This window comes from Crinia signifera, chromosome 3, assembly GCF_055691185.1.
Source record: "Crinia signifera chromosome 3, ASM5569118v1, whole genome shotgun sequence".
Classification (NCBI taxonomy): domain Eukaryota; kingdom Metazoa; phylum Chordata; class Amphibia; order Anura; family Myobatrachidae; genus Crinia; species Crinia signifera.
Genome location: NC_139219.1, coordinates 316,673,912 through 316,734,859, shown reverse-complemented (window position 1 = coordinate 316,734,859; position 60,948 = coordinate 316,673,912). Strand labels below are relative to the sequence as shown.

The 60,948-nt window shown below is 43.3% G+C and overlaps 1 protein-coding gene across 1 annotated transcript; it reads left to right on the top strand.

Annotated features, from left to right (window-relative positions):
- The first annotated feature begins 271 nt into the window (after positions 1–271).
- On the top strand, positions 272–55,021 carry LOC146063032 (uncharacterized). Its single transcript, XM_083175043.1, has 20 exons — positions 272–424; positions 1,292–1,491; positions 3,508–3,670; positions 6,658–6,807; positions 13,778–13,938; positions 16,328–16,504; positions 18,837–18,978; positions 19,478–19,662; positions 21,732–21,873; positions 22,220–22,390; positions 29,778–30,566; positions 35,996–36,204; positions 36,797–36,959; positions 44,227–44,376; positions 46,174–46,334; positions 48,272–48,448; positions 49,190–49,331; positions 49,705–49,889; positions 53,202–53,343; positions 54,843–55,021. Exons 2-20 carry the CDS (start codon positions 1,312–1,314, stop codon positions 55,019–55,021), a joined length of 3,768 nt encoding a protein of 1,255 aa, XP_083031169.1. The 5' UTR covers positions 272–424; positions 1,292–1,311.
- Positions 55,022–60,948: the final 5,927 nt, after the last annotated feature.

Genomic DNA, 60,948 nt, shown 5'->3' with positions numbered 1-60,948 from the left:
GTGGATAGCGGTCTGCGATCGTTTCACAATTCATTCACAAATTTGCACGGGGCAGTATTCTGGGCAGCGGCTATCTACTCGCAGACAACTGCAATGTCTCCGATTACGATCCGTGCTGAATTAGCCCCAAAAAGCTGCTTAGCCCTGCGCACCATGGTTGTCCCGTACAATTATGCTAAATCATTATCTCTGTTTTGTTCTTGTACCTTTAATGTTTTTTCTGGCCACTGCACCAAACTTTGTTGCGAAACTGTTTACTCTGGGTGAGAGAACTTTAATACCCGTAATACCTTTGATATTATTATGTGTTAGAGCTTCCCTATAAATACGGTGCAGATAAAACGGACTCACTGAGTCTTCAGCGCACAGTCGGTGAGTCTTCTGCTGCTGAAAGTTTCCAACTGCGTCTTCTGCAGAAGCTAAGGTGAGTCCTTGCTATACATCCAGTATATAGAAAGTCCGATTGGTATTATTTAATATCGCTGTTGTATTCTAGAAGTTCTGAAGCATTGGCAGATGAAGTGCAGCGCTCAGGGCTCTGCAAATGAAATACTGGGGTTTATTCTGCTTGGTACGGTGGGAAATTTTCCAGGACTGCCCGCTGCAGCACCGCAGCTTGGCCCGGAAAATGTCAGGGACTGCCACTGAAGGGGTTGAAGGGGCAGATCATAGCATATGAACTAATGCCAATGCGTATGATGCGGATGGGGGTGGGGGGGTGGGGAGGGGGCTGAACCCTTAGCAGCTCGCACCTGTAGAGGGGAGTCCTGTTCCCTCCTTAGTTAGAATCTGGTACAGGTTTTGGGGTGGTGCAGGCGCTCTGGGGTTGCCGTGAAGGATAGGTAATGTCTGAAGTCACTGGTAATGTGATCTTTGGCAGTGGGCAAAAACTGTGGGCTGGGTGTTGTGAAAAATAACCGGTGTTGATCTGTTGACCTGAGTAACCTGTCCCACGAAGAGAGATGTTTAAACCAGGGGGACTTGTGGCTGGGAGTTCTGTGGGTCTCTTGCTTCTGGGCTGTAGCGTCGATACCTCAGATGCAAGGATGTGTCAGAATAAGTCAATTACAAGTGCAGATGTTGCTGTAGTGACTTACCCTTAAGTTCTGTTGAATCAGCATGCACTCCTTGCCTGGATTGTTCCGTGTGTGGAAGTGAGATGGCAGGAGGGATGGATAATAAGGATAGCTGAAGACTGGTGCTTACACCCCAGAGCGTTAACACCACCCCAAAACTTGTACCCCCCTCTTTATGACACCTCAAACTGATATTCAACTTACTGTGTCCACAGGTGAAAGCGTTGCTGCCGCCATGGGTGTCACCGACCCAGTCACGGTACTGTCAGTTATTCTGTGTGTTTTTGTGGCAGTACTTTACTATGGACGCAAAAGAAACACTTATCCGAATTTTCCACCTGGACCCAAACGATTACCGATTATTGGAAACATCCACAATATGGACTTGAAGAGACCGTATGAGACGTTTCACCAAGTAAGATTCAATTTACTATAATACACCTGCTGTAATGAAGGGGTTAAATTATGATTTTATATGGGTACAAGCACTGGAAGGTGACTGCTACAGAATGCAGACATAAGGGTCAGTTAGAGGCTGTGGATTACACAGGGTGAGGCGGATGTATTAGGCCTGGTGCAGAGATAAAGACCCTCATTCTAGTTCCTTCGGCCCCCGGTGTGTTCGCAACTGGGAACGATCTTTCTGCCTATATGCATGTGCAGGGCTTCTGTGCGGTCGCCTTTGCCAACTTGAATAGTTGCCGTGGCACTTGCACGGGGGGATGGTGGCAGGCGTTTGCAAAGGGATTCCCACCGTTTCCTGGGCGTAGCCATAAAACGGTGGGTGCATCTGAGAAAACGCTGGGCGTCCCCACGCAAGCACTGGTGTGCCGCTGCTGGCTTCCGGGGGTGACCAGGCTGAATTAAATGTGCGAGCAAGGTAAAAATCATTCAAAGGTCGGCAAGCATCGAATAATTTGGTACTTATGTAATATCTGGGCTCCCGTTTTTCTTATGAGACCGCGTCCCCTCGCCACGCTTCAGGCACGGTGGCTCGCTGCGCTCGCCACACTATATAAAATCAACTCCATGCGTAGTTGGATAGTAGGGGTATGAAAAAATGGGGTGCATTTAACATGGGAGCCCAGATAATACATAAGTACCAATAATTTTGCCCTCATACGCTACTCTGCAAATGTGTGTGCGGACCGTGACGGGGTACGGGCATTCGCATGCCCAGCGGTCGGCATTGGTTGGCTCGCTAAGCAGCTAATTTTCACAGCTTAGAGAGCGAACTAGAATCACCCCGAAAGTGGGGATAAAGTAGAAGGCAAAAATGCACCAGCCAATCAGCTGTGTTTGAAAAATGACAGTTGGGAGTTGATTGGCTGGTGTGTTGTCTCCTTTCACTTTATCTCTTCACCAGGCTTAGTACATCTGCCCCACAGTGTCTAGATAGACAGTGAACAGGTGGAACCCAAAAGAACAACATTCAATAAGTCGACAGGGTCAAAGGTCAATACGTGAAAGGTCAACCTGGTCAAAACATCGACATGACATAGGCAGCCGTATGAAAAAGTCGGCATGAGTTGTTCACATTATTATTTGTGTCAATGTCAACAACTGTCAACATGGACCCCCAATTAGTGTAACATATACCCTTGCATAGCTTGATTTGTTTGCCCTGCGTTGGGCTCGGTACCTCGCTACACACAGCACGCTATTATATTTTTACTCTATGCCGACATCGATGGTGAAGTAAGTGACATGTTGTTTTAAAAAAAAAAAAAAATCATGTGAAACTAATGTCAACCTTGTCATGTGTCTACCTTTTTCATGAAACCATGGATTTTTTTACCATGTTTTTGAGTTTTTTTGACCTATGTTTATTTGGGAGTGACGCCCAATTTTTTTTTTGTAACAGCAGCTTGGCCCAACCACTGCCTTGTGAAGTGCCCTATTGATATCTTGATATCAATATTTGCTACCATCAGTAGTTTAGTATTTGGGTAAAGTGTTAGGAATATGTTGCTTGTAATCAAGGGGTTATCCAAGTACAAGGTCATGAACCGAGCGATGGAAATCAAAGGGTGAAGCCAAGGGTCATAGTCCAAAAAGGCAACACAGCCGAGCCAGGAGACCAGGAACACAGAAATGGGAGCGTGACCACAATATCTAGGGCACAGAGCGCTGTTATTTTCCAACCTTATATACCCCTAGGTTGAAGGGCATTGGTTGTAACCAGGCAGTGAGTGCAGGTCAAGTGGTATGGCATAATGCAGTACGTAAACTATTCTGGATTAGAGTTTAATTAACCAGCACTTACTGGGGATCATATATCGCGGACATTGCACCTAAGGTCACAAGATCTGGGATCAACTCAGTTTATATTTGTATTACAAGAGATGTTGACACTGCAATAATAACCAAGGCTTAGTCATGGAATTAGAATGTACAGTACATCAATAAATGTTCTTATGTGGATTTGCAGCTCTCGGAGACGTACGGCTCAGTGTACAGTGTACAACTAGGAGAGGAGAAGATTGTTGTCCTGGCCGGATATGAGACGGTGAAAGATGCTCTTGTAAACCGCGCAGATGAGTTCTCTGGAAGACCAAGTGTGCCACTATTCGATGAGACATTTAAAGGACATGGTAATCATGATTATATAAATAATTGATACTGCTAGTATTATTAAAGTTGAGGTTTCTATTTGCTTTTTCATACACTGTGGTTAGATGGATAATAATTATTTTATTATAATTATTATTATTAATAATAATAATAATAATAATAATAATAATAATACATACTCCTAGTTGGTAGTAGGAACGTTTGTGTCCTCTCTCATTGCTCACAATATAGCCCCTGTTCCATTTTCTCAGTACAGAGCTACCTACAATTTTTACTGAAAAAGGCTCTATAACCAGGACCCTACAGTCTGTATATCAGAAAATGGGGAGGGCCAACAAAGAAATGGGGTAGGAGTCAGAAGCAGTCTTTTGAAAGAGAGCGGTAGACTAGAGGACCAGCCAGACCCCGGAGGCAGTGCTTCATGACCGTGGTACAAAGTGCATTGCCTTTGAAAAATATACTATTGGTTTTATTCAAGCCACTGAAACCACCAATTAACTGACAGCATGAGTGAGGCAAACTACACAAAAAGCAGCTAGAGAATCTGGAGGAAGAGCTGGATCTAAGTTATTCTGCTAAGTATTGTATGATGGACTCTTAGTTCAAGTTCTTCCTTTGCTCTGTCTGTTCCAAAAGGTTTGTAACATCTTGCTATTGACTCAAAATATTTTGGCAACCATACCTGATCCTAGATTTATGGCCACATTTAATGTCTTTTTTTCCACCTGACACAAATTTGTGCAAAGTAGTATTGGTGTACTGTAGCTTTTTCAGATGGAGTGTTTAGCACAGCCGGGAACCTTGCAAGAAATCGGAATTGGAGAATACTACCCAAAAATGTTGAAAAACTTATGTTCATCAGAATGAAGTACACATTGTATAAGAACGACCTTTTCCACCAAATACATCAAACGTGGCCTATTAAGATAAATGCCAGTGAGCATGATTTAACAATGGGGCAGATGTATTAAGCCTGTTGAAGGGATAAAGCAAGCGCCCACCCCCCAGGCCCCGAATTCAGCCATCTCCATCCAGGATAAAAGTATGTATAGACTTACCTTTATCCGAGAATGGAGAAAAATCATTTGATGGATAAAGTGGAGATAAAGTGGAGATAAAGTAGAAGGTGATAATGCAACAACCAATCAGCTTTGTCTGAAAAATAACATTTATGAGTTGATTGGCTGGTGTGTTATCACCTTCCACTTTATCTCGACTTTATCTCTTTACTAGGCTTAATACATCTGCCCCATTGTGTGATATTAACAACATTTATAGGAATGGTGACATCTTCCAAATGTGATTTCAGCATTAATAGCCAGAGATATGGTTGCTGAGCACGCACCCGCGACCAGCGCTCACTTAAGAATGCTACTGCGACCAGCGGCTTCCCGGTGACTAGCGACTTTCCCCGGCAGAGTGTCTCCTTTTCATCAGCGACCATAGCTTTAGATGGGATACGGTCGTTTTATCGAATGACATTAGGTCGAATGTCATTTGGTCGACCCCACTAGGTCGAATGTGTAAAAAGGTCGACATGGGTTTATGTCGAACTTCCGACTATGTCGACTGCCATTAGGTCGACTGGGGTTAGGTCGAATTGCTCTTTTTGGTTTTTTTTTGGTGCCGACATGTGCCGACAGGCGGTGGTTCATGCCCTACCATCCACTAGGGCGTGGAGGAGGTTATTAAAGCTGTGGCGAGCGAAGCGAGCCACCGTGCCCGAAGCATCGCGAGCGAAGCGAGCGATGCGAGGGTCCAATTCACTATGTCAACAGTGTCCAAGTCAACACTGTTGACATTTCGGCCAAAAAAACCCCAAAAAGAGCAATTCGACCTAACCCCAGTCGACCTAATGGCAGTCGACATAGTCGGAAGTTCGACATAAACCCATGTCGACCTTTTTACACATTCGACCTAGTGGGGTCGACCTAATGACATTCAACCTAATGTCATTCGATAAAACGAACCGGTTCCCCAGTACAGAATTAGAGAATAAAATATGTGAAAAAACATGGGCACAAGAAAAAGAATATAAGCCGATATTCAATATAAAGCGGAGAAAACAAAATAATGTAGTAATCATAAATTCAATGCTGATCCGTACAGCATAACAGTTCCATAATTTGGAAGAAAGTCACCTGATTAATCCCGAGAATCATAAATACGTATTCATGAAGTAAATGACGTATAGACGCTCCTCTTTTTGGAATGCATATGTGGGTATTCAATCCTTGCTAAATTTTTCACCAGGTGAAAAAAATGGCAAAGATTCACCTAACAGTGTTCAATCACAGATGATTTCACCCATTTTTGGGTACATTTTTGCCCATGCCATTTCACGTTTTTTTTTTTTTTTTGGGGGGGGGGCAAATCAGTAGGGATGAAAACGGCTGCAAAAACAGGAGAAATCGGACAAATATTTGCCATGGCCACGTGAATTTGCAGATTTCTGCGTTTTTTTCACTCATGCTGGATTTTTCGTCTAGGGATTGAATAGAGTGAGTCGAACAATAGGCAAAAAGTGCAGATATTTTACTGGCAATGATTTTGGACATGATTGAATACCCATCTTACAGTAGCTCCTAGTTGCAAAGTGGCTTGTGGTCATACACATATGAAAGGATATCAGAAAATAAAAATATAGCACATATTCTTTTAAGTGGTATAAACATATTTATTATTAGGTTTATATCGGAATTCCATGCGGAATAAAAATCCACTTTAAGTGATAAAAGTTGGAACTGTACCGTGTTTGGCTTTTAGCAAGGAACAATGGAGTGAGTGTTATTGGGAGGTACTGGATACCGTCCTCTTTCACTCTAGACAAGTCACCAGCATCCAAACGTGGCAGATCTCAACATACAGATGCAGATAAAATGATCCCAATTTACTGTACTTTACATTTTAGGGTAATGGCGTTTGTCTCATTAAATGAACCACCTTGCATCTTAATTTTATCATTTTGAAATTTAAATATTGAAATGTTTTTGTTCCTTCCACCCAGGAGTTATATTTTCTAACAATGAAAGCTGGAAAGTGATGAGACGGTTCACTCTTTCCACGCTACGAGATTTCGGGATGGGAAAGCAACCAATCGAAAGCAAGATTGGTGAAGAAAGTTGTTGTTTAGCGGACAAGATAAAATCCTACAAAGGTCAGTGACTGTTTTATTTTACTTTTGCACCCTGTACAGGTATTAAATACACCTAAAGTTGCCCACACACTAGAACGATTTTTAGCCAATTTTTGACCGATCTGACAATTTGACCGCAAATTGGCCAAAAATCAGCTGATCACGATGAGATGCGCGCTCCCGCTGATCTTTTTGCTAAACCTTCTGATCTTACATGCTGCATGAAAGATCAGAAGATTTAGCAAAAGATCAATAGGAACGCACATCGGATCTTTGGTGAAAATGTGCACTTGCCTGAAATCTTTTGTCCAGGACGGGCAAAAAATTTCAAGGCAAATTCATGTGAACATCTTAAGATCTCTGATCTTCCTAGTGTGTGGGGACTTACATATGGAGCCCGCCTCATTTAGGATGGGGCTGGTGATAGAATTGCGTGTGAGACGCTCGCGCATCCCAGTCAGATGTAGTCCCTATCAGCCAGGGCTCGCCAGCGGGGACATTCTGGCGAGCACTGGAGTTGAATGTACTCCATCTGTACATCTTGATTACCCCGCGGTGGTGGTGGGGGGGGGGCGTGTATAGTTGTGGGCGCCAGGGTCTGCGGGGCTATTGTAATGCCTCTGTCACTGCCCGGGACCCGCAGGAGATTTTTATGTGGTCCCCGCTCCCCTATCCCCTTCTGGCTTCTGCTTCTAATCAAATGGACTGTCACAAAATGTCCGCCTCAATACAGCAGAAAACTGTCTTCTGTATGGGGGCGGACATTTTGTGATGGCTCATTAGACGCTGTGGTTTAACCACACAATAAGTTTGGTTGTTCAGAAAATTTTCTGGACATTTCCGTCATTCATAAACTGATTGTAAAATATTGCAGCAGCTGCAACATCAGTTCCATTTGCTATGATACCATCGGAAGCAAGAGGTAGAGACCATATGGCATTACACACATTAAATGCTTCAGAGAATGGAGGAACGATAACAAGTCATTAAAACATACACAAGAAGCTGTAACATAGGGAGAAACTAATGAATGTACCTTACTCCAGCACCCTCAACTCTTTGGGTGACATTTAATGAGATGCAAAAAAATTGATTTTTGCATTTTTTTCACCAAAAACTTCAGAAATCACAATTTTCCCAGAATTCGCATATTTAATGAGGTGCAAAAAACTGCAAGAACCGCAGATTTTGGCGCGAAATCGCACATTGATAAATATATAATTTGCATATTTAATGAGATGCGAATTTGGGAAAATGTGTCTAAAAATTGCAAAACATTTAGACCAGGTTCTGATATACGAATTGGCCAGAACCCTGCACAGATCATTGAGATTAAATGTATTAAAGTGTTTTTCATTGAGCCGGACCTGGTTCCAAAAATACGGGGGACAAAAAGCATAGGGGTCCCCCGTATTTCTGAAACCAGACCCATACTCTTGGACCGGTCCTGGTTCCAAAAATTTGGGGGACAAAAAATCTGGGGGACACTTTTTAAATAAGGTCCCCTGGCCGAAACTTAAGCACCATGGCTGGTCAGACTTGGACAGGGTACCTGTAGGAATGGGGACCCCCCAATAAAGGGGTCCCCCCCAGACTCCCCCCGTCCGGGGCTGTCACTGGCGTCCGTGGCCAGTGGAGGCCGGCCTGATAGGGTTAAATCTGACATACCTAACATTGCTTTATGCAGGAGAACTACAAGTGCCAGCAGACCTCCCGAACATGCTGGGACTTGGAGAACCACAAGTCCCAGCATGCGGGGCATTAATGGGCCCGCTGGGACTTGTAGTCCACCTGTAAAAAAGAATGTTAAAATAATACACACACACAGAGAAAAGTATAACTTTATTGCACACACACACCTCGCTTTTATACCAATATACTTACCATTCCAGGATCCAGCGCTGGTCTCTCTTCTGCAGAGCCAGCTCACCCCGCACTGATAGAGGGGTGAGCCAGCTTTCTCCGGCGTAGATAACAGCCTCTGTAGTGCTGTCTCAGACCTACAGAGGCTAATAGCGTCATTGGCCGATGTGTCTCCATGGAGACGCATAGCTAAGCCCTGATTGGCTGAGCTATGCATCTCCATGGAGATGCATCGGCCAATGATGCTATCAGCCTCTGTAGCACTGGACGGGTGAAGCCTGGGGGGGACCCCTTTATTGGGGAGGTCCCCACTCCTCCAGGTACCCCGTCCAAGGCTGATCAGCCACTGTGGCATGACGCCGCGGGCTGTTGGAGCCCGGTGCTGGTTTCAAAATACAGGGGACCCCTGTGCTTTTTGTTCCCTGTATTTTTGGAACCAGGTCCTGCTCAATAAGCCCGGGGCTGGTTATGCTCAGGAGGGGGGACCTCACGCCTTTTTTTTTTTAATATAAACACAAATTTGCACATTACCTCAAATTTGCACATTTTCATTCCTTAAAATCGCACATTTTCATGCCTAAAATGTGCACATTATCGCACCTAATTGCACTTTTTTTCCGGAATACGCACCTCATTAAATATGCAAATTTGCGGCAAAAAAAATGTGATTTTAAAAAGTGCGATAATGGGCGAATTAGAAAGTGCGATAAAATCACATTCTAGTAAATGTAACCCTTTGTTTTATGCAAGCTACTGAAACCATTTAAAGTAGCAACTAATAAAATTCAAACAATGGCAGCTTGAGTCAAGTAATTCCATTCGGTACTTGTGTAATATCTGGGCGCCCGATTTTTTCATTGTATTGCATTGCATCGCATCGCAAGCAATATAGTGGCATACAATTCATGCGATGCAATTTTTCATTGTAAAGACGCAATTTTTAATTGTATAGTCACCCATGGGTGATTCATACCCCCACTATCCAAATACGCATGGAGTTGATTTTATATAGTGTGGCGAACGCAGCGAGCCACCGAGCCCGAAGCGTGTGGAGCGCAGCGAGCCCCGTGAGGCTCGGTGGCTCGCTGCGCTCACCACACTATATAAAATCAACTCCATGCGTAGTTGGATAGTGGGGGTATGAAATCACCCATGGGTAATTATACAATTAAAAATCGTGTCTTTACAATGAAAAATCGCATCGCATACCTTAAGTAGTGGCATGCAATGAAAAAATTGGGCACCCAGATAATACACAAATACCTCCCATTCCCATAAAACTACTTGAAAAACAGCTAGAGAAACTGAAGGAGGAAATGAAACAAAGTGATTCCGCTAAGTACGTTGGACTTGTAGATCAACTTCTTTGCTCACTTCACCATGACACAATGGTTTCAAGATCTTGCAATTGGACCACTACATGTTGGCTAGCATGCTATATACTAAGGTAAAGTCTTATGTAACATCTTTTTTACAACTGAGACAGATCTTCAGAGTTGCAAAGAGCTCCATGCCAGCAATCTGACAGCTCATGTTAATGACTTTACAATATCTCCTACTTCAGTTTCTTCTGTAGATGCTGCTGCATGGAACAAACTGACCTTTCCTAAAATACCCATGGGGTGAGTTGATGAGGAGTCAACTCAGTGCACCAAGACTTTGACATCTGGTCAGGCAAAGAAGAAATGGCCAACATTAATGACGCTTCTACCATGACTCAATATGATAATTAGTGTAGCATATCACACCATCCTTTTGATTATTGGGCAATTTGGAGTCCCCTGTACAAGCTAGCTATCCGGGGTGGACTCAGAGAGAATTTTAAGCACACTGGACAATGCCAACCCCAGGTGGGAGGTACTGTATGCATTATAGTGCTCTGTCAATTCACCATTTAGGAAGGCTGAACTGAAATCTAGCTGGTACAGTGGCATGTTATACAAGGCTTATATGGCAATGACCAACTGCAGTGTACTATACTTTTAGGGAAATTATTGTAACCAGTTACAGTACTTCTGGATGTAGCTTTTTGCAATCAACTTTATAGCATGTAATGACTCCATCTGCTTTCATCTTTCACCGGAATGCTCTTTTAATTTTGAACATCTCAAAGACATAGGACCTTATTTTGATTCACTTGCTCCCCCCCCCCCCCCCAACACGTTCACACGGGGAGCAATGTGTTACTTCTGCACATGCACCATCATATGGGAATGAGCACTTAGCAGTGGGGGGCATGCGATGGGAGCGAGCACCTAGCAGTGGGGGGCATGCGGTGGTAGCGAGCACCTAGCAGTGGAAATTAGTCAGTGACACAGGTGCAGGAGGTGGGAAACTGACTTCAGCAGATGTCAGCTGCCCACCCGGTTCCCCTACAGGGAGCACATTTAGCTAAGACTATCTTAGTTTTGAGTGCACCTTCCAAATCATTAGTTGGTCAGCGACCATTGAATGATTTGGCCCCGCACCCAAGGCTGCGAATGGATGTTTTTGCAAAATATCCATTTGCAGCCATGCATGGAAATTGGCAGGGTTAGGGGGCAGGGGGATGTGCAAGTGGCAGGTGGCGTTTTATCCTGCGAATTTCGCAGCATTATGTGTGGAGCAGAATCAGAATAAGGTCCTTAGGGCGGTATTCAATTAACTGCATTAATTTACCGCAGCTAATTGATTCATTGGAAGCTATTCATTTAGCCCCGATCATTGGCAAATATTAGTAGTTTGTTTTCCATGCCTCAGGCAGGTGTATCCAAATCTGTAATAAGAGCCCTTTTTGTCCTCAAAAGTACATTGGTCCGCTGGTTATCCTGGGACCTATGTATTTTTGCCTTAAACCAGTTTTTTTTTTTTAATTTGGGGAAATTGAATAGGGGTAATAAAAAAATCATATGGTTAACCAGTCCGCATTGTATCTGAAATGTCTTGTACCCCCTGAATCAATATACTGTGAAAACAATATTATTATTTTTTTGTTTTTAAGAAAAACATTTACACTCATACAAAATACCATAGTCACAGCAATGAATAATCCAAAACAAAGTGTAGAAAATGAATAATCAAGTGACTTCATGAGGATAGCATAAAATAAACAATTGCATGTGATAATAGTAAATTGCGGCATGTAAAAGATCATAAGAGAATGAAACTGAAATTTCTGATGTACAGGAAATAGTAATCAAAAGCATAATTCCCAAGTAGAGCAAAAATTGCAAAGAGGGGGAAGAGAAACACAGACACAAAAGGAGGAGGCGGCGGTAAATAAAGTGAGAAAAAATGAGAAAGAGGTAAGAATAGCTATTTACAGTTGGGTAAATCTACCAAGGTAGGTCAAAAGACCCTTCTCCCCAATTAGAATTAAATCTTGCAAGCATAATATCTATATAATTAGACTGACAAAGGGCTCAGATCTGGGGAAGACGAGGTTTATATGAATTAGAGGATTTAAATTCAATCTATGAAAACCAACAATATTTTTGCTGCATATGACACTGAGGGTGAAATTTAATAGGATGAGAGATTCAGAAAGTGAGAGGTTTGGTAAGAAATCTCCAGTTTTTTTAAAAGTGGCAATCATTTACACTGCAAAACCAGTTTTTTGGTTTTACAGTGTAAATGATTGCCGCTTTAAAAAAAACCTGGAGATTTCTTACCAAATCTCTCACTTTCTGAATCTCTCATCCTATTTAATTTCACCCTGAGGGTCAAGTTATCTTGGCCATTTAATTTAATATTTTGCAGAGCTCTCACATTCCTCTGTTTACATTGTAATGCTTTGTTACCTTGCTTTGGAGTCACACAGTATATACCACATGTAATAGAATTTTCTGAATTTCTCACTCATTGGGGCAGTGGAATTAAGCCTTAACAAGAGATAAATGCAAGGGTGATAAAGAGAGATAACCGTCCAGCCAATCAGCGCCTTACTGACTTTTTTCAAACAAAGCCTGTAACATGGCAGTTAGACATTTATCTCTTGTTAAAAATTAATCCATCTGCCCCTTTGTGAGTAATGCATTACTCTCAAAATATGATTGGAACGTTACACATGTAGTTTAGTTGGCTGTATTTGATTTCAAACTGAGGTATTGTTTTGTATCATAACTGTAGCCACCTCGTAATCAACTACTTGCACTATCAGACAATAGTTGTTGAGTATGCTGCATTTGCATAACTTGATATTTTACCATTCTCAGATTGATTCTTCTCTTTAGATCCACATATTAATATGCTGTCTGCAGTGCTGTCCACATTTCTTTTCCTGACACTTAACCATGTATGATACAGTACACGTGTTGCTCAGCACTCAAACCATTGGTACTTATGGATCTCTCTACACCATCTACTGTAGGTTAAGACTGTTATATTCTACAAGCTTTCCTGCTTAAGTATATTTTCCATGGCAAAACTCCATGTGATGTATTTCTTTGAACCATTGTTTGATAAAGTATGAAACACACTGTGCTGTCTTCACTCTGTGGGTCGATTGAAGATCGGCCCCAACCTCGATGGTCGGCGTTTGCGCATGCAAACTATAGACTTATGTCTTGTGCACTCACAATCATAGGTCTTAAGGTGGCCATACACTACTGCAATGTATCGCAACAGTGTATAGTCCATCCGACCCCCCGAGCCGCCTGGGACTTCCCGGGCAGCAGGAATGCTCTTTCTTGTGCAATGTATCGCAATTTCTGGGCCCAATCCTTCTAGATCGTGCGAAATTGGCCCAAACCGTACTAGTGTATGGGCACCTTAAGAGTAGGGAATATGCAAATACCCACTCACCAAGAGAACACCCAAAACACCAGACAATGGCCACACAATATTAAATATATGACTCTTTATTTTTATTCTTGATATCTATAAAATAGTATTAAAACTATGTTGACATAATTCAAAACATTGAGAACATCACATGAGAAGAGTTGACATGATGATTGGTGACAATATTTTCCCCAGATTACATGGACCTCTAGTCTACTCTTTCTGGGGTCACAATTATAACATTAAAAATACATTTCTAGGTCAGATATTAGTTTAATTAGAAGTATTATTTGAAAAATTTAATTCTCCTTTAAGTTGTTTAATTGTGATTATGTATTATTAAATGTAATTTTCTTTGTCGTTCCAGGCAAACCATTTGAGAATACCTTGGTTATAAATGCCGCTGTTGCCAACATAATTGTTTCCATAATACTGAGCCATCGGTATGATTATGAAGATCCAACACTCTTGAGGCTTTTGAAAATAGTCAATGAAAATACCAAACTATTTGGTACCCCAATGGCCATGGTAAGCACTTATATATCGAAAAGAAAGGGGGAAAGGCAATTGGGAGATCTGTACAGGTGAATGCTCACAGCACTTTTATGATGGCCCCAATCAAGATATCATTCAAATGTATTCAGTAATCTATGTGGGGGTTCAGCCGAATACAATTAACTCGATCATATACAAAGGACAGGAAAGATTGTCTCTTTTATGGAGTTCTAATGTGATCAAAATTGTATTATATCTCTCAATTTGTGGAGAGTGTAGGGCACGGGCTAACTAGATATCAGTAGGCCCCATAGCAAAAGTTTGTAAGGGCCATTTACCAACTGATAAAGGTATGTAAAACATATTACTTAGGCAGTAAAGATGGACCCCCTCAGCTCTGGGCCCCGTAGCAGCTGCACCCCTTGCACCTATGATAGTTACGCCCTTGGTGTAGGGTCATCTTAGGTATCTGGGATTCTAATTTCTGGCGTTGCAAATTACAAAATATGTGCAATGATTTACCTTCCCTTGATTGCTTACATTTTGTAATCTGCAACCCCAGGAATTAGAATCACAGATAAACATAAGAATATGAATCACTGACATCTACTATACGAACATTCAAACCCAGTGACACGTAATTTTTTAAGTTAGTGTTTATTTGTGTACAATTTCATCCCATTGTTATTTAACAAATCAGATGCTTTTTATGGGTATGTAATAAAAGGTAAATTTAAAATTTTTCTCTCTTTATGCTTATAAAAGAGACAATCTTTCCTGTTCGTATATAAGCAATTATCTACAGTATATAAATATCAAAGGCTAAATCCTCAACTTTTTTGAGGTGAAGTACTACCAGTGACCACTAGAGGCCACTTAACGGACCCAAATTACTCCTTAACAGAAAGTGAAACCAAAATGATCTGTTTCAAACTTCCTGGATATAGACAGAGGGAGCTGTGCAGACAGAGATTGGAGGTAGGATAGGGACTAAGCTTTCTACTAGAATTCAGAATTCCAAATTCAGACATACGGTACCGGGAATACACGCCAATGTCAAAGCTTTCTTTTTTAAATGATATATACGCACAATAAAACAATAACGTTAATGTTTGATAAGTAGATGCAACCAAATCTGAGGTATAAACACCCCTCCAAATGTGTCATGTGATAGACTCGCATGTAGACCCAAAATATGTTTAACATTTTGGGGGGGGCTTACCATTTTCTGTTGTATCTCATTGATCGAAGAACATAAATTGATCAAACGAATGCGTGTGTGTGTGTGTCCAATGCCAAATCCCCTCGGTACCATGTGAGGGGATGTAAGTGAACACATCCCCTCACATGCAGCCGAAGGGGAGAGAATTGATTTGAGTGTTGCCGACCATCGAATGATTTCTCTCCCCCCATGGAAATAAGAGTCAGTCTGAACTGAATTTTATTTCCTGCCGAAGAGGTGTCTAACGGGTTCTGTCATGTCTACCCTGTTACCAATGTCACTCACACAATGGCCGCCGCTCCTCTAGCGTCTGTAATTACTGTCTCTAAGGAGGCAGTGGCCATTATTTTGTTAATGGGGCAGACAAAGGAATCCCTTCAAGCAGGTATGGGGGGGGGGGGGGGTAGGTGCGTTGGGGGCTGCATGAATCTTTTCCGGTGGAGACACCCTTAGCAACTAATTAGCTTGGAGGAAGCATTTATCAAGTACATTTTATAAAATGATTTGTATTGTAGTTTCAATGGACAACTTCTCTCCCAGTCAGCCATTACTGGCAGGTCTGCATGCACAGTGATGTCACTACAGGGGGACCGTTTCAGGAGAACCATAATCGATAGAACAATGAATTTGTTCATCTTCAATGACCCAATACAGGGGGAGATTTAGCAAAGCTTGGGTAAAGATACAGTAGCGAGAGATAAAGCGCCAATATGTCTGTAATCTTTCAAACACAACCTATAAAATGGCAACTTTGTCTCTCTCCAAGCTGTAATAAATGTCCCCCCCATTGTTTAATCCATTACCTCAAATTAAGTTACTGGTGATACTTTGCTTTGACATGCTGCTTTAATATGTCACGTGATTCTGGAGACTATGGGCCTTATTTAGGTTCATTTTTTCTGACAAAATCCTTCTTAGATGGACAAAACCATGTGCACTGCAGGGGGGGCAGATGTAACATGTGCAGAGAGAGTAAATACTGGCTGCTTTATTTTTACACTGCAATATAGATCTCACTTTGAAGTAAAACCCCACCCAAATCTAATTCTCTCTGCGCAAGTAACATCTGCCCCACCTGCAGTGCACATGATTTTGCCCATCTAAGAAGGATTTTGTCAGAAAGATTGAACCAAAATAAGGCCCTATATTAGCTGCATATCTATGTATATACTGTAAATATGTATCTTATTTCCCTGTAAGATATACAATGCATTCCCCTCTGTGATGAGCTGGTTTCCTGGAGTTCAGAAAACAGTGGGCAAAAATGTAGATGAGATGCACAAATTTATTAGAGAGACGTTCACCGCCCAGAAGAAGGAATTGGACGCCAATGACCAGAGGAATCTTATCGACACGTTCCTGGTGAAACAGCAGGAGGTAATGCGGCGCTTTACTGGCCCTTGTGTGATGTTTAATACAATAAGCCTTATAGAGGAACAGGGTTCATCAGGTTTCCTGGCACCCACAGCAAAACCTCAGCCTTTTGGCCCCTCCCCACAGAATCCACACATCTATACCCACTTTCCAGCCTCAGGGGCAAGTGTAGACGTAGCATTTTAGAAGTTCAGCAGCCTGTATGCATTACATTTAACAAGTATACAGTACATCACTCATTGCAATGCATCATTTTTTTATTTTTAATAGACTCAGGACAGTAGTGCCCTAGGCAACTGCCTAAAGCTGTCTTATATGGTATATCTGGCCATGACTGGGTGACAAGGGCTCTTGTGGGGAAAAGTATGTGACTTGTAACATACTGTAGGAATAGCTTTATAGGTGCTCTAACCCGATGGAAGACTTGGTAGAATGCTCATTATTTATACATATAAATTTGTGAACAGGGCACTCTTAGTGGGTGTTCAGTTGCTGCCCGGCATTAGTGCAGTCTAATCATTAAATTCTGGCCTTTTTGGGGCCAAATCCTGGGATCCCACGATCCAGATCCCGGGATTGGCCACCCTAGTCTGTATGCTGACACAAAGGTTCAAAATCCAAATGGGGGAGCCATGCCAACTGCCAGCGAGTCAGTTAGGAATGGCAGTTGGTGCACATCCCCTATTTGAATTTTGAACTGTGCTGTAGCCGCTATCTCTGGAGCTGCCACTGTCAGTATGTCATTACACAGTCTTGTTTTATCACTGATTGTTGCCATTCTAAAACATACCGGAATATGCTGGTGCTATATAAGTAAAGCCCCGTACACACGGGGGAGATATATTGCTCTGTGTCTCCTGTTCATCAGTGACCAGAGATGGTCGCTGATGAAAAAGAAACTGCCGCAGGGGAGCCCGGCAGTGGAAATCAGCTGGTCGCAGGAGCATGTTCCTGCGACCAGCGATCACTACAGGGGTAAAAACGGGAGCGCGCACCCGGCGATATATCGCCAGTGCACACTCCCATCGCAGGCAATATGGTCGCTCAGCGACCATATTTCCCGCAATATTACACAAAATCGCCCCCGTGCACTTTTAGGGTTAATAAAATATATAAATAAATTGACTGTAATTTAGGCGCTGCTAGAGCTCTCCGTTATTACTTTGTTGTTTGGACATGTGATCTAGAAAAAGTAGAATTAAAGTTTGGAAGGGATTAAATAGGGATTGCTCATGAAACATATAGGTTGAGATTTAATAGGATGAGAGATTCAGAAAGTGAGAGATTTGGTAAGAAATCTCCAGGTTTTTTAAAACGGCAATCATTTACACTGCAAAATCAGTTTGATTTTGCAGTGTACATGATTGGCTCTTTAAAAAAACTGGAGATTTCTCACCAAATCTCTCACTTTCTGAATCTCTCATCCTATTAAATCTCACCCATAGAATTTCTGGAAGGAACATCATCTTAACAGCTGACAGCCATTGAGCTCTCATAATTGGCTCATGCTTCGGGTTAGTGTCTTTAATTGATTCTAAAGTACAGTAGTGCATATTTGTAATCTGACTTGACCAGGATAATACAATTCAATATAAGCAGAGTTCAACAGCTTCTGGTGATGTGAGTTCTGTTATCTTCAATCAGTCTATTGGCAACCAGTAAGATGTGCAAACTAGGCCTCATTGTGCCCAGCATATCTTTACTGTGCAAATCACCTTTGTATTAGGTAAATCAGCCCAGCTTATCTCTGTAGAGCAATTACCTGTGCTATTCAGAAAACCTACATACATTCAGTGTCAGTTACCATAGCTATCTTGAAGATTCTTTTAATTATTATCTATATAGTTTTTTTATTATCTACTTATTTTTATTTCCTTAGCATATTTCCTTCATAGAGTTACAAGGATAATGTGCATTCAGCTAGTGCTTTTGACTCCTTATTCAATTCAGTTGTTCTGATGTATCCTGTTGCCTTTAAATATAAGGTCCTGTGATCTTGAGCCTGCCTGAAGCACCAGCTAACAGCTGGATTGGGAGATGTTATAGGTGAAGTCCTTGGCAATTGGTTCTGCAGGCTCAGGTTAATGGTGGGCACTTATAATGTAAACTTTTGACATGCCAGTTGTGTGGGTACAATAAGTGAAATGGCTGCAAGGAGTCTCGAGATATTACATTAACCAAAGTTTCAGAGCTCATGTTTAGAAGTATATAATTTATAGAAAGAAGGTCCAATTTAGTAGAAACCACAGATGGTTGATAAGTAGGCCGTGTCACATCTTCCACACAAACCACACATTACATTTTACGTACAGTAATACGATTCTATGCATTTTAGGAAAAACCAAACCCTGAATTATTTTTCACTAATGAAAATCTAACAATGCTTGTGACTGATCTCTTTGGCGCTGGCATGGAGACCACCTCAACCACTCTGAGATGGGGTCTTCTGATGATGATGAAATATCCAGATATCCAAAGTAAGAAAATGTTTTCTGCTTTATACATATTACTTATCATATTGTCTAAAGAAAATTATAAAGATAAAGCTATATACAGCTAGAGGCCTACATCAGCTAGCTCTGGGCTGGCCAAGCTGGTCCTCAAGATCTACCAACAGTCCATCTGTGGATCTGCACAATGAAGCAGTGGCGGCTCCAGAGGTGTGGCTGCAGTGCAGGGCCAGATTAATAATGGGGTGGATGGAGGGGCAGCTCCAGGCCTCCACAAAAAAATTAGGCCCATTGCTGGTTAGAAATGAAGGCAGCACATGTTTGTGACTTTAATGATTACTACACCTGTGCACCAGCTAGAAAACAGGAACTGTTGGTAGATCTTGAGGACCGGTTTGGTCACCCCAGGGCTACATGATACATTTTGTTTTAAAACAATAGTCAGCTGCAATAAGTAATCTGGAAGTACTAGTGATCCACAAGTGTTCTTATGTTTAATGCACTATACCTATTATTTTGGAAACAGGAAAAGTCCAAAATGAGATTGAAAAAGTTATTGGCTCAGCGGAGCCTCAGGTGGCTCACCGTAAGGACATGCCCTATACTGACGCCGTAATACACGAGACTCAAAGATATGGAAATATAGTTCCAGCAAATGTTCCGCATGCTACTACTCAGGACGTCACATTCCGAGGGTATTTTATCCCAAAGGTAAAAAGCAAATGTGATTGTGTCCCATCATTGTACAGATGTGTCCTCATATATAATGCTCCACTAAAGTGAGTAATTAAACCAGTGGCGTACCAGTGCAACCACAGTCCAATAACTCACCAAATATATGTGCCATATTGGAGGAGACAGGTGCTAGAGGTCCTACTGTCAGGGAAGACCACTGTCTATAGTGCTACCCGTAAGTGCTGGATTCCAGAAATGATGGTGTGATTTCAAGACATGGCGTCAAGCAAGAAAATCCTGACAAGGAGCATTTAGCCCCTAGCAACGAGCATGAAACCCCTGTCAATCAGCATGTAAAACTTGGCAACAAAAATAAATCCCCTGGTAATGAGCAAGAGACCCAAGTCAACAAGCAAGAATCCCCTGGAGCAAATGAGTAGGAAATAAGCATGTACCCCCTGGCAATGAGCATGTAACCCCTGGCAACGTGCAACCTCTGGGCTGCAGCGACGACTATATAGTGTAAGGGAGGACCGCTTTGCATATATAAACATAATGTAATTATGAGGAAGTGTGGAAGCTAGCAATTCATTTTGAGGGAGTGCCGGGGAGGGGGGGGGGGGGTGGATGATAAATGACAGCAAGTGGTAGATTCACAGGTTGGAAGAGGCATATAGTGTGGACCTCAAATGTAGAGAATGTAAGAGATGGTTCTGGAGGTATGAGTTGGTAGGAATAACTAGAGGGTAAAAGAACACCAACCCCACCACCATGGTGGCCCTCTGGTCAGGGTGTATGCAAGAATGTGAGACCTCCAGCAGGAGAAGTAGCGTCAGAGGTGGTGATCCAAGTTTTGCAATGGCTAGGAGATGGTGGGAGTTGGAATGTCATGAGTGGGGACCAGTTTGTTAAAAACCGATCTGGCATTCCATAGGGCACAGGATAAGGGGTGTAAGTGTGTGGGAGAGATGTGAATAACATTATCAGGGTTGCTATAGCACTCAGGCAAGAATGAGTTGGAAGGCTGGTATACAGAGGGTGTAGCGATGGTGCTGGTCACTGAGATAGGTATGGAAACGGCAGGAGTTGGGCACGAAGGGAGTACAGTGTGATACTGATCACGGAAAGGTGAGGTGACAGTGGGAGGAGGGAGGGAGCAGGGCTGGTGGGGTATAGTCAGATCATTTAGAAAAGAGAACAATATCACTCTGGCCCTTATTCTGGTTGAAGCGGTAACGGCCGCATGCGGCCGTTCCGCCGATGTTTTCGGTCTGCGCATGTGCAGAGGCCACTCTGCGCATGTGCAGCCGAAATCGCCGTACACGTATTTTGTCCGCCGCAAAGGGGGTGGATAGGGGCGTGAGGGGCTACGAAGCCTCATTTGCATATGCATACGCCCCGCGTTTCATGGGCGTTCCGATGCAAACGCGGGGCGTACGCATGCTAATGAGGCTATGACGCGTGGGTACAGGGCGGGCATCTGACATCGCCGGATGTCAGCTGCCCGCCCCCATACAAGATTTCACACGGACAAGTGTCCGTGTGGTCTTGTGTTGCGGGACCTGGTGGAGCGTGCGGCCCTGCATTCGATGTTCAACGACCATCGAATGCAGGGGCTGCTCCCACCATGGAGGAGGCGTATCCCCGTCCACAATCATGCGGATCGCCACATGGCCGCGTACGGACGGCCGTGGCGATCCGTATGGAAGGCGGGGATTCGTCTGGTGCGGTCGGAGCCGCATATGCGGCTCCGGCCGCACCGATCAGAATAAGGGCCTCTGTGTGTAAGTGGTAGATTTACTGCAATGTCAGGTTTTTAAAGCTGTCAATCATTCATGAATTTGACAGATGGATTTAAAGCAACAACACAAATAACTGGTAATCTGGATCCTCAGATTTGACAAACGGCGGCTTAGTAATTGTTGTATTAGGGATCGATAAGGGTTTTCATTTTTAGTATACATCTGTTTCTAAGTAGGAGTTTTAAAAATTTGCACCATGCAGTCAAAAATATACAACGTTGATAACATATCATCACGGAATACTACACACTTTAATTGTTCTGTACTTAAATATACAATACTACCCTGTTATTATATCTACAGGGGACACAAGTCATCCCCCTGCTGACGTCGGTGCTGTACGACAAGAATCACTTTAAAAAACCAAAAGAGTTTTACCCGGAACATTTTCTGGACGCCGGCGGAAATTTTGTGAAGAATGAAGCGTTCATGCCGTTCTCAGCCGGTGAGTGGCCTCTGACGTTCTGCCTTAGGGGCCCATTCAGCCCTGGTCACGAATTTGTAGCCCTGTCGATTATAGAACTACTGCGGATGCACAGGTCCCCCTGCAAAAAGGTTATTTATCATTGGCCATTTGCAGGATGATTAACAGCCATTTGGGGACGGCAACCCAGCGTTTCCAGAGTGCCCCGGAACACGCTGGTGTTGCCCGGCCATTGTGAGGGAGGGCCGCTGACGTATTTGCAGTTGTGCACAGGGAGGGAGGGCGATAATCAGTGCAATAATCTCACAGTACTGTACTGTACAGAATTGTGTATAACTATAACATAAGTTACGTTCCCTTGTTCTAGGTAAGAGAAGTTGTGCCGGGGAGAACTTGGCCAAAATGGAACTCTTCATGTTCTTTGTGAAGCTGCTGCAGAACTTCACCTTCCAGGCTCCTCCGGGGGCCACACTGGACCTGACCCCTCAAGTTTCTTTTACCTGTTGTCCTAAGCCCTATATGATGTGTGCTGTGCCTCGTACATAACATAGAATTGTAACATGCACTAAATATAAAGGATTTTATTTTCCTAGTTGGGTTTATGGAGATATAATAAAGACTATATCTTATTTTTAAACCATTGAAAGTCACTTACTATGGCTACGCTGTTTGCACGGTGATATGGGGTTCAATTATTGTACAGTTTCAATCTCTTCCAATGTACAGGGGCCCAACCTGTATACACACCTGTGTTCATATGATCCAGCACCAATCACAGGGCCAGATGTATAAAGCTTCAAAAAAGTGGCGAGTGATAAACAACCAGCCAATCAGCTCCTTCCTGCCATTTTTTTTTAAAACCCAGCCTGGAACATGTCATTGAGGAGCTGGATGTTTATCACTCTCCACTTTATCACTTTTTGAAGCTTGATACATCTGGGCCACAGTGTCCAACAAATGCCCCACCATTATGGCACCATGCTGTATCCGCAGATAAATGTGTGTGAGTGAGTGAATGGTACTGAGACAATCTCCACCCTTTTTTTCCAATCAAATCACACCGACATTAGACTTCATTGACTGGGTTTCAGCCCAGATAAAGAGAGATGACAGCACTGCAAATTGCTTGAGGGTGCCCATCTATGGGCAGTATTCAATGTGAATACTGGCGACGTGCAGCGAATCCTGTTTAGGATTCACTGCACATTCGCCACTGCTCGCTGCATTCCGGAGCCTCACCGGCTCCGGTATTCAACGAGTCAGGGGCTCGCTGCCCCTGACCGGCGAATTTGAGCTCCTGCGGCGGACGCCGCAGGGAGCCTGAGGACGGTGGCAGGCAGGGAGATGGAAGTCTCCCTGCCTGCCCCAGAACGTTTGTGGGGGGGAGGTGGGCTCCCCAGGTGCCAGGCAGCACAGGCTGCCCCCCGGGGGTGCCAGCAGGGGACCGGGTATATTCACTACACCCGATCATGCATATGTAATGATCGGGTGAAGTGAATATATGAATATCTAATGAGCCGCTCAGCTCCGGCCCCCTGCTGGCTGGTCTGTGTAAAAAAAAATATATATATATAGCGCAAGGTGTGTGTTGACCTGGCACTCCCCCAGCTGGTCAGGGACCCAGGTGCCTTCTGGAACAGTTGTGCAGGAGTAGGCAAAGAAGCAGACAGCGGCACTCTGGGAATTTTCAAAAACGTATATTAGTGCAAAAATAGCATACCAACGTTTCGGGGCATAAGGTACCCCTTTGTCAAGGTGAACAGTGCAGTGCACTGTTCACCTTGACAAAGGGGTACCTTATGCCCCGAAACGTTGGTATGCTATTTTTGCACTAATATACGTTTTTGAAAATTCCCAGAGTGCCGCTGTCTGCTTCTTTGCCTACTCCTATATATATATATATATATATTTTTTTTTTTTTATTAAATATATATTCATGTTCTTACAGCACATGAATAAAAATAGCATGCCCCTCCTCAGAATAAAATTCCTGATTTTTTGACACCAATCGTAAAAACCAACACACTTTATTTTAAAAGTTCACATTCCACTTCACCATAAAAAGATAGCGATTGCTACTCGGTGAATCATGGCGAAAAAAACCTTGAAATGTATTCGCCATCCGGTCATTGAATAGGGTGATTCACCGTTTTAGACAAAAATTCGCCATACAGCACAAAATCGCCATAAAAACCTGGCGAATCAGCCTCATTGAATACCGCCCTATGAGTTCTGGAATTTCCTGCTGTTTATACTGGCTTTGAACAGAGGGCCCCCACAAGGGTAAAAAAAAACCTCTTCCATTGCAACTAAAAGTGTGCAAATCGTTTTCCTGAGAACCAAACTATTTCCAAGCTTGTGATTGGGTTTTCCTGCCACGTTCAGATTGAAATACATTTCATGCACTAGAAGAATGCTTATTACAGATGCAACGCCTTATTTTGAGTCTATTGTAGGTGTTACCTTTTAAATCAGTACCCTATCAGTGAAGATGTGTGGGAGGGAAATCTTGGACTGCGTACCCTAATTACACCAATAGTAAGAGGTGCTATGATGCTGGGCTTACAAAGAAATAACAATAATAGTGCTGATGTACACTTAAATAATTACAATGAATCATACCTCCCAACAGTCCCTATTTTAGCGGGACAGTCCCAATTATTAGGGCCTGTCCCGCTGTCCCACCCGCGGGCGGCAGTGTCCCGCAGTGATGGGGGGCTGTTGGGAGTCCCCCCTGTCGGCTGCTAAGCAACGGGGAATAAACATGCGTCTATTCCTGCAGCCAGGGGGCTGGGGGCATGGCTAGAGGCTCACAGAGCCTCTGGGTCATGCCCCCATAGCGGTAAAATGGGGGCGTGGCCTCGCGTGAGATCTGCGAGTATAGGCCACACCCACAAAATTAGGCCACACCCCGAAGATTTTGGCATCAGCAGTGTCCCGGGTCCAGCGACCACAAAGTTGGGAGGTATGATGAATACACACCCAATTTCTGATGGTGGGCTTGAGGGTGCCTCTCCCCCTCCAGGCCCTGATTAAAGGTTCCAGTTTCCCTAGGCTAATACACTTGTAGCTCCCCTTGTAATGCTGCTAAACACACATGTATGGCATACCCTCCAACAGTACCGAATTTGCCGGTACAGTACCATTTTTTACGGTCTGTACCGGCAAATTAAACATGTACCGATTTGACAGCAGGGCAGTGAGCTGTCTGTGCGCTGCCCGGCTGGATCTAGTTTCTGCCCTATGCCGTATACTCAAAGCAGCGGCAGTAGCAGCCTAGTCTCTCCCTGTTATCAATTCTCCCTAGTCTGGAGTGGACGGCCGCGAGCCAATAGGAGCTTGCGGTCTGGCAGCCGCTCATGATTGGCTGCCTGACCCTGAGCTCCTATTGGCTCGTGGCCGCCCAGTGAGAGAATTGAAAATAGCGATGGACCAGGCTGCTGCCGCTGCTTTGACTATACAGCCGGGCAACGCACAGACTGTTCTCTCTGCCCGGCTGTCATTTTATTAAATTGTGTGCGTCCGGCGGCTCCCCCTTGACAACAAGCAATTCCCTCCTCCTTGACAACGAGCATTTTCTCCCCCCCTTGGCAACAAGCAATACCCCCCCCCCCCCCCTTTGCAATGAGCATTTAATTCCCCCTTGGCAACGTGCCCTGCACTCCCTCTTGGCAACAATCATGAAGCCTAAGCCTCCTTGGCCTCAAACGTCAGCCCCTGGCATTAAGAAAGAACCCTCTAGCAATGAGCATGTAGGTCAGCAGCATTTATGTGCATACAGTATATTACATAACATGTAATGGGCATTATGGTTTGTTATATATAGTATGTAATGGGCATCATGATGTGTGGCACAATGTGTAGTGGGCATTACGATGTGTGGTATAATGTGTAATACCACACCCCTTTTTGTGATGCCACGCCCCTTTCTGAATGTGTACCAATTTCTGCCCTTCAAATGTTGGAGGGTATGGTATGGGTGCTCAGGGACTTCGACCATGTGCATGTACAGATGGAGCTGGCCTGGTTCTTGCACCAGCAGCCAGGCCCCACCATCCATTGGAAGGGGGCATGCGTGCATGAGACACTTGCGTACCCTGTTCCAAAGGAGCTCCCTGTAGGTCAACGCCTCCCCTGCACACCCCAAACCCTGCCCGTCTCCCTGAAGCAGAGACAGGCAGGGTTCCGCCGCCCAACTGACGACTGACTGGGACGCGTGTGCGTGTGAGACGCCCGCGCGTCCCAGTCTAATGGTGTCCCTCTCAGCCAGCACTCGCCAGCAGGGACATTCTGGCGAGCGCTGGAGCTGACTGAGAGGGGCTCCATCTGTAGGAAAGATTATACACCTGGCATGTAGGATCTAATGCTTGTGGTGTGTGAAGAAGGGATTTGGCTTAAGTTAACCCTATGAGTACCAACATCTCTGTGATGCACTAAAAATGCCAGCGTCACTCACATTTGTTATATAAATTCAAATGAAAAAATGTTGGCTGAAAGAGGATTATATTTGCTATATAAGGTAAATATTACAGGTCATTATGAAGAATAAAAAAAATGTGGCCAATTTTCACAACAATTTTGACAAAAGTCACTCAAAGGGTTAAGTTACATTGGCACAGCCATCTGGCAGTCACCTTAGGAAGTGTATCACCCACAGTACATCAGGACGGGTGATAGCTAACAAGCATGGAATAAATTATGCCTTCATTTTATTCCTTAGCTGTCACCTGCAATCCCCCCCCCCCCAGTCCTGGACCCCTAGGCTGTAGCTTAGTCAGCCTATTGCTTAATCAGGCACTGCCTCCCCCGCTCCATCCTCAAAACACCACTACATGTCAATCATGTGAGCGATACTGCAAGACCTGTTCTTCATCTGCACCATTGAATAAAATGGCATTTCCAGGAGACAATATTGTATTTCTGTCCAGCAGTGCACCAGATTACCTATTGGCGCATCTAGAAGGTGCCAGTTTGCAGAAAACAACCAAAATCGGACGTGTTTCTGAAAAGGGGTGTGATTCAATAGATATACAGAAAAACGTAAGACGGTCAATGAGGTGACCACAATTGGTCGGCATGACAATGGCCAACAGGGTCAAAGGTCAAGATGGACATAGAAGACAGTAAAAAAGGACAATGGGTACAAAAGGTCAACAGGGTCAAAAAGTAGCTTGTATGACACAAAGAGCCGGCCATACAGGTGAAGATCTCTGATGTTACGGGCAGATGCCCGGAGGGAGGGCGCTGCATGCTGAGGACCAGGGCTGAAGTCGTATTTGCAGGATCGAGTTGACAGGACAATAAATAAATGAACCCTTTACGCCCCTCTCTGCTATTGGTGTGTCAGCAGTTTCCTCAGAAGGTTTAGTATCAATAAACATTTTGTAGGTTAAAAACTTGACACCTAGGGATCACAGTAAATTACTCCATTACAAAAATTGCCTTGTAATGATTTAATAAGAATATCAAGCCAATGATTGAAATCACTGATGCATTTAAGGGATCCTGGAGGATCTACCCACTCAAATGTCCACATGTACCCTATCTGTCACCCATGTCTGTCTGCCCCTCCCCTTTAGAATGTAAGCTCTCCCGCACAGGACCTTTTTCCCTCATGTATCCTTCTCTTTTACTTAAACCATCTTCGATGGCACCAAATCATACAGTATGTGTATGTACCAGTGGCGTAACTACCAAATATATGCCCCCACAGTCACGCCAGGATATTTTGTCAGTTCCCCCCTCAGAAAAGTTAAACCCATCCCCCCCCCCCCAACCCTGCCTTACCCCTCCGCTTGCCGCCGCATCGTCTGACCGGGACCCAAAGATCTACTTGTCTGCGGTCGCAACTGGCGCTCCTTTTGGCTCCTGCTAATGAAAAATTACCCTCACAAAATGACTGCCCCTAACAGCAGACCGTTTTTAAGTATGGCTGCCTCCTCTAGCATCCTCAAAAATTGTCTGCTCTAAGGGGGCGGATATTTTTTTTGAGGGCAATTTTACATTTGCAGGAGCTAGGATGAGCGCCAGGTGGGACCGCAGACAAGTAAATCTTGCCCCGGGAAGTTGTTGTACCTGTGCCCAAGATTTCCCTGACTACAACCATCAAGTATGGTGCGGGATCATGCCCTCTGCCCCCAAACAACAGTCTGAACAGTATACAGCAATATACAAATGTGTAATAACAGACCACAGGAGTAACTCAATCACGTGTGTCTGTGTAGTGTAAATGTATAGAAACCTGTTTGCATCACATGACGTAACATGTCCTTTGATCCATTAGAAAGCTGAATAACAGGTAACGCTGTCATACACTGCGGAAATGCAGAGACTCTGAGACTACAGAGACCTGGCCAGTGTTCTGCAGCTGAGTACTGTGCAGTAATACAGGTAAGACGTAATAAAAGTATAGAATGTTCTGCATTACTGTCATCAGATCCATCACATATTATAGTGATCACAGATAAGTGAATGACGCTAGTCATATTGTAGTGATGAATAAAACAACCTGCAAATGTGTTTTTAGATTTGGTTAGAACTTTTAAATGTCTTTTCTCCAGCCATGGGTTACAGAATGTACCTGCTCAGGCTAACGTTATACATTAGATCTTAATGTAGCAACACAATACAACCCCTTGTATCCATGACTACAAGGATGCCTAACCGCACTACCACTTCCGGTAAGATATAAACATCATCCCCGTAACTCACACTTTGTGTGCGATCGGGAGAAATCCTTATAAGCGGGGCCACTACCCCCAATCACCCTCTCTAAACGAGTGTTTTATAAATGTATAAATACACTGGATATATATAATTACTGATGGTATAGAAAACCCGACCCGGAAGTGATGTAATTTTGCCTAGAGAAAGGAAATGACCCGGAAGTAATATTACTGTCATTATATTTTATTCTTGGTTTTTTTATTGTTATAAACATCAAATTGCATTATGAGTTATATATTTTATATAAGTAAATACCCTTACTGTCTCCGAGTAGGCTTATTTTATGTTTTTTATACTTTGTATAACACTGAACCAATTTGGTATGCAAATGAACCTTAGGGAAGCCAGATATAAAAATGGCACCCACAGACCATAATGGACACCTTGACAAAGCAGTCAGTTGGTACTGCGAAACGCGTTGGTGACCACCCTATTCTTGGACCCCAATCACCTGAGGACTTTTACCCTTTATTTCCAAAGGACTGCCCCACCTGCTTATTTACCTGATCGGACCTCCACCATCTTGAAAGTCTCAAGCCACACAAAGTACAGTTGGACACCTGACCACTCGCAGTAGTGGGACTCCTGATAGGCTAATTCCATCGTTGCCATCAGTTGTAGTCCATGCTAACACCTTCAGGATACCACCAAGTGGCAAATAAGGACTTTCCAATTCTCTCCAAGGATCAGAGCAGGTCAAATTCTACCTCCAAATTGGTGATTATAATTATTGGGTCCACCAATACATCATTACTTGAAATTTGCACATGCCAATGGTTCATTTTAATATATAATTTATGTTTTTATTATTATTGTGTACAATAAATTTTTCATTGTAATTTACAGCGCTGCTTTACCTTTTATTGTTGTTTTTTCTTGTATAATTGGGAGCTGACTACTCCCGTAAGCAGCTGCTGTGTTGATTAAACCACTCTTGGTAGGCGCTCCATACCAACCCAGGTTGGCTTTGTTGTTCAGTATGGTGCGGGATCATGCCCTCTGCCCCCAAACAACAGTCTGAACAGTATACAGCAATATACAAATGTGTAATAACAGACCACAGGAGTAACTCAATCGAACTTTATGTAGGCAGAAATATTTCGCCAATCAAAAACTGGATAGAATTAATGAGCCCTCAATACCTATTCTTCTTGACAGTAAAGACGATGAAGCCCTAAATTCTTTAATGATGCTCCTAGATGAAAACGACCCACAGGATACCCCTATTGAGAAAAAACTATTTAATATAGATAAAAGCTCAATCCATAAAAAATCGGATTTTTTCCCAATAAAGTCCAAGGGGACATTTATAGAAAGCTTCTATAGACTGACCCTTGAAGATTTTAAAAATTTGTGTTCTTCACAAAACTCAAAAAATAAGACATTGAATGATAACCTCACAAGAAGTGAGAAAAACATCCTGAATAATTTGATAAAAGACACCTCTATTACAATAAAGCAGGCGGACAAGGGGGGGGGGATAATAATTCAAAATAGAGAGGATTATATTTGTGAAGCTCTAAGACAACTGGAGGATGAGGGGACATATGAAAAATTACCCTCAGATCCGACCCCTAAATTTATTAAAGCTCTTAAGTCTTTACTGGATTCAGCACTTGAAGCGAAAGTCATCACAAAAGATGAGTTTCGCTTCCTCTTATCCGATCACCCAATCACCCCAGTCTATTATCACCTCCCCAAGATACACAAATCCCTCACTGCACCTCCTGGTCGTCCTATTATTTCAGGTGTAGGGTCCCTCACTTCTAATCTTTCTCACTACGTAGACACTTACTTACAACCACGGGTGTCCACACTGAGGTCCCACATCAAAGATACGACCCACTTTTTGAACCTGATTAATCAGGTCAAGTGGAAAGACTCGTACTCTTTTATGACTCTGGATGTACAGAGTCTTTACTCAAACATTCCCCACCAACTGGGAGTCAAAGCGGTAGAAAAAAGACTCTACCAAGATGGGGACCTCAGTGTGGAACATATTCACTTTCTTCTTGATTCTATTACGTTTATTCTTAATCACAATTATTTTACCTTCCTTAACACTCACTATCTTCAGACTATGGGAACGGCCATGGGGACCAGGTTTGCGCCCAGCTATGCCAACCTCTACATGGGGGAGGTGGAAGACCTCCTCGTGTGGGGGGGCGGCTGGGAGGCGAACCTGGTCCTCTATGGCCGCTACATAGATGATCTCTTTATTATTTGGGACGGGGATCTATCCTCTGCACTCACGTTTGTCACACACCTTAATTCTAATTCATTTAATCTTAAATTCACGCACTCTTTTCACTCTAAAAAAATGGACTTCCTTGATATAAGTTTGGAAATTAGAGAAGATAAGATTCACACTTCTAATTATAAAAAAACAGTAAATACAAACTCTTATTTACACTATCAGAGTGCTCACCACCCCTCCTGGAAGAAGAACATACCCAAGGGGCAGATGCTCCGCCTCAGACGGAATTGCTCAGATGTAAAGACATTTGAGCAACAGGCCAACGAACTAGCCAATTCATTCACAGCAAGAGGTTATCCTGAATATACAGTAAAAAATGCAATTGAAGAGGTCAAAAAATACGACAGAGACAGTTTACTAGTACCCAAAAAGAGAACCACCACAACCCCAATAGATAGGGGGATTTCCTTTATTTCTACTTTCAATACGCAATATAAGGAAATAAAAAGTATTGTCCAAAAAAATTATGATATTTTAAAACAAGACCAGACATTACGAGGAATCCTACCCCCAAAGCCTTCATTCATCTTTAAAAGAAAGAAAACATTAAAAACCATGTTAGCCCCTAGTGAGCTAAAAGAACTTAAACATAATAATAAAACAATAACAGCAACATCAACCGTCCCAGACATGTGGCTGCCAAATAAAATCCAAGGCTGCTATAAATGTGGGAGAAATTCATGCATTACATGTGGATACATTGAAAATAAAACGAAAATGATCCCAATAGAGGGGGAAAAAAATCCTTATATTATAAAAAACTTCATCAATTGCAATAGTGACTATGTCATTTATTTATTGACCTGCACCTGCGGATTGCACTATGTGGGTAGAACCACCAGACCCATGAGGGTGCGATTCCTTGAGCATCGTAGAAATATCATAAACAAGAACTTATTACATAGTGTGTCCCGCCATTTTGCTGATTGCCATAGGAGTGATCCTAAGGATCTAAACATTGTAGGTATAGAACAAATTGAAATTTCAAAACGTGGTGGGAATAGATTTAAGTTACTATGCAACCAAGAGATATATTGGATATTCAAATTCAATTCCCTCTATCCGAAAGGACTGAATGATTCACTGGAATTAAATGTTGTTTTATGAAAAATATGAAAAATATCACTCAACATTCTGGAAATATTAGTCCGTTATCTTCATCTGCATGATTCCCCCTCCCTTCCATTGTACCCTCTCCCCCTTTTTCCCTATCCCCATCATATGGATTTTTATTATTATCTTTCATTATTATTATTATAATTGATTTTTAATTATTTATATGTTTATGTTTATGTTTATTTTTATTTTTATTTTTGTTTTTTATTTTTGTTTTTTATTTTTGTTTTTATAATATTATACAATTAAACATTGTTGAAAACAATAAAAAAGTTAATATAAATATACCAAGGTTAGTGGTCAAATAATTAATATGTAAATTATTTAATTATATATTTCATATGTATCTGTAGTTTACTATGCTCCTTTTGATAATATCCCAACTAAATAAGAACAAATAATGAAATCCCTTCCTCTATGTAGAAAATATGTATAATATATGGTGTATATATAGTACTGTTTATGTTCGGTTGCTTTCATAAAGCTATTTGTCAGCCAGAACTATAGATCGTTTTGTAAAGATATTTGCGTTTCAAACACAAGGATGTTAATGTTCCCCCTGCGTGTCAAACGCAGGAATTAACACAGATAATAAAGTTCCATTTGCGGTTCAAATACCAGGATATGATCCCCCCTGCGTGTCAAACACAGGAACGAACACAGATAATAAAGTTCCATTTGCGGTCCAAATACCAGGATATGATTATCTAACTTGCGTGTCACCTGTAGGAAATGATGTAACTAAAGTTTCCCAGATAGCGGTGTAACACTTCCGGTACTCGTTGCCGGAGCATCTCTACTACTACACAGTTTGTGCCGGATGTGACGTACGCGCCGTTGAGCTACGAGCGCGACGTCACCTCCGGATCAACCCCTTGTATCCATGACTACAAGGATGCCTAACCGCACTACCACTTCCGGTAAGATATAAACATCATCCCCGTAACTCACACTTTGTGTGCGATCGGGAGAAATCCTTATAAGCGGGGCCACTACCCCCAATCACCCTCTCTAAACGAGTGTTTTATAAATGTATAAATACACTGGATATATATAATTACTGATGGTATAGAAAACCCGACCCGGAAGTGATGTAATTTTGCCTAGAGAAAGGAAATGACCCGGAAGTAATATTACTGTCATTATATTTTATTCTTGGTTTTTTTATTGTTATAAACATCAAATTGCATTATGAGTTATATATTTTATATAAGTAAATACCCTTACTGTCTCCGAGTAGGCTTATTTTATGTTTTTTATACTTTGTATAACACTGAACCAATTTGGTATGCAAATGAACCTTAGGGAAGCCAGATATAAAAATGGCACCCACAGACCATAATGGACACCTTGACAAAGCAGTCAGTTGGTACTGCGAAACGCGTTGGTGACCACCCTATTCTTGGACCCCAATCACCTGAGGACTTTTACCCTTTATTTCCAAAGGACTGCCCCACCTGCTTATTTACCTGATCGGACCTCCACCATCTTGAAAGTCTCAAGCCACACAAAGTACAGTTGGACACCTGACCACTCGCAGTAGTGGGACTCCTGATAGGCTAATTCCATCGTTGCCATCAGTTGTAGTCCATGCTAACACCTTCAGGATACCACCAAGTGGCAAATAAGGACTTTCCAATTCTCTCCAAGGATCAGAGCAGGTCAAATTCTACCTCCAAATTGGTGATTATAATTATTGGGTCCACCAATACATCATTACTTGAAATTTGCACATGCCAATGGTTCATTTTAATATATAATTTATGTTTTTATTATTATTGTGTACAATAAATTTTTCATTGTAATTTACAGCGCTGCTTTACCTTTTATTGTTGTTTTTTCTTGTATAATTGGGAGCTGACTACTCCCGTAAGCAGCTGCTGTGTTGATTAAACCACTCTTGGTAGGCGCTCCATACCAACCCAGGTTGGCTTTGTTGTTCAGTATGGTGCGGGATCATGCCCTCTGCCCCCAAACAACAGTCTGAACAGTATACAGCAATATACAAATGTGTAATAACAGACCACAGGAGTAACTCAATCACGTGTGTCTGTGTAGTGTAAATGTATAGAAACCTGTTTGCATCACATGACGTAACATGTCCTTTGATCCATTAGAAAGCTGAATAACAGGTAACGCTGTCATACACTGCGGAAATGCAGAGACTCTGAGACTACAGAGACCTGGCCAGTGTTCTGCAGCTGAGTACTGTGCAGTAATACAGGTAAGACGTAATAAAAGTATAGAATGTTCTGCATTACTGTCATCAGATCCATCACATATTATAGTGATCACAGATAAGTGAATGACGCTAGTCATATTGTAGTGATGAATAAAACAACCTGCAAATGTGTTTTTAGATTTGGTTAGAACTTTTAAATGTCTTTTCTCCAGCCATGGGTTACAGAATGTACCTGCTCAGGCTAACGTTATACATTAGATCTTAATGTAGCAACACAATACAATGTAGACAACCTCACCTGGCATTAGTAACACACAGCTATAAACTTTTGTTATTAATTTACAGGAATTAAAGGCAAGGGTGTAACTACCATAGGTGCAAGGGGTGCAGCTGCTATGGGGCCCAGAGCTGAAGGGGGCCCATCTTTACTGTCTAAGTAATATGATTTACATATATTTGTCACAATCAGTTGCTAAATAGGGGGCCCTTACAAGCTTTTGCTATGGGGCCTATGGATATCTAGTTACGCCACTGAAAGGTATTATGCCAAGACCGAGGGATAGGCTGATTTACCTGTAGCCAGGACAGCCATCAGGGGGGGACTGCGGGGACTCAAGTTCTGGGCCCAGACAGAAAGGGAGCCCAGGACTGGAGTTTATAAAGCATAATTTGTCATAAACAAAGTTTGCATGTCCCTTGAAGCAATGTAGAGGTGGATTAGTGCAGTCAGTGCTGCGGAAACCGGAGGTCTCACCAGGCATTCCAGGTGTTCCAAAGAGGGAAGGGGGCCCGCCTATTTTGTCAGTCCCGGCCCCACAATTTCTGCTGGCAGCCCTGCCTGTAGCTGCAGATTTAACCCCTTTGTGACCTGCCTAATTCAAGGTTTACAATATATAATTTGTATTTTGAACATTGATCCTAACTCATTTGTTTTCTTTATCAAATAATCTTCTGCCCCAACTCCCTGCAGTGTATTGGAATGCATTTTATTTGTATTTATGTTTTCGAACATGGGGTCAACAAGCAAAAATAAGAAAGATATTGTTTACAAATGATGGGCCTAATTCAGACCTGTTTGCTGAGCTGCCTATGTTCGTAGCCAAACCGCCTGTCCACCGGCTGACCGGACCCCCGTCTCCCTGCCGCGAGAATCCCCGCCAACCATTGAATATTTTTTTTATAATTAGCAAATAAGTCAGTGACTTTTATTTCCGGAGATGGCTGATGTCAACGATCTGCCTGCATGTGCGGGGGAACTCCTGGCATTTTTATGGGGATGCCCTGCATCAGCCCCCTGTCCGCCGCCTTCCCACCCCTGATGGCGAGTGTGATACCGGCAGAAGGTGTTCGCACATGTGCATACCGTATGATTGTTCGCAGCTAAAAGTACGCACCAGAACTTACTTTTAAGCTGAACGGTCTTCTTTAAATTGGGGGAGGGCCATGAGGTCATGTGGCTTCATGCACCCGCCCTGAGCAGGCACCTGCGTTTGCTGGGTTCCGCCCAGTGTTTCTATGGGCACGCCCACTGTTTCTATGGGAACACCCACGAAACCCTGGGTGCCCACTCTGGAATGCTCCCTGCCTGTCAATCAGGCAGCGAGCGCCGCAAATGAAAATTTTGCCTATGTGGAATCGAATTCGGACCGAAAATACTGGAGGCCACAGATAACAGTTAATAATTGACCATAATCTGTTTTATTAAAGACACCCTGACACATTTGAGATAATACATTGAGAGCAAAGTCCTCCATATATCTCTGCACAGCATAAGATATAAGACTGAAAGTTAAGTAATTGTTTTATGGTTTTAATATATTCCTTTTATATATATATATTTTGTTTTTGATTTTTTATTATAGTAAAAAAAAAAAAAATTGCCAGCACCATGAATTTCTCGGACCCGGTCACAATACTTCTATCCGTTATTCTGTGCCTTTTTGTGGCAATTTTTTTTTATGGACGCAAAAGAAACGTTTGTCCCAATTTTCCTCCTGGACCGAAACCTTTACCAATCATCGGGAACCTGCACATATTTAATATGAAGAAACCTTATAAAACATTACACCAGGTAATATTACACTGAATACATTACGCTTATTACAATAAAGGAAGAAAATGATGGTCTGTTTCTAGGGCCTGATTCAGATCTGATCTCAAAAGCGAAATCTTTATCAAATGGATAGAACCATGCTGCACTGCAGCGGGGCAGATGTAACATGTGCAGAGAGAGAGAGTTAGATTTTGTTTATGTGCCGGGCAAATACTGCCTATTTTATTATCACACTTCAATTCAGATTTAACTTTGAACACATCTCACCCAAATCTAAGTCTCTCTGCACACTTTGCATCTGCAGTGGAAATGGGGGGGGGGGGTTCTGGTTGGCTCTGTAAACTGCAAAGATCGCAGCTTAACGATCACCAGAGACCCTGTTGTTATGTGATGTCAGCCGCCAGCCCCGAGGCAGGCATCAGCCCACCTGCGTATCCATGGTAACGCCTAGCGTTTATTGTGTAGCCAGTGTAACATGCAGTAACAGCTGCAGCAAAAGACGGAGGGGTTGTTGTGGCTACAATTGCCTCAGAACTAGACCCACAGTATAGTGACTGTGCTTAATAAAAGCTTACATCAACTACTTATGTCACTGTGTGTTGCTTTGCAGCTGTCTGAGAAGTACGGCTCAGTGTACAGTGTACAGCTGGGAGAGGAGAAAGTGGTCGTCCTGACCGGGTATGAGACGGTGAAAGATGCCCTGGTAAACCACGCAGAGGAGTTCTCGGGAAGAACAACAGTGCCACTTTTCCAAGATGTAATTAAAGGATATGGTAACTGTTACTTTTTTATTATTATTATTATTATCATTATTATTAGTAGTAGTATTTTTGCAGTAGTAGTTGTACTAGTAATAGTAATAATAATAATGTAGTAAGATTAGCAGCGATGTCAGTAGTAAAAATACAGTAGAAGTATCAATAGGAACAGCAACAATAATAGTAGTACAGGTTGAGTATCCCTTATCCGAAATGCTCGGGACAACGAGCATTCCGAATAAGGGATTTTTACGGTTTTTGGAATATTTTTTTTTACATACTTACCTGTCCCCTGGTGGGTCCCCGATGGTCCCTTGGCGTTCAAGGAGTCCCCCGGTGTCCACGGCAGGCCTTCAGCTTCATCTCCGGCATCTCCAGCAGTCCTAGGAGTGCATTGTGCGAGTGATGTCACCGGCGTGCCTGGGAACTCGCGCAATGCACTGGGACCGCTGGAGACGCCAGAGATGAAGCTGAAGGCCTGCCGTGGACACTGGGGGACTAGGTAAATATAAAAAAGGGTCGGGGGGGTGAATTCGAACTATTCCCCCCCCAAAAAAAAACGTTTTTTGGAATAATTCGGATAACGGATATCCAGATACGGGATACTCAACCTGTAGTAGCAGTAGTAGGATCAGCAATAATTGTAGTAGTAATAAGTTAGTAGTAATACAGTAGTAGTAGCAATAGTAGTAGTAAGAGTAGCAGCAGTAGTAATACAGTAGTAGTATCAGTAGGAGCAGCAACAATAGTAGTAGTAGTAATAGAAGTAATACAGTAGTAAGAGTAGCAGCAGTGGTAGCAGTATCCGCAGAAGTAATGTAGTAGTAGTAGTAGTAGTAGTAATACAGTAGTAGTGGTAGTAGTATTAGAAGCAATAATAGTAGTAGTAGAAATACTGTAGTAGTAGTAGTAGTATCAGAAGCAATAATAGTAGTATTGGTGGTAGTAATAGTAGTAGTAATACAGTAGTAGTAGTGGAGGTAGTAGTAGTAGTATGAGAAGGAATAATAGAAATAATAGTAATTATACAGTAGTAGTAACAGTAGCAGTAGTAGTAAAAGGAGAAGCAATAATAGTAGTAGTAGTAGTAGTAATAGTAGTAAAGAATAGCAGCAGTGGTAGCAGTATCCGCAGTAGTAATACAGGGTGACATTCTATGGGATGAGATAAATGCGCATTTTTTTTATCGCACCACTTCGCCTTTTTAAAATCGCAAGATTGGCCCGTTTTTCGCATATTTAATGAGATGCGAAAAACGGGCCAAATAGTGCGAATAGGTGCGAGGTGGTGTGTTGTCTTTAGTCCTGAAAATGTGCGATTTTCATGTCTGAAAATCGCACGTTTGCAGGAAAGCGCAAATTAAAATAAAAAAAAACCTAGCGAGGGGTCCCCCGCCCGAGCATAACCAGCCCCGGGCTCATTGAGCCGGTGCTGGTGACATAAAATCAGGGTCCCCGACAAATAGGGGTCCCCTTGATTTAATGAAACCAGCACCAGGCTCAAGGTCCGGCGCTGGTTCCCAAAATACGGGGGACAAAATGACTAGGGGTCCCCCGTATTTTAAGAACCAGCACCAGACCCAACCAGCCAGCAGGGTAATGCCACAGCCGGGGGGACACTTATTATATAAGGTCCCGCGGCCAAAGCATTAACCCCATGGCTGGTCAGCATGGGCAGGGGTCCTGGGGAAGTGGGGACCCCCCCCAAAGAAGGGGTCCCCCCCCTCCAGGACTTACCAGCCCATGCTGAAAGTCCGGGCTGTCCCCGATGCCCCTGGGCGGTGGGCATCGGGCTTATGTAAAGTGTAAAAAAAAGAATATAAACTATTGTTTTCTACTGTAGAACTATGAGTCCCAGCAAGCCTACCCCGCATGCTGGGACTTGGAGAACCACAAGTCCCAGCATGCGGGGCATTAAAGAGCCCGCTGGCACTTGTAGTTTTACAGTACAAAAAATAGTTAAATAAAACACACTGACACCCTGAAAAATAAAAGTTTAATACACACATAACACACACACTGATACTTACCTACCTTGAGCCCGTAGGTCGGTCCCTGGATCCTGGGTCCGGGCTCTGGGGCTCCAGGGCAGAAGAGTCCGGTTCCGGGGCCTTGGTCCTGGTTCCGGGGCTGGTCCGGGGTTCCAGGGCTCCTGGGCTGAAGAATCCCCGGTCCAGGATCCGAAGTAGTCCACAGGGGTACCTGAGGAAGGAAATCCTACTCACCTGGTCCCCAGCGACGACATCGGCATCCTCTCCGGCAGACGCGCTGCTCCCGGCTGGTACCCGCTCTCGGACTGAAGAGGCGCAGAGATGTTTCATCTTCCGCGCCTCTTCTCAGAATGATTCCATTGGCCACCTAGCGGCCAATCAGGAGCCGAGAAAGTCGGCTCCTGATTGACCGCTAGGCGGCCAATAGAATCATCCGGAGGAGAGGCGCGGAAGATGAAAATCTCTGTGCCTCTTCAGTCCGAGAGCGGGTACCAGCCGGGAGCAGCGCATCTGCTGGAGAGGATGCCGATGTCGTCGCCGGGGACCAGGTGAGTAGGATTTCCTTCCTCAGGTACCCCTGTGGACTACTTCGGGTAGTTTACTTTTTTTTTACACCAGAACCCTGCACAGAACATTGCAGGTTCTGGCTAATTCGCCCATCAGAACATGGTCTGATTTTTGGGCGAATTATAGACACACTTTATACAAATCGCATACCATTAAATATGCGATTTGTATACTTTTTCATGTGAAAACATCTGGATGCGATGTGCTGCGAAAAGCAGCCATCGCATTTCCAGTGTGTCCAACTTGTTGGCAAAAATCGCACTTTTTTTCACATTTTCGTAGCTCATTAAATATGCGAAAATGGAAAAAAAATGTGATTTTGGCCGTTTTTGCGAAAAAAATCGCAAAAGTCTATTTATCTCATTCCATAGAATTTCACCCACAGTATTAGTAGTAGTATTAATAGTAGTAGTACATACCTCCCACATTTTGTAGGGGGCGCGGACATTTTCGACGCTCGTCGGCGCTGAATAGACGCACAGCGTATATTCTTGGCAGGCTGGGGGGGCTCCCAACAGCCCCCCCCCACCGCGGGACAATGGCGGCCCCGTGCGGGACGCGGAAACATCTGCGAATATCGGGACGTTCCCGTGGTAAGCGGGACAGTTGGGAGGTGTAGTAGTAGTAGTAGTAGTAATAGAGTTGTAGTAGGTGGCAGTAATACAGTAGTAGTAGTAGTAGTAGTAGTAGTAGTAATACAGTAGTAGTAGTAATATTAGAGTAGTAGTAGTAATACAGTAGTAGTAATAATAGAGTAGTAGTAGTAGTAGTAAAGAATAGCAGCAGTGGTAGCAGTATCCGCAGTAGTAATACAGTAGTATTAGTAGTATTAATAATAATAGTAGTAGTAGTAGTAGTAGTAGGTAGTAGTAAGAGTAGCAGCAGTAGTAATACAGTAGTAGTAATAATAGAGTAGTAGTAGTAGTAGTAGTAGTAGTAGTAGTAGTAGTAAAGAATAGTAGCAGTGGTAGCAGTATCCGCAGTAGTAATACAGTATTAATAGTAGTAGTAGTAGTAGTAGTAGTAGTTGTAGTAGTAATACAGTAGTAGTAGCAGCAATACAGTAGTAGTAATAATAGAGTAGTAGTAGGTAGTGGTAATACAGTAGTAGTAGTAGTAGTAGGTAGTAATACAGTAGTAGTAGTAGTAGTAGTAGTAGTAGTAGTAGTAGTATTAATAGTAGTAGTAGTAGTAGTAGTAGGTAGTAGTAATACAGTAGTAGTAGTATTAATAGTAGTAGTAGTAATACAGTAGTAGTAGTAATACAGTAGTAGTAGTAGTAGTATTAGTAGTAAAGAATAGCAGCAGTGGTAGCAGTATCCGCAGTAGTAATACAGTAGTAGTAGTAGCAGTAGCAGTAGTAGTAGTAGTAGTAGTAGTAGTAGTAGTAATACAGTAGTAGTAGTAGCAGCAGCAGCAGCAGCAATACAGTAGTAGTAATAATAGAGTAGTAGTAGGTAGTAGTAATACAGTAGTAGTAGTAATAATATTAATAGTAGTAGTAGTAGGTAGTAATACAGTAGTAGTAGTAGTAGTATTAATAGTAGTAGTAGTAGGTAGTAGTAATACAGTAGTAGTAGTAGTATTAATAGTAGTAGTAGTAGTAAGTAGTAGTAATACAGTAGTAGTAGTAGTAGTAGTAGTAGTAGTAGTAGTAGTAGTAATACAGTAGTTGTAGTAGTAGTAATACAGTAGTAGTAGTAGTAGTCATAGTAGTAGTAGTAGTAGTAGGAGAAGCAGTATCCGCAATAGTAATACAGTAGTCCTATCAATAGGAACATCAACAATAGTAGAGGCTGGCAAGAGCTGCATGGTAAAGCACAGTGGCGTAACTGTAGCTCCGCAGCCCCCGCGGTGGCGGGGGGGCGCAGAGAAATTGGGGGCGCCGCCGGGGGGGCTGCAGGGCTATAGTTACCCGCAGTCTGCGTCTCGCCCGGCTCTCTGTCGGGACCTTCCTGACGTCACGGTCCCGGCCGGCTCCTGCTGCAATGAAAACTGACAATTAGAAAATGGCTGCCCCCATACTGCAGACAGTTTTCTGTCTGCAGTTTGGGGGCAGCCATTTTCTAAGAGTCCGTTTTCATTGTAGCAGCAGGAGCCGGCCGGGACCGTGACGTCAGGCAGGTCCCGACAGAGAGCTGGGCGAGACGCAGACCGCGGGCAAGAAGGGGGGGCAGGTTAGGTGCGGCGGGGGGGCGCCAGGCATCACCGTCAACGGCGACGCTGGGCTTCCCCGTGAGGCTGTTTTAGCGGGGTGCTGCGAGACGGGCAGGGCGCATTTTGCCCTCTAAAAATTGGGCAGGGCGCAGCGCCCCGCTAAAACAGCCTAGCGGGAACACTAGTAATACAGTAGTAGTAGTAGTAGTAGTAATAATAGAGTAGTAGTAGGTAGTCGTAATACAGTAGTAGTAGTAGTAGTAATAATAGAGTAGTAGTAGGTAGTCGTAATACAGTAGTAGTAGTAGTAGTAGTAGTAGTAGTAGTAGCAGTAGTAGTTGTAGTAGTAATACAGTAGTAGTAGCAGCAATACAGTAGTAGAAATAATAGAGTAGTAGTAGGTAGTAGTAATACAGTAGTAGTAGTATTAATAGTAGTAGTAGTAGGTAGTAATACAGTAGTAGTAGTAGTAGTAGTAGGTAGTAGTAATACAGTAGTAGTAGTATTAATAGTAGTAGTAGTAGGTAGTAGTAATACGGTAGTAGTAGTAGCAGTAGTAGCAGTAGTAGTAGTAGTAGTAGTAGTAGTAGTTTTAATAGAGTAGTAGTAGGTAGTCGTAATACAGTAGTAGTAGTAGTAGTAACAGTAGTAGTAGCAGCAATACAGTAGTAGTAATAATAGAGTAGTAGTAGGTAGTAGTAATACAGTAGTAGTAGTAGTAGTAGTAGTATTAATAGTAGTAGTAGTAGGTACTAATACAGTAGTAATAGTAGTAATAGTAGTATTAATAGTAGTAGTAGTAGTAGGTAGTAGTAATACAGTAGTAGTATTAATAGTAGTAGTAGTAGGTAGTAGTAGTAGTAGTAGTAGTAGTAAAGAATAGTAGCAGTATCCGCAGTAGTAGTTGTAGTAGTAGCAGCAATACAGTAGTAGTAATAATAGAGTAGTAGTAGGTAGTAATACAGTAGTAGTAGTATTAATAGTAGTAGTAGGTAGTAGTAATACAGTAGTGGTAGTAGTAGTAGTAAAGAATAGCAGCAGTGGTAGTAGTAGTAGTAATAGAGTAGTAGTAGTAGTAATACAGTAGTAGTAGTAGTCATAGTAGTAGGAGAAGCAGTATCCGCAGTAGTAATACAGTAGTCCTATCAATAGGAACATCAACAATAGTAGAAGCTGGCAAGAGCTGCATGGTAAAGCACAGTGGCGTAACTATAGCTCCGCAGCCCCCGCGGTGGCGGGGGGGCGCAGAGAAATTGGGGGCGCCGCCGGGGGGGCTGCGGGGCTATAGTTACCCGCAGTCTGCGTCTCGCCCGGCTCTCTGTCGGGACCTTCCTGACGTCACAGTCCCGGCCGGCTCCTGCTGCAATGAAAACTGACAATTAGAAAATGGCTGCCCCCATACTGCAGACAGTTTTCTGTCTGCAGTATGGGGGCAGCCATTTTCTAAGAGTCCGTTTTCATTGTAGCAGCAGGAGCCGGCCCGGACCGTGACGTCAGGAAGGTCCCGACAGAGAGCCGGGCGAGACGCAGACCGCGTATAAGAAGGGGGGGCAGGTTAGGTGCGGCGGGGCCCCACCCCCCACGTGCGGTGGGGGGGCGCTAAATAGTTAGTTACGCCCCTGGTAAAGCAGTGAGTGGCGTCCTACAGGAACCCAGACCTCTGCTAATCGCAGCCTTAACTAGCAGTGCTGAAGGGAGGAATACCTCCCAATGGGACTGCCTTACAGTGGGGGACTGGCAGGTAGGACGTCCAAAAGGATGTCAGTGCTATGCATTGTGGAGCCAGTGGAGAATCACAGACTGCATCTGGCTTCACAAACGCTGAGCAGGGTAGCGGATTTTACTGGGGGGTCTTCAGTCCCGCAGCCCATAGGTAAAATCCACCACTAGTTCCTATTCATTAAATCATAATTATATCATAATTAAATCATAATTCTTGGTTCATAATCATTTTATGATTCACTGGAGTTATTATATACCATAACCTATTACAATTACAAAATGTGCAGACTCTCAAAGATACTGGGTGACAATTGGAGTGTGAAATGCAAAGTAATTGCAAGCAGTGTGTAATGTCTCCGATCCACCGCAGAAGTGATGTACCCAAATGGACTGTGCACCCCAGGCCCCCTGCTATAAATGTTAATGAAATTTATAGATCCCCAGGCTAGAAGATTGTTGCTGAGTAAAGGCTTCCATACACTAGGACCTAATTTCCCCTCAGCTCCCCGGGAGGGCTCACATGAAATTTGACACTTGATAAATTGCATGCAATGTATTGTATTTAACTCCCACGGAGATACAGGGGGGGGGGGGGGGGGGGGGGGGGGGGGGCAGGAGATTTAAAAAAAAAAAAAAATCCTTACAAAAGAATGGGCTGAGAGATCTCCCATTCTCTTGTATTGGAGGTATCAAATCTCCTGCCCAGAGTTTTCCAACACTGCAGATAGGGGTGTGCTAGCAGTGCAGCATAACCGCTGGCACACACCTACAGACCGTATCGGATGCGATACATCGCGGGTGCATGTTCTGTGTTTTCATGTGTTCTTTTTTGTCCCCTCAACCCAGGAATTATTTTTTCTAATGATGAGAACTGGAGAGTGATGAGACGATTTACTCTTTCAACCCTGCGAGATTTTGGGATGGGGAAGCAAACCATTGAAAACAGAATTAGCGAAGAAAGTGAATATTTAGTGAAAAAGATCAACTCCTACAAAGGTCAGTGACGGCCTTCATTCCACCGTTTCATCTAGTTCAGTTCTAGAACGCACCTTAAGCTTTGTAGTTGTAGAGAAGAACTTCATTGAAGCTTTTTTTTATGTTCATTCCAAGGGTTTAATTTATTGAGTTTCAGAATTTACAATTTACAAAGCAGCAGTTTCGTTGGAATTTTGAAATCCCTGCAAATCATCAGCAAATTGAGGCACCAAACCATTGAATTTACTATTTAGTGGTTTAATGTGGTTTTGCAATCTACTTTTGATGGCAGTTTTGTGGTGGTTTTTGCACCTGGAATATTGTTACTAATATCCCTTATTGATTTTATTGAGAAACAATATTATTATTTATTATATTACAAGTTGCAATATTAATGAATTACATACAATATTACTGTAACATGCTCACATCTACCACTTGCAGAACTCCTGCCTGTCTGCCCCTTACTATTGTCTGCTGATGCAGAAATGCTTATATACAGATGGAGCGCCTCTCATTCATCACCGGGAATCACCAGAATGCCCCTGCTGGCGATCGCTGGCAGAGAGGTGCACCATCTGACTGAGACGCACACACATGTGTGTCCCAGTATATTGGCGGCGGTGGACAGATTCCCTGCTTGTCTTCACTTCAAGGAGATGGGCAGGGTTAGGTGGGGGGTGCGGGGAGCGGCATGGAGGCGGTGGAGCGCGGCAGTGGGCTCGGTCAGAAGGGGATGCGTGGGGGATGCATCCTCTTCCTGTGGCTGGCGGGAGCTGGTGGTTGGCGATCTGACCGCCAGCCCCTGCAAGACGAGAGGCGCTACATGTGTACCCTGTACTTGACCTTAACTGTCTTGAAAGTTACTGCTTTCTTGTTTTGTTTTCTTGTTTATAAACTCTATAACTGAGCGGACCCCCTTTGCCGCATATAAATAAATAATAATAATACATATTAACTTGTCTTTAAAAAAAATTCATGATGGTGTAACATTATTATTTATTAATGAGAAAAATAGTAGTAACAACATGAAGAAAACATTTTGCTCAATTGAAAAAAGTCAACACCAATTATAAATGTTTGGTATAATTAGTGAATATGTATTTTTTGCATGCAGGGAGCGTTCCGTGTGTACGCACGATGAACGATTTGATACATTCGTAAACGATTTCGGAAGCTTTCCGACATTGTTCCGTGTGTATTCACCTTTATTGTTCATGGGATGGAATTCACCTCCCACTGTGGCTCTGTAGCAGTGATAAGATGGCACTACATATGTGTGGTTGGCCATCTTGGTTAAAGATATGAAGCCTCCCTATAAGAACAGTAATGTGGCTCTGTAACAGTGATAAGATGGCACTACATATGTGTGGTTGGCCATCTTGGTTAAAGTTCTGAAGCCTCCCTATAAGAACAGTAATGTGGCTCTGTAACAGTGATAAGATGGCACTACATATGTGTGGTTTATTTATTTATTTATTTATTAACAGTTTCTTATATAGCGCAGCATATTCCGTTGCGCTTTACAATAGCAGACAGTGATACAACAAAACAGGGTATTTACAGACAGTCAAAATGTAGGAGGGCCCTGCTCGCAAGCTTACAATCTATAGGGTTGGCCATCTTGGTTAAAGATATGAAGCCTCCCTATAAGAACAGTAATGTGCTCCAAATCAAATAAATACAAGGTTTGGTATGTTTTATAAATGGGGGATAAATAGTATGTGGTGTCCGGATAATAAAAGTTGGGCAAATATTTGCAGTTCTATATATGTATTTTGCTCCTTTGATTTCCTATGAATTTATTTGCAATTCCAGGGAAACCATTTGACAATAACAAGATTTTAAATGCTGCTGTTGTCAATATAATCGTGACCATGTTACTCAGCCATCGATTTGATTATGAAGATCCAAAACTTTTAAGGCTTATGAAAATTGTCAATGATAATCTAAAACTAGCCGGCAGCCCGACGGCCATGGTAAGCAGCTCAGTTTTATGTTTATACAATATATTGCTGTCAATCATGTTTAGGTAATGGATTCATTAGCCACCTGTTTTAGGTTTTGTCTGTTAAATGCAAAAAAAAAAAAAAACGGGTTTATTAATTACAGAATATTTAAAATGCAAAAAAACTTGTGATTCTTTCATGAAAACAATGTGTATAGCTTTTATTAAGGAAGTTAAGTGTCCAAAGTGCTAGGAAACGCAGAGGTGTGATTATGAGGGATTTGGTATGAAATCCCGACGGTCAAAATCCCGACAGGGTCAAAATCCTGACTGGCTCAAAATCCAAACATTTAAAATCCCGACAAGGACAAAATCCCGACATTTAAAGTCCCGACAAGGTCAAAATACTGACATACAGTATAGAATGCACAGGTGAAAAAGTCAACATGACCTTCGGTAGACAGGTTGCGAGGTTGACATGGGTTTTTTCACAGTTTTTTTACCCGAATGTCAACACAGTCGACATGGACACAGTTGGAAGTGAACCGTAGCCCCTCGCATCGCTCGCTTTGCTCGCCCTGCTTCGGGCACGGTGCCTCGCGCTCACTATTTTATTCTCCCACCACGCCCTAGTGGATGGTAGGGCATGAAATACCGCCTGTCAACACATGTCGGCTCAAAAAACAGTGAAAAAACCCATGTCGACCTCACGACCTGTTGACCGAAAGTCATGTTGACTGTTTCACCTGTACATTCTATATGTCAGTATTTTGACCTTGTCGGGATTTTAAATGTTGGGATTTTGACCCTGTCGGGATTTTGACTGCATCCCATTATGAGGGTTATTCTGGTTCATTCGGTCCTCCGTGCAGGCGCATTTCTGTGCATGTGCAGATGCAGGTTGCGTGCACACACCCTACAAGGTGAGTGATGGGCAGAGAAGGGCGGGGGGAGCCGGGCAGCCCCATTACCATTCGGGAACGCCCAATGTTTCTTTCGACAATCAGTGACCATCTAAAGATGTGGGTGTTCCCGTGCTCTGAATGCCACTCAGAGGGTCCCGCTGTTAGCGTACTTGTAGACACGGCTAAAATACCTTGATGCCAATAGACAATCTCTGCATACTGATTTGGGGTCACAAGCACATAGCTGGCAGAGTTTCCTATTTGTCACAGTTCCTTTGGATAACGCATTTCGCCAGCTTTTTTCTCCTGATTTGAAAAGGCAGCCCTGTGCGCGGCAAAACGTGTTATCCAAAGGAACTGTGATAACTAGGACCAAAATACCCATCTCCTGGACTCAATCCATAAGGAATAACATTTATCAGCAAAATCAGTACCTAAATAAGAACATAAGGTTACCCAGATATTGTGCATAATATAAATATCATTGAGAAAGTGTGATACCTTGCAATATGGTTTTGATTGTATTTATTTATATACCCCCGGAGGTTTATTTACTTATTTATTTATTTATTTATTTGTTTGTGCATATAATTTACTGCATATAATAAATTGTGTGATTGTTTAAATTATAATTGTTTCTCATGAATTATTAAGTGCCGCACTGTTTGTCATTTCCTTAGCTTTTATTAAGGGTCTGATTCACAGACGGACGCAGTTACAGCTTTTCAAAGCTGGGTACTCACTGGCCGATATATTGAGAGCTGAATAGTTGGTGTTTACCCTGGATTTGTCTATGTAGAATAGGGATGGGGAACCAGTGGCCCTCTAGCTGTTGTTGAACTACATATCACAGCGTGTCCTGCAAAGAGTTTTAGCATGGCCAATAAGGAAAATTGTAGCAGGGCATGCTGGGAGGTGTAGTTCGACAGGTGGAGGGCCGAAGGTTCCCCATCCCATCTTTCACAAACATACAGGGGGAAATAGCAACATCCCATGTGAAATAGAACTCCGATCTCAGTAAATGTTTATGTACAGTAACTATGTCCTCTCTCTCTCTGTATAGCTGTACAACGCCTTTCCATCCGTGATGCGCTGGTTTCCCGGGTTTCTCAAAACCCTGACGAACAATTTGAATGAGTTGCACGTTTTCATCAGGGAGACCTTCACCAACCAGAAGAAACAATTGGATGTTAATGACCAGAGGAATCTCATTGACAAGTTCCTGGTGAAACAGGAGGAGGTAATGCAGCACTTACTTCTTATCAGTGGCGGATCCAGGGGTGGGGCTCTAGCACTTACTTCTTAGTAAGAAGTAAGTGCTAAAGCCCTACCCCTGGATCCACCACTGTTTCAAATAAAATACTTGGAGTTGAATTAATAAAGAAAGAACTCTTGTTTTGGTGCGCGTCAAAAATATAACTTTTCATTCAATTCATTTTGAATATATTTCTTTCTGATGTATGTAACAATAATGGGACTCACTATTGAAAGTGCTGTATTTAGGGTGACATGTCATGTTTTTGGAAATTCATATCGAAAAGGCTTATTGACATACCACATTTTCTGCAAGGTTATCATTTGTATTTGTCTTGTCACATTATTTGAACACTATATGCTGTACTGTAAATGCCGATTGTTTTCTGGAAGTTGTTTCATTTTTACAGGGAGTGTGGCCTCTGGCTAGGGGGCATGGTCTACAATTACGGTGCTTCCCACAAGGCTATGCCCATTTTTGCCACTGTGGGGCCACAGCCAGCAATCTGGGGTAGATGTATGAAGCGTTGATAAGGGAGAAGTGAGCCAGAGGAGAAGTGACTCATGGCAACCAATCAGCTGCTCTGTATATTTTTAGAATATGCAAATTACAGATGTTACACCTGCAGCATGATGATGTTCCATAGCGATATTTTTTAGACATTAATTTCTTCCTTTGTTTCTTTGCATGTTACCTTTTTTAACAATGACACCTCATACGTTACAGGAGAAACCTAGACCGGAACTATATTTCACCAATGAGAACCTAACAGCGCTTGTGGCCGACCTCTTTGTTGCCGGCATGGAAACCACCTCCACCACTCTGAGATGGGGTCTTCTGTTGATGATGAAATACCCTGAAATACAAAGTAAGAGCTGAAGGGCCCCGATTCTAATCTATTAGTCCCCGGCATGTTCGCACTGGGGACAGATGACTTTTATTTGCGAGCGCTATGAAGAAGATACTGACCCCTGGCAGGCATCGACCCGCCGCGTTCCCATGGGTGAGCCCCGTTCCCACTCCCATGTGTATCTCACTGAAGTCGTTCATTGCCGGGGTCTGCTCATGCGCAAATATGCGCTTTTGCATACGCAGACCTTCCCCCATGGTGTTTAATTAGCCCCAATGTCTGGAAATGAGAGAGAGAAATTATACAGATTGAGTGTCCGATAATAATCAGCAAACTGAAATACGACATATGTTTTTGTGCTGAGTGTTTTTAACTTTTATTTTGTAAACAGAAAAAGTCCAAAATGAGATCGAGAAAGTTATCGGCTCAGCGGAGCCACACGCGGTACACCGTAAGGACATGCCCTATACTGACGCCGTAGTGCACGAGATACAGAGGTTTGGGAATATAGTTCCAAATAACGTCCCGCATGCTACTACTCAGGACGTCACATTCAGAGGGTATTCTATCCCAAAGGTATGGCCTAAATCTTATTGTGTCCTATCACTGCAGGTGCTCCTTCTTTCTTTAGCAATTCATCACCAGATACTAAAATGGTGTAACAAGAAATGTTATGCTCCCTTGCTTAAAATGTTTGCAGTGCCCCCCTCCCCTCACTCATTAATTCCAGAATTGTTTCACCTGCATGCTCTCTGCCAGAGGTTTCCTGCTCGTTGCCAGTTGTTTCATGCTCATTGCCAAGGGTTAAATGCTTGTTGCTACTAGGGGTTTCTTAACTTGCTCATTGCCTGGTGGTAGGTGCACCCAGCATGGCAGCGTTCCTAGAATCTGGCACATCCTGAACTACCCTGGCAGATGCTAAAGGTCAATTAGGACCTCTAGTGCCTGTCTCCTCCAAGACGGCGGCCATTTTTGTAGGGCGCCACTGATTTACTCAAACAATGTGAAATAATTGAAAGGAATATTTACTAATGAATCAGTGCAGTTCTGATCACGACATCTGCCATGTTTATCTTGATTGAAGTGTTTATTGGAGTGTATATTAATTAAATATATTCTTAGTTAATAAATACATACTGTAAATTTTATATATATATATATATATATATATATATATATATATATATTCATTCTTAGTTATTAAATACATACTGTAAAGATTAGACTTGGTATCCCATCAACTAAGAACAGTTGTGAGCATTTAACACAAATAATATTTGGATTTGGCTTTGTCGTGACAGTTGGAAATAAGAGATACAATATTTGGAGCAATAAGAATTTCTTTAAACCCTGGGAAATATGTTTATGTCACAGTAATCAATAATGCCCCTTTCCTACCGCCCACCCGGCAGTTACCCGGCATTTATGAGTGCCAGGTCATTTTGCTGGGTGCAGTCTGACACAAATTCCCACCAGAAGCAAATTACTGGGTAAAGCTATTCAACCCGGGAACTTGGTGTGAAAGGGTCAACCCTTAAATCCGGGTTGACCCGGATTTTCTTAAATACCTGGAATTTCAGTCAGAAATGTCTAAAATTCATGGCTTTTACCCGCCATTTTCAGTGCCAGGTCATTTGCCGGTACCAGCCTACCCACCCCCCCTTCACACATTAAAGTAAATTACTGCATTAAAAATGTCCACTCTGTAGTTTGGTGGTTAACACAGGTATTTCTTCTGTGTGAAAGGGTCACCTTGGGTCTAAAATCCCGGATCCTTGACCATGGTAAATTCCAGGGTCAGAGTATATAGAATATACGACCCGGGTTGACCCTTTCAGACAGAAGAAGGACCCGTGTTGAACTGAAAATTACCTGGTAGATATTTTTAACCCGGTAATTATCTTTTCTGTGTGAAAGGGATATCATTCAGAGATGCACGATCCTAGGGGGTGTGATAATATGCAAATACATTTTGTAGCCTACCACTGGTGTATGTAAGATATTATGCAAAGGGTCATAACCAGTTATATTCCATGGTTAAAAGCAGGGGTTAAAGTGAGGTGGGTAACGGGTTGGAACTGAGTTCCACCACCTCTAATGGGGAGGTGGAATATTTTAACCTCCACATTGGCCCTTCACAGCCAAAAACCCAACCACTGGCCCCTGTCTTAGCCTAGTGGGGAGAGGGGGGGGGGTCAATAGGTGGCATAGAGAAATGAGTTCCCCCACCTCTGCATGACCACTTTAAGCCCTGGTTAAAAGAGAGATGTTCAGTAGTTAATATCCCTTCACTCCAGATCCCAATGGTCAGAATCTCAACAGCAGTGTCCCGATGGTTATAATCATGATGGCAGCTGCCGGGGTTATGGTTAGGGTTAGATTTAAGGTCAGGCACTAGGGGAAGGGTTAAGGTATGTCTAGGGGTGGGCTGTTAATTAGGCTATGGGACAGATAGGTTAGGGATAGGCTGCGATAGAGGTGGGGTTAGGGTTAGATCTAAGGTCAGGTACTAGGGGAAGGTTAAGATATGTCTAGGGGTGGGCTGTTAAGGTTAGGCTGTGGGAAAGGTAGGTTAGGGTTAGGCTGCGATAGAGGTGGGGTTAGGGTTAGATCTAAGGTCGGGCACTAGGGGAAGGTTTACGGTATGACTAGGGGCTGGGCTGTTAAGGTTAGGCTGTGGGAAAGGTAGGTTAGGGTTAGGCTGCGATAGAGGTGGGGTTAGGGTTAGATCTAAGGTCAGTCACTAGGGAAGGGTTACGGTATGGCTAGGGCCTGGGCTGCTAAGGTTAGGCTGTGGGAAAGGTAGGTTAGGGTTAGGCTGCGATAGAGGTGGGGTTAGGGTTAGATCTAAGGTCAGTCACTAGGGAAGGGTTACGGTATGGCTAGGGCCTGGGCTGCTAAGGTTAGGCTGTGGGAAAGGTAGGTTAGGGTTAGGCTGCGATAGAGGTGGGGTTAGGGTTAGATCTAAGGTCAGGCACTAGGGGAAGGTTAAGGTATGTCTAGGGGTGGGCTGTTAAGGTTAAGCTGTGGGACAGGTAGGTTAGGGTTAGGCTGCGATAGAGGTGGGGTTAGGGTTAGATCTAAGGTCGGGCACTAGGGGAAGGTTAAGGTATGTCTAGGGGTGGGCTGTTAAGGTTAGGCTGTGGGAAAGGTAGGTTAGGGTTAGGCTGCGATAGAGGTGGGGTTAGGGTTAGATCTAAGGTCAGGCACTAGGGGAAGGGTTACGGTATGGCTAGGGGCTGGGCTGTTAAGGTTAGGCTGTGGGATGGGTAGTTTATGATTAGGCTCTGAGACAGGTAGGTTTGGGTTAGGCTGTGAGATGGTAGGTTAGGGTTAAGCTGCAATAGGGGTGGGGGTTACAGTTGGGAGGGTGTGGATCTTTGGTCGAAAGTAAGAAGGTTGACAGTCAATAGGACAACCCCTTTTTGGGCGATACGCCAAAGGTTGACACCTGGAAAAGGTTAACATGGTTTAGGTTGACATGTTCGAAATGTCGACACAAGCAAAAGGTCAACATGGTAAAAGGCTGACCAGGTATTATAACATTGTCTACAGACACTGAAAGTGGATATCCCAGTCCTTGCATAGTCATTCACAGGGATTTACAGTACACTAGGGAAGGACGTTGCAGATGGGAGATCACCAAAAGAGGCCGCTACTACCACGTCCCCCTCTGAATCAGGCCCAGTGTGTCCTCACCCCCCCCCCCTTACAACACAGTTATAAAAATTGACAAGTAGAACTATAAAGCATTCAGCTGCCCAAAACCAGCAAAAACTACCGTAAAGGATTTTGTCAAAAATTTTGAGAAAAAAAACAAAACATAAATAATATTACGTAATACATACTGTACTTATGTCACTTTAGTAATTCTTTAATCTTCTGCAGGGGACACAGGTCATCCCCCTGCTGACGTCAGTGCTGTATGACAAGGATCATTTTAAAAAACCAGAAGAGTTTTACCCGGAACATTTTCTGGACGCTGGTGGCAATTTTGTGAAGAATGAAGCGTTCATGCCGTTCTCAGCCGGTGAGTTATATCTGATATCATGGCTTATGTTACATGTACATTGCTCATAGTTCCAAGTTGATATGAAGACAAGATTACCTTTCTGTCCAGCGACCCTGAAATGTCACCGTCTTCTGTAGAACCCATAGGGAATCAAATAGGGGTGGCCCTTATCCAGGTGAGATGTGTAAGCCACCAGGAACCACAACATTAGCTGAGACTGGATCTGAGTGGAAGATAATTGCACTTAGACAGAATTTCTACCTGGAATATCCAGGAATGGAACTGGGCAAACTCTACCATGTGGAAGGTGGACACCATCTTTCCTAGTACCCACATACAGAGTCCGGGGCAAGAAACAGAATTAATGTCTGGATTGGAGACAATCTTGTCCATACAGAGTGTCCAAGATGGCCACTGGGTGTACTATCTGCCAAAAATGTCTGAGGGTGGATTTGCACCAATTGAAAAGCCACCTCAGGGATTGAAGGATATGGACTCTAATGGTGAGATGTCCTTGCAGTTCTAATTGCAGAAAGAAGTGAAGACATGTTATATTTTCTGGATTTCTTAGAGCCATTGGGAGTCTTATATCACCTGGTGAATGCTCGAGGCACCATGGACAACCCAAAAGGCAAGGCCTTAAACTGGTAGTAGTCCAAAAGGTTTTCAGAATGTAGCAACTGCTATTCCCCTCTCAGATAAGGGCCCTTGTCAACCAGGGGTAATAGGAGATCCCCAAGTTAACAAATATGAACAATGGAGACTCCATCCAGAATTTGGATATCTGGAGATAAACATTCAGAGACTTGAGGATGGATCCAAATGAACTATCTGGTTTTTAATATGAGGAAGAGGTTTAAATTGAAACCGGAGCAATAATACACATCGTCTCCAAAACAGATTTTCATAGTTTCAATTTATCTATGTACATTTCTGCCAAATATTTACATAGATAAATTGAAACATTAAAAGTTTGACTTAAGGTGCCCATACACGTTGCGATTATCGCATCCATTTTGTACTTATAAAGTACAAAACGCATCTCATGTGCGATAATTGCACCGTGTACCTGCTAGAATGCGATGCGCGTCCCCGCAGGTACAATATTGTAAAGGACCAAAAGATGCGATGCGATGCAATGAAGCACAAAAAGTACTGCATGAAGATAATTTTTGTCCTTCATTGCATCGCATCGCATCAGTACAGGAGTACATGCGATGCGATGCAATGTCCATTAGTAGCTATCAACTTTAAAAAAAAAAAAAAATTAAATCGGTTCGCATCGCATTGCACCTGCACATGTAGGGGGATCGCATTGCATTGCATCCCCCTACAAGTGCCAGAATCATACGGCACATTTTACAGTACAAATTGTACAGCCACATATCTGAACGTGTATGGGCACCTTCAGAGCTGATGTGTGTATCTGGTAGAGTAATATTATTATTATTATTATTATTATTATTATTATTATTATTATTATTATTATCATGTGATCACCTGTTTCTCTGTTCTAGGTAAGAGAAGTTGTGCCGGGGAGAACCTGGCTAAAATGGAGCTCTTTATGTTCTTCACAAAGCTGCTACAGAACTTCACTTTCCAGGCTCCTCCAGGGGCCACACTGGACCTGAACCCTTCACCTGGGATCACCTGTAGTCCTATGGCCTATATGATGTGTGCCGTGCCTCGTACATAAAGTGGAGTTGCAACATGCACTAAGAAAACCACTTAATATTTTGTGAAGAGCAGAAAGAAAATAACACGTGAGATGGGACTCACCCAACGTCTACTTATTCATTGCAGTAAAATGTTGCGTAACCATTGCCTGTCTGTATTCGTATGATGAAGAATCAGTCCCACTGTCCAGGAAATACTGTCCATGATATTAATATAGATATAGATAATGGAAATTTAATGGAAATCAAGCAAAGTCCTACTGACTGGAAAGTTTGAGATTTGAGATTTCCATCTTCGTCTGCCCACCCTGGGTACAGAAGAGGGATGTACTGTACATTGAAAGTGATTCCATTGGCACCAGAATAAAATAGACACCAATTACTCTACAGCATACTTTCCATCTGCCCCAGAAGGTCTGCAAGAGTTATGAATTTAGGGCCATGCGATCCAAAGGTGCAGGACAATCTATTGAAGCTGCCTACTTCCTGGGAGGTAGGATGATGCGTCTTGGATTGAATCACATTATGCTTGCTGTAGAATATTGCGACTTATCGCAAAACCATGCTGCACTGCTGGTGGGGCAGATGTAACATATGCAGAGTTAGATTGGGGTGAGGTGTGTTCAAAACTGAAATCTAAAGTAAATCACAGTGTAAGAATAAAGCAGCCAGTATTTACCCTGCACAGAAACAAGATAACTCACCCAAATCTAACTCTCTCTGCACATGTTACATCTGCCCCACCTGCAGTGCATTTGCAAAAATTGCAGCCTTACTAACAGGCCTGAATGAGATCCACACGCACATATCAGTGATAGAAATCAAAGGTGTTGCAAGATGGAATTGTCCTTAGGTGCGCACTACATGGCCGCCGACAGCGTTGTCTTTCTCCGGTAAAAATGGGCAACGGAAAGGGGCTTGGCCATGCCCCTATGAAAAAGGGGATGCGTGCTGTGTGCGGGAGGCTGACCGTCTGGCAAGTGGGATACTTGTTCAGAGAGCGAGAGAACAGGATCCAGCTGCCTCTCTCCCTCTGCTCAGCACATGGCACTGTGCAGTGTGTGATAAGCAGGGAAGAGAGGCTGTGCAGCGGCAGACTGTGTACTCTTCTCCTACTGACTGGCACTCTGCAGCGGGGGAGGGGGGTGCGGGACCTGGAACCCTCCAGGATACCATGCCCAGGTAAAATGTTGCTGCCCTCCCCCTCGACGCCACTGGTGCCCACCCTACCTTATGTTGGTTACTATCCTGCCTCCGTTCCCCTCCGTTCCTACTTATCCTGTTGTTTTTCGTTCGTCCACCCACCTATTTTTAGTATGTTAACTCTTATGAGTAGGGTCCTCCTGCCTCACGTACTCACCCTACCTCTTTACCTCACCTGTCCTCCTGTCCTGTTCTTCCCTTCCTCTACTTCATCTTCAGTCTCCTCGACAATTTTGACACCTACTTCAGAACTGATGCTGATTTTAGTTCTACCAGCTATACCCCTATTTATACTGTATTTTTCAACACACCCTGTACGTTACCTTGTCATTTGTTTTTTGTTTGCTATGTACGGCGCTGCGGACACTTTGTGGCACCTTATAAATAAACGTACTACTACTACTACTAAAAGGACATGCACAGTTTAACAAACCAAGCCCTACAGCAACAGTGACTGCAGCTTTTGTGGCTGAAGTGCTTGGTTTGTTTGAGCCCCCACAAAACAAGCAACTGATCAGCTTAAGGCAACAGCTTTACAATGGCAAAATCTCATCATCGTTACCATCATCATACTGCAGAATCACAGTACAAACTGGGATACAGGCTGCAGATTGAGGGCCAGATGTATAAAGCTTTAAAAGTGATAAAGTGGAGAGTGATAAACAACCAGCCAATCAGCTCTTACCTGTCATTTTTTCATGTAACATGGCAGGTTGGAGCTGATTGACTGTCTGTTTATCACTCTCTATTTTATCACTTTTTGAAGCTTAATACATCTGGCCCTCAGTACTTATATATTTATATATGCACAGTGGGGTACGTCCTGCAGATTTACAGTACTTGTATGCACAGTGTGATACAGCCATCAGGGTCACAATGGGGTACACCCAACAGGGTCACAGTGGGACATAACCAGCAGAGAACATTGCAGAGCAAGCATGCATCCCATATAATGGTACAAAGCCACGGTCACGGCACTTCATATGGTACGCAAGTCCAGCAAGAACCAGTAGGACGGCAGTTAACCTTGCACTGGTATCCGAGTCTTTCAGGAACACCCCAGCCATAGACTTGGATCCCAGGTATTCAGAGAGGCTTGGATTCCACAGAATCCAAATAGTCTGTTTTCCTATAGCTCAGAGCCTTTGTTGCTACCTTGTTACTGTGTACAGTAGTGTTTCTGTGGCTGAAATGTCTACCTGCTAGTCTGGCAGGAAGTTGTACTGTTCCGAACAGATTTTTAACAAACTATTGTTCTATGTTTGTACATTTAACTTTTTCTGAATAAAGTGATCTTTTTTCAAAGAATACAATGAAATCGTGGTCCGTGTCAGCATTAAGGAGAACAACTATACCAAGCTTACAGTAGCTCCATGTCATGGTGTGTTAATAAGCAAGGTTGGGTCATTGCACCATGGTAACTAAACACCATCACACCTAGAACCTGGTCATTGAAGGTATCCACACCTGAGATGTTACCTTTAGTACAGAAATAGCCATCTTTCCATTTTTATTCTTATACCTGCTTATATTGTGCTTGGAGAGGACTAATGTCTTAGCCCCTTTTAGGGAGAAAAACTGCCTGCCAGGTCCATTCCTAAGCAGAAGACATCAATTGGATCCCACTGTGATAGTGTCCAGAAAACCCAAATGTGCCAGTACTTAGTGGGTTATTCTGTTTCACTCGCAAATGCAAAATCATTCTCTAATGGACAAAACCATATGCAGTGCAGCTGGGGCAGATGTAACGTGTATAGAGATTTAGATTTGGGTGTTTTATTGTTTCTGTGCAGGGTAAATACTAGCTGCTTTACACTGCAATATAGATATCAGTTTGAAGTACACCCCCCACCCAAATCTAATTCTCTCTGCAAATGTTACATCTGCCCCACCTGCAGTGCATATGGTTTTGTCCATTAGAGAGTGATTGTGCTTTTGCGAGTGAACCAGAATAACCCCCTTAGTGTACATACCCTTCTATAATGAAGCCACTGGCCTCAAACCCACCCAAGATGGCTGTCCGTATTACCTCAGGGTGGGTAAAAAACCCACAAAAGTGAGCATGGAGTTGTCATTAAGGGTCAATATCAACTGTGCAAAATTTTAACTCACTGAGTTAATATCTTGTGGTCCGGCAAACATCTCAAATTTTTAATTTTTTTTGTAAAAAGGGTGAGAATTTCGTGTTTTTGAAGTCCGAAACTCAAAGTTGGGCATGGAGATCAAAAAAGTGATCTTTGGGTGTATGAATGAAGATCACCTTGACCCGAGAATCATTTGTGAATTGAAAATGGCATAGTAGTCAAAATCTGTGTATGTTCAAAGAATAATAATAAAATATTAATCACTGTAAAACTAGGTCATTTCAAACGCAGCACAGCTCCTGAGCCAATCAGCACTCGCGTACCGGCAGCCACGGTGATTGGCTAACGGGCCGCAAGTTCCAATTGGCTCAAGAGTCAGCGTGTCATGTTTGAAATTCTCCGCTCTCAGCAAGGTGCGGTAGCAGTGGCGGATGCGCCGGATAGGTGCAGGAATTGACAGTGACATAGAGAAGGGGGACAGCAGCCAGTGGAACAGACAATTATGTGGTGGTCTGTATGCCATTCTGGAGAGACACAGACATCAGTGGAGGGGCTGAGGTGCCATTGGAATCCTAATCACTCAAATCAACTTTGTCAGTGCAGTCACAGTTCAGTTTAGGTACGGGGCACTTTCGGATCTCACTGGTTGCAATGGCGACAGCTTAAAAAAAGTACCCTGAGGACAACGCAAAAATACAGAGTGAAATGTAATAGGGTGCGATTTTTAGACAAGTTTTAAAATCGCAATAAATCAAATGCCTAAAAATCGCAAATTTGATAGGGTGCGAATTCACATGCGATTCCTGCGATTTTTAGTAACGAAAATGTGTGATTTTTTAGACCTGAAAGTGTGCGGTATTTAGTTTAAAAATGGCATGGGGTCCCCATCCTGAGCATAGCCAGCCCCGGGATTGAGCCGGTCCTGGTTCCAAAAATACGGGGGACGAAAAAAACTGAGTGTCCCCCGTATTTTGGAACCAGCACCGGGCTCCAACAGCACGCAGTGTCATGCCACAGCTGGGGGACACGTTTTACGTAAGGCCCCCCGGCCATACCATGTGCACCGTGGCTGGACCGCCCTGGATGGAGTACCTGGGATTGTGGGGACGAGCCCCCACCCCAATAAAAGGTTCCCCCCCAGGCTTCACTCGTCTTGGACTAAAGCCCGGGCTGTCCCCGGCATCCCTGGGTGGAGGATGCCGGGCTTTTATGTGTAAAATTAGAATTAAAAAAAATGCCCTTTTTCAGTAGAACTACAACTCCCAGCAGGCCTCCCCCACATGCTTGGACTTGGAGAACAACAATTTATCACACACATTAGTTTTACACCAATATACATTACCATCACTGGCTCCAGCGCTGATCCTCTGCTGCAGCTCACCCTGCACTGACAGTGAGGTGAACTGGTTCCCTCGCACTGACAGCAGAAAATGCTGCTGTCATTGTGCTGGGGAAGCAGCACAGCCCTGATTGGCTCTATACCCTCAATGGACACACACACCGCTGATCACCATGGCCTCGTCCATGCACAGCTTTCTTTGCCCGTGTCATTTTGTTTAAAATACAGATGGGGCAGGTCCATCTTGGCAGGGGATGGCGATGGCGACGCCAGCCGCCATCCCCCACCAGCGCCCGGGGTCCCCGCCGCCTGCCTGCACCCCCCCCCCCCTAACCCTGTCCATCTCCCTGAGGCGGAGACGGACAGGGTTCCCGTCGCCCCGCCGACAGAGACTGAGACGCGCGTGAGACGCACGCGCGTCTAAGTCAGAAGGTGAGGCAGGCCGATGGCGGATAGCCAGCGCTGATGTTCTGGCGATTCGCCAGCAAGGAAGAAGCCTGCCCCATCTGTAATATAAAGTTTTATGTTTTACATGAATATATATATATATATATATATATATATATATATATATATACAGAAGTACCAACACACTCGCCATTCCTAGGAATGGGGTGCAAACAGCACCCACATCCCAGGGTGGGGTGCGGTGGCCTGTGGTCACAGGCCACCGCACCCCACCCTGGGATGTGGGTGCTGTTTGCACCCCATTCCTAGGAATGGCGAGTGTGTTGGTACTTCTGTATCTATATATATTTGGGTTGATTTTTAATTAACCTCTGTTACTGTGATCATAGCTTTCTCATGCACCCTTGATAAGCTCATTTACCTGAAACCTGTGACAGCTGCCCCTTTAATACTAATTCAGGTGCTGTGTTTGGGATTGTCTCACCTTATAAAAGCCATAAGTTACTTGGCAGTTGAGCATTAACCCAGGGAAAAAAAAAAAAACACATGTTCATTTTAGCTATGATGTGTAAGCAGGTGCCAGGTTCCCAAGAAAACCAGTTAGTGTAGGACTTGCAGTGAAATGGGGTCCCTTGGCGATGGGCTGCAAGCTTAAATGCATTGATCAATTCATGAACTAAAACCCCATTATTTATTTATTGATTATTTGAATGTTAAGGTGAGTTAGTTTGTTGTAGTGAGTGCTGGGCCCCCTGTGTTTATTTATATATATATATATATATATATTATATATATATATATATATATATATATATATATATATAACACAATACTCCACGACGCGCTTAACAATATCAAACAGAAGAACTTTCTTTTAACAATATATACTGAGGCTGCTATACCACAATGTTAC

Coding starts and splice junctions, on each gene's coding strand:
- LOC146063032 (XM_083175043.1), top strand. CDS start 1,312: ATGGGTGTCACCGACCCAGTCACGGTACTGTCAGTTATTCTGTGTGTT. Junction 13,939..16,327: donor TTGGTACCCCAATGGCCATG/GTAAGCACTTAT, acceptor TTTCCCTGTAAG/ATATACAATGCATTCCCCTC. Junction 36,205..36,796: donor CTTATAAAACATTACACCAG/GTAATATTACAC, acceptor GTTGCTTTGCAG/CTGTCTGAGAAGTACGGCTC.